General features: G+C 37.8%; 1 protein-coding gene across 4 annotated transcripts; it reads right to left on the bottom strand.

The window, feature by feature from the left end:
- Positions 1–11425: 11425 nt before the first annotated feature.
- SOCS5 (suppressor of cytokine signaling 5) lies at positions 11426–70670 on the bottom strand. 4 transcript variants are annotated; one of them, XM_082852355.1, is made up of 3 exons: positions 70494–70597; positions 40234–40329; positions 11426–15646 (listed from the first exon to the last, which is right to left on the bottom strand). In XM_082852355.1, the coding sequence occupies exon 3, from the start codon at positions 15632–15634 to the stop codon at positions 14024–14026; it is 1611 nt and encodes a 536-aa protein (XP_082708481.1). In that variant the 5' UTR covers positions 15635–15646; positions 40234–40329; positions 70494–70597; the 3' UTR covers positions 11426–14023. The 4 variants fall into 4 exon arrangements, with proteins under 4 accessions (XP_082708481.1, XP_082708480.1, XP_082708482.1 ...); XM_082852354.1 differs by lacking the exon at positions 40234–40329 and having other exon boundaries at positions 70494–70670; XM_082852356.1 differs by lacking the exons at positions 40234–40329; positions 70494–70597 and adding an exon at positions 69645–70034.
- Positions 70671–72089: the final 1419 nt, after the last annotated feature.

The raw sequence follows: 72089 nt of genomic DNA, 5'->3' as shown, positions 1-72089 counted from the left end.
TATTCTGTGTATTATCCATGGGTTTCCCCATTCACCACAGGAGGGCCATCATATTAGTTACCTCCTTGTCTCTCTCTCTTTTTTCTTTTGTATTTTTTAATTGAAGTATAGTTGATTTACAATGTTTCTGGTGTACAGCAAAGTGATTCAGTTATACATCTGTATCTATATCTATTCTTTTTCAGATTCTTTTCCATTATAGGTTGTTACAAGATATTGAATATAGTTCCCTATGCTATACCATAGGTCTTTGTTTTCTATCTATTTAATACGTAGTAGTGTTAGTAGTGTGTATCTGTTAATCCCAAATTCCTAATTTATCCCTACCCTCACTTTCCCCTTTGGTAACCACAAGTCTGTTCTCTATGTCTGTGATTCTATTTCTGTTTTGTAAGTAGGTTCATTTGTATCATTTTTTAAAAATTCCACATATAAGTGGTATCATATGATATTTGTCTTTCTCTGTCTGACTTACTTTACTTAGTATGATCATCTCTAGGTCCATCCATGTTGCTCCAAATGGCATTATTTCATTCTTTTTAAGGCTAAGTAATATTCCATTACATATATATATATATCTCACATATTCTTTATCCAGTCATCTGTTGATGGACATTTAGGTTGCTTCCATCTCTTGGCTATTGTAAATAGTGCTGCTATGAACAATGGGATACATTTATCTATTCAAGTTAGATTTTTCTTCTTTTCCAGATATACGCCCAGGCTGGATCATATGGTAACTCTATTTTTAGTTTTTTAAGGAACCTCCATACTGTTCTCCATAGTGGCTGCACCCATTTACATTCCCACCAACAGTGCAAGAGTGTTCCCTTTTCTCCACACCCTCTCCAGCGTTTGTTATTTATAGACTTTTTGATGATACCCATTCTGACTGATGTGAGGTGATACCTCATTGTAGTTTTGATTTGCATTTCTCTAATAATTAACAGTGATGAGCATCTTTTCATGTGCCTATTGGCCATCTGTATATCTTCTTTGGAAAAAATGTCTCTTCTGGTCTTCTTCCATTTTTGATTGAGTTATATATTTTTTTGACATTGAGCTGTATGAGCTGTTTGCATATTTTGGAAATTAATCTCGGTCACATCGTTTGCAAATATTTTTTCCCATTCTGTAGGTTGTCTTTTCATTTTGTTTATGGTTCTCTTTGTTGTGCAAAAGCTTTTAAGTTTAATAAGATCCCATTTGTTTATTTTTGCTTTTGTTTCCATTACTCTAGGAGACAGATTCAAAAAAATATTGCTGTGATTTATGTCAAAGAGTGTTCTGCCTATGTTTTCCTCTAGGAGTTTTATAGCATCTGGGCTTACATTTAGGTCTTTAATCCATTTTGAGTTTATTTTTTGTATATAGTATTAGAGAATGTTTAAATTTCATTCTTTTACATGTAGCTGTTCCGTTTTCCCAGTACCACTTATACAAGAGATTGTCTTTTCTCCATTGTATATTCTTGCTCCCTTTGTCATAGATTAATTAACCATAAGTGTGTAGGTTTATTTCTGGGCTTTCCATCCTGATCCACTGATCTATGTGTCTGTTTTTGTGCCAGTACCATACTGTTTTGATTACTGTAGCTTTGTAGTATAGTCCGAAGTCAGGGAGTGTGATTCTTCCATCTCCATTTTTCTTTCTCAAGATGGTTTTGTCTATTCGGCGTCTTTTGTGTTTCCATACAAATTTAGAAATTTTTCGTTCTGGTTCTGTGAAAAATACCATTGTTAATTTGATAGGGATTGCATTGAATCTGTAGATTGCCTTGGACAGTATGGTCATTTTAACAATATTATTGTTCCAACCCAAGAACACAGTATATCTTTCCAACTGTTTGTGTCGTCTTCAATTTCTTTCATCAGCATCTTAAAGTTTTCAGAGTATGGTCTTTTGCCTCCTTAGGTAAGTTTATTCCTAGGTATTTTATCCTTTTTGATGTGGTGGTAAATGGGCTTGTTTCCTTAATTTCACTTTCTGATCTTTTGTTGTTAGTGTATAGAAATGCAAGAGATTTCTGTGTATTAATTTTGTATCCTTCAACTTTACTGAATTCATTAATGAGCTCTAGTAGTTTTCTGGTAGCATCTTTAGGATTTTCTATGTATAGTATCATGTCATCTGCAAACAATGACAGTTTTACTTCTTCCTTTCCAATTTGGATTTCTTTTATTTCTTTTTCTTTTCTGATTGCTGTGGCTAGGACTTCCAAAACTATGTTGAATAAAAGTGGTGAGAGTGGGTATCCTTGTCTTGTTCCTGATCTTAAAGGGAATATGTTCAGTTTTTCTATCATTGAGTATGATGTTAGCTGTGGGTTTGTGGCCTTTATTATGTTGAGGTATGTTCCCTCTATGCCCACTTTCTGGAGAGTTTTTATCATAAATGGATGTTGAATTTTATCAAAAGCTTTTTTCTGCATCTATTGAGATAATCGTATGGTTGTTTTTTTTACATGCTTCTTTTTAACGCTGTTTTTTAAATTCAGTTTTTATTTTATTTTGGAGTATAGTTGATTTACAATGTAGTGTTAATTTCAGATATACAGCAAAGTGACTCAGTTATATACATATGCATATATCCATTCTTTTTCAGGTGTTTTTCCCCCATATAGGTTATTACAGAATATTGAGTAGAGCTCCTTGTGCTATAAAGAAGGTCCTTGTTGATTATTTTATATATAGTAATGTGTATATGTTAATCCCAAACTCCTGATTTATCCCTCACTCCCACCTTTCTCCTTTGATAAGCATAAGTTTGTTTTCTAAGTCTGTGAGTCTGTTTCTGTTTTTTAAATAAGTTCATGTGTATCCTTTTTTTAAGATTCCACTTATAAGTGATATCATATAATATTTGTCTTTGTTTATCTTACTTCACTTAGTATGATAATTTCTAGGTCCATCCATCCATGTTGCTGCAAATGGCATTATTTCATTCTTTTTTTATGGCTGAGTAGTATTCCATTGTATAAAGGTACCACATCTTATTCATCCATTCTTCTGTTGATGGACATTTAGGTTGCTTCTATGTCTTGGCTATTGTAAGTAGTGCTGTAATGAACATTGGGGTGTATGTATCTTTTCAAAGTATGGTTTTTTCTCGATATATGCCCAGGAGTGGGATTGCTGGATAATGTGGTAGTTCTATTTTTAGTTTTTTAAGGAACACCCATACTGTCCTCCATAGTGGTTGTACCAATTTACATTCCCACCAACAGTGCAAGAGGGTTCCCTTTTCCCCACACCCTCTCCAGCATTTGTTTGTAGACTTTTTGACGATGGTCATTCTGACTGGTGTAAGCTGATACCTCATTGTAGTTTTGGTTTGCATTTCTCTAATAGTTAGTGATGTTGAACATCTTTTAATGCACTTTTTGGCCATCTGTATGTCTTCTTTGGAGAAATGTCTATTTAGATATTCTGCCCATTTTTTGATTGGGTTGTTTGTTTTTTGATATTGAGCTGCATGAGCTATTTGTATATTTTGGAGATTAATGTCTTGTCAGTTTCATCATTTGCATATATTTTCTCCCATTCTGTGGGTTGTCTTTTTGCTTTGTTTATGCTTCCCTTTGCTGTGCAAAAGCTTTTAAGTTTAATTAGATTCCATTTGTTTATTTTTGTTATTTTCATTACTCTAGGAGGTGGATCCAAAAAGATATTGCTGTGATTTATGTCACAGAGTGTTCTGCCTATGTTTTCCTCTAAGAGTTTTATAGTATCTCACATTTAGGTCTTTAACCTATTTTGAGTTTATTTTTATGTATGGTGTTAGAGAATGTTCTAATTTCGTTCTTTTACATGTAGCTGTCCAGTGTTCCCAGCAGCGCTTATAGAAGAGACTTTTCTCCTTTGTATATTCTTGTCTCCTTTGTCATAGAATAATTGACCATAGGCACATGAGTTTATTTCTGGGCTTTCTACCCTGTTCCATTGATCTATATTTCTGTTTTTGTGCCAGTACCATACTGCTTTGATTACTGTAGCTTTGTAGTGTAGTCTGAAGTCAGGGAGCCTGATTCCTCCAGCTCTGGTTTTCTTTCTTAGCATTGCTTTGGCTATTCAGGGTCTTTTGTGTTTCCATATAAATTTAGAAAATTTTTGTTCTGGTTCTGTGAAAAATGCCATTATTAATTTGTCAGGGATTGCATTGAATCTGTAGATTGCCTTGGGTAGTATAGTCATTTTGACAATATTGATTCTTCCAATCCAAGAACATGGTATATTTTTCTATCTGTGTTATCTTTGATTTCTTTCTTCAGCATCCTATAGTTTTCAGAGCACAGGTGTTTTGTCTCCTGTGCCTTTTTGTCTTTTGTGCCATTTACCAATGAGCTTTCCCATTCATACTTTTCTTGTTCCTAGTTGTGGCCTTTTCTTTTCCATCTAGAGAAGTTCCTTTAGCATTTGTTGTATAGCTGGCTTGGTGGTGCTGAATTCTCTTAGCTTTTGCTTGTCTGTAAAGCTTTTGATTTCTCCATTGAATCTGAACAAGAGCCTTGCTGGGAAGAGTATTCTTGGTTGTAGGTTTTTCCCTTTCCTCCTTTAAATATATCATGCCACTCCCTTCTGGCCTGCAGAATTTGAGCTGAAAAATCAGCTGATAACCTTATGGGGATTCCCTTGTATGTTATTTGTTGCTTTTCTATTGTTGCCTTTAATATTCTTTGTCTTTAATTTTTGTCAATTTGATTAATATGTGTCTCACCATGTCCCTCCTTGGGTTCATCCTGTATGGGACTCTCTGTGCTTCCTGGACTTGAGTGTTTCCTTTCTCATGTTAGGGAAGTTTTCAGCTATTATCTCTACAAATATCTTCTCAGGCCCTTTCTCTCTCTCATCTCCTTCTGGGACCCCTAGAATGCAAATGTTGGTGCATTTAATTGTTGTCTAAGAGGTCTATGAGACTGTCTTCATTTATTTATTTTTTTAATTTAATTAATTTATTTTTGGCTGCGTTGGGTCTTCATTGCTGCGTGCAGGCTTTCTCTAGTTGCAGTGAGAAGCGGCTACTCTACATTGCGGTGCGCTGGCTTCTCATTGCAGTGGCTTCTCGTGGCAGAGCGAGGGCTCTAGGCACGCAGGCTTCAGTAGTTGCGGCATGTGGGCTCAGTAGTTGTGGCTCGCGGGCTCTAGAGTGCAGGATCAGGAGCTGTGGTGCAGCGGCTTAGTTGCTCCACAGCATGTGGGACCTTCCCAGACCAGGGATAGAACCCGTGTCCCCTGCACTGGCAGGCAGATTCTTAACCACTGAGCCATGAGGGAAGTCCCTGTCCTCATGTCTTTTCATTCTTTTTTCTTTATTCTATTCTGCAGCAGTGATTTCCACCAGTCTGTGTTCCAGCTCACTTATTCATTCTTCTGCCCCATTTATCCTGCTATTGATTCCTTCTAGTGCATTTTTTATTTCAATTGTATTGTTCATCTCTGTTGTTCTTTATATCTTCTAGCTCTTTGTTAAACATGTCATGTATCATCTTGGTTTGTGCCTCCATTCTTTTTCCAAGATCTTGGATCATCTTTACTATCATTACTCTGAATTATTTTTCAGGAAGATTGCCTATCTCCACTTCACTTAGTTATTCTTCTGGAGTTTGATCGTGTTCCTTCATCTGGAACATATCATTTCTCTGCCGTCTCATTTTGTCTAACTTTCTGTGTTTGTGGCCTCCATTCCTCAGGCTGCTGGATTGTAGCTCCTCTCATTTCTGCTGTCTGTCCCCCTGGTAGGTGAGGTTGGTCCAGGGGCTTGTGCAGGTTTCCTGGTGGGAGCAACCGGCACCTGCCCACTGCTGGGTGGAGCTGGGTCTTGTCCCTCTGGTAGGCAGGGCCATGTCAAAGGGTGTGTTTAGAGGTGGCTATGGGATTTCTCTTGAGATTTCTCTTGTTTCCTGAGGTAAGCTTGGTATCACTATAAACTTCCCTCTTAGAAATCTAGATTTTAGGAGGACATGCAATAAGGTTTTCATGATATATTTGTCCGTAAAGTGGATAAATGTATACAAGAGGATGATTAATTCATTCACTCACTTAACAAATATTAATAATCTACCCTGGGTTAGTACTCTGCTAGGCATTGAGGGTAAAATAGCAAACAAGGTAGAGGTGGTCTCTTTTCTGAGTTTCTCAAGAGGTAAAGTCAAAACCCAAACCCAAATGAATAACATATTTGCAAGTTTTTTGTAATAAAATCTATAAAGAAAACAAAAGCAGGGCAGAGACAGAGAATAATATGGGGGAGATCTCCTATAAATGGCATAATCAGGTCTCTCTGAGGAGGTGACATTTAAGCTTAAGAGATAAAGAATGAAAAGAACCTATCTTGCTATGTGGAAGAGAGGAAAGGTTGAGAATTTCAGGGGGGAGCAACAGGTGCAAAGGCTCTGAGGTGGGAACGATACTGGAGTGCTGGAGCCATCATATGAAGGCCAGCATGACAGCAGAGAAGTGAGCAAGGGGAAAAGCAGTGCTAGAAAAAGTTGGAGAAATATGTGGGTGACTCCCTGGATAATGAACTGGAGAATAAGAATTAAGGAAACTCTAGAGGCCTGTTGTTTCAACACTTTTATCAACGGTTTAGAATCTATTTTTATCAGTTGTTGAAAATCTATTGTCCCCTTGAGGTGAAAGTAAGGGACAGAGCATTGGAAGAGATATGAACTTGGCTAACAAAATTAGGATCCAAAAATTAAAGTATCATTGACAAGAGCTTAGGTTCTGGCCTCAACCCGTGTTTAAAACCTAGCTCCAACATTCACTCTTCCTGTGACCTTGGACAAGTACTTAACACCTCTAAGTCACGTATCAAAGACAAGTAGAGGATTAGAACACAGCAGCTCAGGTAAATCTTATGTATTACATAATAATCCGTCTGCTGCATCAGGTTATATATGGTTTGTTTGCTGGGCCAGGAAGCTATTCTGGCAGCTTTCCCTCTAGGATTATTTTAGGTACATCACTCGGCCTCTGGCAGAATTCATAGATCAAATGTAGGCCCTTAACGTTTATTTTGTTCACTTCACCAACAAACTATACTGCCTCTAAGATTATCTACTTGAAAGATGAGAAACTTAGCATAGCCAAATTTTAGAAATTAATTTTAGTTTTCTAATCCTGTTATTATTTGGATAAAAATTGCTAAAAGACAGTATTTTAAAAATATTAATTTACAGATTTTATCATTCACAGTATTGTAACTACTACTGTATACCAAAATTTTTCTCTATTCCTATAATGTCATTAAAATTCCATACTGCCTGTATTACACCCAAGGATACCTAAAAAATATTTATAAAATTAGATGACAAAAGCTTTAAATTATTCCAGTTCAATTTTTAAAAATATATTAAAATGTTTACAAAAATCACTATAAATTTAAAATAATTCATCTTAAAAATAGAAGCAAAAAAAGTAGGATTAAGTGCATAATTGTATTTTAAGACAGATGAGAAAGTATTATACCATTCAGTGTAATGATAAAGTTATATTAAGTTTAAAAAAATACCCTAAAATCTTGGGTTTCCAGTTATAGAGGGATGCTTAGTAAATACTTAGAGGAAGAAATATCAGGCAGTAATACTATACATTTCTAAATGTAAGACTGACTACTAAGTAAAAACTCAGTGCAGGCTTCACTCACTCAAATTAAGAATGAGAAAAAAATACATCAATCACAATAGCACTTGGGGGGTTAAATTCAGTAACACCCTCTTAAATCTTATTTTGCCACCTGTTCTCAGCATTTTTGTCAGGTTGAAAAAAAGTTTTGATGTTCAGATTTGACATAGTTTTCCTAATTTCTCTATGTAAGTATAGCTAAGAGTGATGAAGTTTTCCTTATTTAAATATTACTTTTTTGCATTAAAAATGTGCCTTTCAAAAATATACTACACATATTTAGTTTTATTTAAAAATAGAGAGGATACGTATTCATATTAAATGGGAGATACTAGCTTGGCTTTCTTATAATTTGCTTGAATTTGGAGAAATTATGACATGGTTAACTAACAATCTTCTAGGCAAGCAAACTGCTTGTTTTCCTTACCCCAGATTTTTGGTGCTATTTTTTTCCCCCTTGTGTGGTTTCTTTCTGATGTGCTCCTCAGCTTAATTCCAGTGCTATCAATCTGACCCAGGCAGATTTCACAGGGCGTCCTTTCTCCAGTCTCTCCTGGTCATAATCCCTTTTACAGCTGCTGGCAGAATTTCTCATTCTACCTTGCTTACGAACCTAGATAAATTCAGACTCTTCAGTCTAGTATACGCAAATGCTACACTCCACAAATTCTTCTGCCACACCCTGCCCTCATCAGTTGTTACTTACCGCTACACTTCCACACCTGACTGCTCCACCATCCACTAAGTCAATTTCTTAAACGTTCTTGTGATGAAACAAATCTAAGGCACCGAATCACCGGGCCTCCACGTGGGTCACTTTTGTGTTTTTCCTTATCAAGCACGCAACCAGTTTTTGCTCAATTACTTTTTGCTTATTTTCATATATTCTCGTCATTACACATTTATATATTTGCCTCTGTCCCCATTAGTTTAAAAGTTCTATGAGATGAGGGTTCTCATCTTCTACTGAAATTTTATTTCAAGAAACCTTCCGTGACTGGGCCTTAGCAGTGTCCGTTACTCTATCCATTCAATGACCTGTCTTAAAAGTCTCAAGAAACCTAGGTCCACACTGAATCAGGTAAAAAGTAAATTTGGAGCACATCTGAGTATACCGTCTAAAAGTGATTCAAGGCCTATAACTCTCTTCCTCCCTTGGTATGTTGTCATCTATCTGTATCCATATTGCATAAACTTTCATCTTCTAATTGTTAGAAATGCATTAAAAATAGTGGAAGGGAATATAATAAATGTTAATAGCAGTTACCTCTGGAAGATTACAAAATGGGAGTTGAGAGGGTCAGGGTCGGGGTTGGTGATGGTAGAGAAAATGATAATATGGACTTTTCCGTGGTCCTGATTCTTTATAATCTTCAGTATCTTCTAAGTATTCCATAATAAACTTGCATTTCTCATATAAAAATTTGTACTAAAAAAGATACACAAGCCAACTTGACATAGAAAACATGACAACCAATTTGACATGGATGAAGTTTTAAAACTGAGTGCAAGGCTTATGATTCTAGTATTTAAAAACTTTTTGAATGGCAAGTCCTCTATTGAAAGTAGATGGCTTTCAATGATACAGAATCTTGAATCAACAAACTAAGATAAATGCCGCCATAATTACTTCCCCCGAAGAAATACTTAACCCCCTGCAAAATCCCTAGCTGTTACCATCCTGTCCTATAGTTTTAAATATTATCCATATAGCAACTCCCCGTATTTTACTTTTTTCCCTTAACTCTACATTCATACATCTGTCTACCCAATGTCTGTCTCCATTGAGATAATAGGAATCTCAAATCTCAACATATCCAAGGCAAGATTTGATTTCAATCCTCCAATTTGCTCCTCCACTGTTGTTCTGAAATCTCAGCATCACCATCCTTTGCTCAAAATCGGACTCATCTTTGATTTCTTCTTTCTTCTTCACATCTAACCCATCACCAAATCCTGTCAGGTTTTTCCACCAAAAAACGCCTCCCTATGACTACCACTCCAGTCCAGGTTGTCACCGTCTCGCACTTAGGAAACCGCAACAGTCACCTTAATTTTGCCCCACTATAGCTTGTTCTCCATCTATTAAAGGGATGTAAAGCAGACCATGTCACTCCCTTACTTACCATCAGACTCAGAATAAAATTTAGATTCCTTACTTTGGGCCCATAGTCCCAAGTGATCAGGCCCTTGCCAATCTCTACAAACTTATCACCCACCATTCCTCACCACACTCACTGGACTTGTCTTACTGGCATTCTCTCTTTCAGTATAAAAGCTCACTCCTGCTTTGAGATCTTTAGTTTTGTTTCTTTCATTAAAATACTCTTTTCTTTGATCTCGGTGATCATCTTCTCATCACTCAAGGTCACTGTTCTCCGGTGACCCTATAACTTTGTCTTGTAACCCAATATATACCCATCACCTAATATATACCCACCTAATATATACCCATCACCTAATATATACCCAATATATACCCATCACCTAAAATGGTGACTGGCACATGGGTCTTCAATGAATATTTGTTGAATGAATGGCTGAAATGAGTCTAAATATTCAATCACGCTTCCTGGGCATGGAAACAGTTGTTCCAACTGATCCCTACTTTGAAAGGACAATCCCTCCACGCCCCACCCCCCAAAACAACCACCAACCACCTCCCACAGAAATCCCACCCCAAATCTCCTTAGAAATATACCACATTATAAAAGACTGTGTTCTCTATTGGCTGTTGCAAAAATATGAAACAAAACCTGAGCCTCATAGATATGTAGTTTTTATGCACCAAGCAGCATTGCCCCCTTTGGAAACGTTTCTCACCTTTAGTGTGCATGTTTACGTAATTTCATCTAGGTAAAACTGTTATGTGTTGCGGTACAGAATAAATGAAGGAACTGGTGTGATCTGTGATGGTAACACACTCCCAGAGATAGATATAGGCTCTGCGTCTTTCCTAGGAGAGTTCTGACTCACTCTAGACTCTTTGCCTCTACCAAAAAGGAACTTTATAACTTTCTTTGCTACAAAAATAAGGGATCTAACATCAATCTCAATAAAACTTACCAAACTAGTATTTAGTGCCATGGAGCAAAGGAAGCTTAGGATGGAAAATGAATAGCAACCAGGTCAAAATGTCAAATAAAAATGTTCATAAACTTTGAATTTTGTCAAAATGAAGCTTAGAATTCAAGTGTCAATTTTTATAGTTCAAGCCACTATAAATCTTACATAAACCTTCTCATGGACCATAGGAACACAGATCAGTTTGTGGAGTATGATTACTTGGGCTCAATTTTTGTCTAAAAAGTATAAATTTAATTATGACTCTTAGTAACTATATTTAAACCAAGCTGTTTCTTCAGAATTTTTTTTACTGTGTTTAGCCAGTAAAGAAAATACTAATGAATGCTTTCTCTTTTTAAGGTAACGGTATTACAAACAAGATTATAGTTGTAAGACTAAACTTCAGGTGCAGATAATCAAGTATGAATGGTACAAGGATAGTATATATATATAGAATAAGGCCTTTACATGATTTTGAATCAGATGGCAATATTAATGTTGAAATTAATAACAGCATAAATACATATATGTATATATATGCATATGTATATAGGGAGTGTGAATGAATGAATAAGTGAACGTAAGAATGAGAATGGATATGAATCAGAGCAATCTTTCCTCGGGTTAAATTATAATTACTTCACTATGAAGTGTCTAAACTTCTAAAGAATTTCCTAGTTCTCATTAAAACGTACTTCAAAAAGACCATGAAAACACAAATTTAGTTGACAGGCTACAACGGGATCCAGAAAAAGACACAGTGAATATAGACTTAGGTGCAGTTTCATGCTGGTGATTTTTCTTTTTTAAAATGTAAGCCACTAATTGTTTAAGAAAAAATTTTAAACCAAAAGTTGCATATTAATATTACACACAAACCGAAACATAAGTGACTTTTAGCACAGTAACATACATGCTTACATAAACTCAAATATTTACACATTTAAAACAATTTCCATTTAACATATGAAATTTCTGAAATACATAAAAGCATTAATACTTTCTATAAAACTACAATTAAAACATCAATTTGCTACAAGCATACAAAAACATCAAGTGCTTTCTTGGAGTTTCAAGTTACCTCTTTAAAATAAGATCTTGCTTGCATATATAGTCTTTCTCCAATAATCAGTATGAACTTTTTTTTCCCCCAAGAGGTTTATTTTCCAGGTACATTATAAGCTCAAGAAAACGGACCCAACAATTATGCACTGTAATTATGTCATAACAACTTAATTGCACATAATGCTTTAAAGTAGGTTTGGATGAAGTTCTCAAACACTTTGGTATATGTTCTTCAGGGACTTCTATTAGAAACAACAGGAATTGTAAGTCCCTTCAATCCCCATTTTGCTTTAAAATGGACAAGTCTTTGGTTAAAGTTCTACATTTTGGGCATTTGTTGTTAATTAAAATGGTCCCCAAACCAATAAATGGTGCTGATGTATTATTAGTTTACAAGACTTCATTTAACTTGTTTCTGATGCAGTGGGAGGCTATAGATATTCATTTATTATAACATGTCATCGATAGTTTCAATCTTTCACTTATAAGCAGAGAAATCAATAGGTTTAGCCAGTATTTCTCTGTTCATTTTCTGTTATAATCTAAACTATACAGTAATTTGCAGTAACTATAGATACTGTTCCACAGTATATGTGATTATGATTGGAAAGATGTATAGAATTAAATTTAGAGTTAGCTTAGTCGGAATAAGTCAATATTAGACTGTTCAGTAATTCTGCATTAACTATAGTAGGTTGTCAGGTAATGCTTATTTAAAAACCCCAAACCATTCCATTTACAAGAGAAATTGTTGCAAATGTATAAAACAGCAGATATACAAGGAGAACACCAAACGTACTTTATTAGCACAAAAAAGCAGCCGTAACAAGGCACAGCAAGCAGAAACATACATTAGCAGTCAAAGGGTTAGCGTTGCATACAAATATAGCTTTTCTTTTTTGTGGCCTTGGTGATAGCCATTGGGATGTAAAAGAACTTTCTGTAGCAGCAGGTAAGGAAACTAAGGAGCACTCACCAGTGGTACAGAGCACGTTAACAAAAAGACAGAAGAATGGATTCGACTACTTTAGTGCAAAATGTCCAGGACGGAACTGTAAATTCAGTCCAATACTAAGAAGCAAACACTAGAACTTGGTATTACTTCCAAAATAGCTCACTCAAGTAGTATTGCATACTATTCTAAGTGACAAAAAGGTGCTAAGTAAAGTTATTTACAGATACAATGGTTGTACAGTACCTTTTAAATCAGCAATTTAGGTTTAAGATTTTTCCATTAAAAATTAAGTGCACTGAAATTCTATAACTTGTACTTAAGCAATTCAGCTATGAGAGTTTACAACAAAGAGATAAATACTGCCATCTAAATTATGAATTACAGTTTAACAATAATCTCAACAATCAGCAACCACTGTAGTATTATCTGACTTGTTTGGGTATCTTTTAGTCTCATTTTCTTCATGGTTCACAAACTCATCACGGGCATAGAAAAAGATCCAACTTTAATGAATCAGCGATTTGACTGCACATGTCACCTTAAAAAAATCACACGCAGGCCTACTTTGCAGCAGCTATTCCCAATGTGTTATGTTAAAGCACTCATTAAAAAATGAATACTTAAAGGCCTTAAATAAAATTCTAAATAAAATTCTACTACCGACTTTTCATAAGTCTGAAATTTTAAGAACTACTACTTAGAAAACTGGTTTACTTAACAGTACCTTTTGCAGAAGAGAAAAGGAGACTGACTATAAACTATATCAACACTTAAGTGAACTGCACTGCACTATGCCCTTGTGGCCAGAAAATTGCATTTTTTTCTAAAAGGAAGGCAGTCTTTATTTTTTGGACTTCCAAAGCTTGATTTATAGTAACTACAAACATCACTACTTTTGGAAGGTTATAGAAAAATTCTTAGAAAAAATAATAATTTCAAACATTAGTCACACTGTTGAAATACTCATCCAATATTAATAATTTGTTCTTCAGTAAGAAATAGAATTCTTCATAGCAAATGCCCCAGAGTTGCTTCACTCAGTTAACTACAGCCATTAAAAACCAAACCGTCAGCTAAATCGGCAGAATGTTTTTGTAGCCTTACCGAACACCTGTAGCTGTATCCTCTGTTGTCTCAATAGGCACCACGTTTATCTGAGTAAGTAACAGCAGATTGCACCTGACAAATACTAACACTAAGCTTACATACTGTACTGAAAAAAACCTAACACTGATATGTGTGCTTGCTAGAGGTGTACTGCCCGATGCACATAAAAGCAGATCTAGTTAATGCCCTTTGGGGACAGGAGGGTTTACTTTGCCTTGACTGGTTCTCGTTCTAGCCAGCGAACTCTAACTTTTTGTTTATAATGATACTCTTTTAAAAAATCCTGTAACATTGACGGTAAAGGGAGCCCATCAATTCCATCATACGTAGTGCATCTGCAGATGACTGCACGGCAGATGTACTGCAGGCTAAAAGGGAAAGTCCTATTTAGTGATATCGTAAGCAATGGTTCAAAAAACATGCAAGAACTGGGGTCTTTGTAATGTTCCAAAAGTCCTGTTACAGTGGAGGAGTGAAACACACATGGGTCGTGAGCATCAAAACTAAAGTTGTGATTCCACTGTTCAATTCGGGCATGCAGGGATCTGTTGTAGCGACGGAAGCTCACAGAGAAGAGGTAGTCCTCCTGTGCAGAGTCCCTGAGCAAAAATGTACCTTCAGGTTTCCCTTCCAGAAGGGCTTCTGCTTCGTAACGGTCCATCACTCCCCAGTAACAGGGATTACCTGTGATCTGAAGCAAATCCGGCACGAGGCAGTGTATGTAATCAATCTGTGTATGGACTTTCCAAGCTCCCTGTCTGCTAACGTGGGCATGGCTGTCTCCAGATACCTGACGTTGCTTCTGCCTCCGTGACTGCAAACACAGCGTGGTTGTGTCCTCTTCAGAGTCACAATTAGCTTGTGGAATTGCAGAATTGTCCCCATTTATTTCAGTCATTCCAGGAGCTAACTTTGGTCCCAGTTTATATAACGGGTTAACCTGTGCAGTGGCTTCAAACGTATGTATTTGTGCGTTGGGAGGGGGGTCAACCCCTTCTTCAATACTAAGCCGCCTTCTCTCTCGAAGCCTATCTTCTTCATCTTCTGTAGAAACCAAGGATGGATCAAATGTATCAAAAAATGTAGAATGTGGGCTCACAGGGGCTGTATGCTGTTTAATCAAATGCCATTTTTGGGCCAAATCCGAGCCAGCAGGAAAAGGGCATTTCTCAAGCATTAACTCAGAAAGGTGTATTTTTCTTTTATTAGAAAAGAGGGGCTTTGACTGCTTGTTGTAAGTTCTCATGGGAAAACACAAGCCCACAGTATCCTGCAACCTCTGTCTCAGAGAGCGACTTCCTACGGCTCTGCTGGAAACGCTGTCCATGTCGTGCACAGAGCTTACACCGTATCGCCTCTCTCTCCTTTGAAGTCCACTTCGAGTTCTACCAAACTTTTTATCGGTATCTAGTGAACTCTGTGTCTTTGTAGAACAGGAATGTTTCTTCTTCCCACCCCAAGGAGCATGTCGAGAGTAGGAATCTCTTCTTGCAAGTCTTGCTCCTGGGGTGACACATGAGTCATTATCCTTTTCAATGCTTATTTCAACAATCTGAGGAATTTCAGTGGCACAGTTTCGGTTTCTCCTTGAAGAATTCTTTGAAGGGCTTAACCCCAGTTGTAAGGCAACATTTTCTCTTAAGGGACTGCTTTGTTGCTGAGGAGCTGAGTCTCCTATACTGATGTTTTTGTCTTTGACAGACAAACATCTGTTGGAGTTCATATCCACATTTTCACTACGGCTTCCTCCCCCATGACTGAAGAGATTCTGACACCTGTATTTGAAGTTATTCCACATTTTCCCCACTTTATCCATTGATTATAAGACCTAAAGACAAAAACAGGAAAAGGAGAAAATAAGTTAATCAAAGTAGTGTGTGAAAACAGAAAAGGCAATAAGTACCCACCCCCCTTCTTCTGATTGGAAATTTCAGGGGTTCTGGTCAGAAATTCAGCTTACATTGCCCTGCTAAGGTGATGAGGCTCTTACAGTGTCTGGCAGCTGTAAGGCCAGCAGGCCCTTCTGTGGCACTATCATTCAAGCTAGTCCTCGCTATCCACGTCCTTTCAGATAGAATACTCAGAACTCGGGGGAAAGGAAACAAACCCTTAAACTCTGGTTGTTTTTTTCCTATGCATCGACCTAATTTCATTATGACATTGATTTCTGTCTCCTTTCTTTGAATAATTTAGGTACTGCCTCAAGTATTACAAAGGGAAAGTATGTTCTGTATTGTTGAAAGGTATCTGCATTCAACTTCTCAAAAGTGATAATCAGGGCCACATTTCTGTAATGCATTAGTTAAAAAACCTTTAAGTAGTAATCTTACCAATTTCACTTACCAACTAACTGCCGCTCTACTCATCTGGCAGTCTAAACCTTACAGGTCAATCACCTGTAAAAATTCCATATCTGCCCTCCTCGCCCTATGACATAACAAATTTTATCCATGATTTTGAAGAAGCAGTTTGAGTATAATGGAAAATAGGAGAAAAGAAAAGAAAATTTAGGTTTAAATGGAAGATGTCTTTAAGCTTCCCAATTCTTAACCCTGGAAGAGCTTGAAAATAACAGTAATAGAAAAAAAGTTATGATACTTTAGTAAATAAAAAACAAAAAATATGCAATTTGGCATCTTTATTCTTACTCCTTTAAAAAAAATCTAGGGCTTCCCTGGTGGCGCATTGGTTGGGAGTCCACCTGCCGATGCAGGGGATGCGGGTTCGTGCCCCGGTCCGGGAAGATCCCACATGCCGCGGAGCGGCTGGGCCCGTGAGCCATGGCCGCTGAGCCTGCGCGTCCGGAGCCTGTGCTCCGCAACGGGAGAGGCCACAGCAGTGAGAGGCCCGCGTACCGCAAAAAAAAAAAAAAAAAATCTAAAGCAGTTTATGGCACTTTATAAGTGAGTTATTTTAAGACTACAGCATTTATAGGCACACTGTCTCATTCAGTAACCTAAAAGTCAACATTAGATGAAATGGAAAAGCCTAAACTTAAAATTCAACTAGTTTTGTCACAACATGACAGCCAGAAGTTTTTAAAAAGTGTTCTTTTTCTATTACTATGTCACTAGGTACTATTCTGCACAGTTTAAAATCAGTATCGGAAAACTGAGTTGTTTCTTATAGTGATGAGAGTCATTACAGCTGATCCTTCCATAACTGACTAATCCTCTTTGTCAGAAATACCTGCAATTTTCAAGAAGCTGAGTAGGATCAAGAAAAATAAAGAATAAACTTTCTTAAGATGAGTTACATATCTTCCCTTTAGTTTCTTACAGAAAGGGCTCTTGGACTAACAGTGCTCTTGGACTAGTGACAATGCCAACATAGAGAATTTATGTCTATAAAATCATAAATTGTACTTTCAGATTCTTCTTTACTAAAAGCATACTGTTAAGTGGTATATATTCTAATAAAATCTGTTAGATGGAACTGTTAAATCTTATTAAACTCTGTCAGAACATTCTGTCTCTTCCTCCTTGCAAAAAATTTTTTTTGTAAGCCTTTTTTGAGGCTTACACCATTTGAACTTAACATGCCTGTTGTTATCACTCACTGTTTTTTTATATTAAGATTTCACTCATAGCCCTGTTATTTTTAGGACTAATTCCTGCTACATTCCTGTTGACTCCAAAATTTGTACATCTACTCTTCTGATACCCTGGTCCCTTCTAGCCTGGCTTCCTTCTCATTTCTTTGAGTCGCTTTTTATTTTTACCTAATTCATAACATACATTTGTCGTTCCAAAGGTCAAATACTACTACGAGGCTTGTAACAAAAAGAGCATTGCCTGCGACATCCTCTCCACTCCTGATGCCCACTCCCAGGGAGTCAAGGAAAGTGACTTTGAATTCTGTTAGCTGTTTCTTGCTGCTATTTTCCTCATTGTTTCTAGATAACATGTTCATATTGCTATTGGTTGATAATATTCTATTGGGTGATGGAAATAACTTACCCCCAAAATTTTGAGGGCATTATTCTACTGTTGGGCTAGTGGCTTCAACATGGCTGTTGAAAAGTCTAATATCACACCAATTCCCAGTCTTCTGTATGTGACCTGTTTTTATTTCGTGAAAAATTGTACCTCTTCTTTTTCTAGTGTGGGGACTTTTCTACACTCGTTGTGCCAGGCCCTTTCAGTGTCTTTTTATTTCCCCCACCTTCCCTCCCTCCCTCCTGACAAATCCTTTTCATTAGACACTTGACCACTTAGATTCATCTTTTGATTATCATATATCTTCAAGATTGCATTTCTTTTCATTTTCTATTGGTAGATTTCTTTGGTATTACTTTCTAACAGTTCTCTAACAGTTCTCTTGCAGTTACAATTCTTCCTATCACAGTTTTAATTTCCAAGACCATTTTCTTGTTCTCTGAATGTTTTTTAAAAAAATAGATTTATTTATTTATTTACTTTTGGCTGCGTTGGGTCTTTGTTTCTGCGTGCAGGCTTTCTCTAGTTGTGGCGAGCGGGGGTTACTCTTCGTTGCGGTGCGCGGGCTTCTCATTGTGGTGGCTTCTCTTGTTGCGGAGCACGGGCTCTAGGCGTGCGGGCTTCAGTAGTTGTGGTGCGCAGGCTCAGCAGTTGTGGCTCACGGGCTCTAGAGCACAGGCTCAGTAGTTGTGGCGCATGGGCTTAGTTGCTCCGCAGCATGTGGGATCTTCCCGGACCAGGGCTCGAACTCGTGTCCCCTGCATTGGCAGGCAGATTCTTAACCACTGCGCCACCAGGGAAGTCCTGAATGTTCTTTTTAATAGCATCCTATTCTAGCTTCTTGGATATAATATCTCATTTCTCTACAGATACAAAGTGTAAAATGTTTTTTTAACATTTTAAATATTTTTATCTCTTTCTTCTTAGTACCTTATTATTTTTTTCTCCTTAAATCTTTAGGTCTCTGTTTTTTACTTCAGAGGCTTTCCGCAAGTGTCTGATGATGCATCACCACTGACATGCTGATCAGAAGCTCTGTCCACTTGGGGAGGTGGGGGTGAGTGGGCGGTGCTTGTCAACTGGCTTTATTACAAGGTGATGAGACAATGAGTTGGTTTTTTATTAGGGAATCCTCAGAAGTTAGCATCTGTAAACCTTGTCTCCTGGCTGCTCATCCCAGAGAGAAATGCTCCAATCTCCTGTCTGGGGCATAGACACCTGACTGCCACGCTCTGAGAACAGGGAAAAGGGAATGGTGAGGTCTTAACCTCAACATTCAGACTTCCGCTTAGTCCCTGTTTTTCAAAAGTTGTCCTTATTTTCACAAGATATCCCTTCAGTTACGAATAACTTCTTAGATTAAATTTCTCCCAGCTCTAACCTCTTGTTTTATCCAAGGTAAAGGAACAATCGTTTCCAGGCTGCTCAGGGTGAAGGAGGACACATGGGAGACTGATACACAGACTTCCCACCGTTCCTGTTTTCAGCTCCATACTCCACCCTTACCTTCTGAGGTAACTGGTTCCTTGAATTTCTGAGCCAGCAGCATAAACTGGGTTGCTTCTTTTTTTTTTTTTTTTTTGCGGTACGCGGGCCTCTCACTGCCGTGGCCTCTCCCGTTGCGGAGCACAGGCTCCGGACGCACAGGCTCAGCGGCCATGGCTCACGGGCCCAGCCGCTCCGCAGCATGTAGGATCTTCCCAGACCGGGACACGAACCCATGTCCCCTGCATCGGCAGGCGGACTCTCAACCACTGCGCCACCAGGGAAGCCCTGGGTTGCTTCTTTTTAACATCAGGTTTTTAGATCAGCTTTCTCAGTTCTGCTAATTTCTACAAACCTGCTTCTATCAAAAACTTGTTGACCAATCAGGCCTACTTCTGTCTCCTCTCATTTGCTTTCTACTTGTGATTTATGCCTTCTATTTTTTGTATTCCTTTCATTTCAGTGGGGTTCTAGGAGGGCGTAAAGATAAAATGCCAAAGTTCAATCTGATATATTTAACTGGAAAGTCCCCCTTTCGCTGTTAAAGAGAGTGAATGGTCCTGCACAGAAAATCCCCCACCCAGATTAATGATTTCTTCCAAACAGAGAAAGAGCAAATTTTTCTGGGATGAGGGAATCCATACAATAATGCTGGCTGTAAAATATATCACCTGGATGTAACTGGAAAAATATACAGCTTTTTAAACTGTACACAGGCCCCCTCCCAAGAAATTCTGATTCAACTGGCCTGGAGTTGGGCCTGGACACTGCTATTTTTTCTAAGCTCTCTGAGTGATTCTAGAGCAGTGTAAAAAAGCCACTGGCCTAGGGTAGCCTGGTCAGAGGCTCCAATGGTAGCTGTGAAAGAGACAAGTAAAAGGACACTGCTCTGTAGTGGTTGGTGGCATGTGAATAGTACTAAATAAACTACCTACCACAATCTTATCACTGTTTCCTTTTTTTATTTTTGCCATGTATACAAGAGGCCTGCAGAATCTTAGGAGGAACTGTCTAGAACAGTGCCTCTTAAATTATATGTAGTGAAGAGCCAGTTTCTTTTTAACTTCACAGACTGATTCTTTTGTAAGATATAATAATAAATTGCTTAAAAAATGAAGTGTAGGGGCTTCCCTGGTGGCGCAGTGGTTGAGAGTCCGCCTGCCGATGCAGGGGACACGTGTTCGTGCCCCGGTCCAGGAAGATCCCACATGCCGTGGAGCGGCTGGGCCCGTGAGCCATGGCCGCTGAGCCTGCGCATCCGGAGCCTGTGCTCCGCAACGGGAGAGGCCACAACAGTGAGAGGCCCGCGTACCGCAAAAAAAAAAAAAAAAAAAAGAAATGTAAAAAAGGATATGTGAAATACAAGTGCCAAGTTTCTTATTAGATTGAACAGATATAAAGTAACGGTTAAATTGCTATAAAATATTTTAAATTCTTGCTTTAATTTCTATACTTAACCTGTCATAAACTGGTAACAAACTGTAGGCCGGCACCAGTTCATGGTCCATACTTTAAATAGCTCTGGTCTAGAGCTGTGCTGTCTGATATATGTGGTTACTGAGTCCTTGAAATGTGGCTAGTGCCACATATTGAAATAACAATAGTTTGCATACAACTGGTAAAATATAGAATTAAAATTAATTTCATCTGTTTTTAACTTTTTAAATGTGGCCACCAGAAAATTTTAAATTACATATGTGGTTCAAATTATATTTCTATTGGACAGTACTGATCTAGAGAAGGGGTCAGCAGGCTATAGACCGAGAAGCAAATCTGGCCTGTGGCCTATTTCTGTATAGACTCAGCTAAGAATGGTTTTTACATTTTTAAAAGGGATTAAAAAAACAAGAACAAAAAACCCACAAAGAACATTCGACAGAGACCACATGTAGCCTACAAAGCCTAAAGTATTTTCTATCTGGCTCTTTACAGAAAAAGTTTGTTGACCTTGGTCTAGTGTATGTAAGATTATAAACCACACCACTGCAGAAACGAAAAGAGCAATATGCAAAAAGTACAGAAATCTCTCTTCTCCGTGTTTATAAGATAAATTCTGTAGCTATCTGAAGATATTTCTTTGACAAGCAAATTATACCTAAAAAAACGTCCATTTTAGAAAGCGACCAAAACCACTTTTTCCATATACAGTTCTTTGTAAGCTGTATAAACAAGTGGGACATGCAGAAAACATTTGTACTTGCCAGGTGACAGTAGGCAGTTTCTAACACTAAGCCTTCGGTTCAGTTTCACAGACAGAGCATGAAATTTAGTGGTTTCTCTATTCCTAACGTGGAGACTGCTGCTAGATTGCATCGTGACAAAATACCCTAATTTAAAGAAAGGCTATTATGCTTCCACACCCCCTTGGGGACAGAAAGTAGATTTTTCCTAAGATGGGGAATGCTATGTGGGCAGCTGTAATACTGGGAAGAAAATCACTGATAGTGATTCACAGAAGAGTCCATGTAGGAATCAGGAAGGCATTTCAACTATCTTATTAATATTTACAATGTCAGTCTGAGGTTCTTTTATTTGTTTTCTTGTTAAATTTTTGGGAATGTGTTTGGCTGAAACCCTTTGAGAACTAAATTAAAACTCTGTTACTTTATGGTTTTATATAAAGTTACACAGGGCTATAAAAAAGTGTTAAATTTCAATTGTATTGATTCTAGATTGAAAGTTCATCATCTTTCACATTTCTATACCTGCAGAGTTATGCTTAAAACTAAACTATCCAAAGCAAATTTCTAAAAAGTCATTCCTTCCTTGAAGGACAATCATAACTTAAAATTGGTTTTATAATAATGTAGTAAGTAAAATAGCTTTTGCTGAAAAATGATACTTAACAGGATAAGCTATAAATCAGAATTATGAAATATCAGAGGTCAAATTCTATTACTACAAACATTTACATATATTAAAAAAGTAAAGACCATACATAGTCAATGGCCCTCTTAATACCAAGCAGTATCTATTACAAAATTTCCACAAAACAAAATAATTGAAATAGTTCCCAGTTCATTTCAATGGGACTTGATCCACACTTTATTAGAAATAAATTAAATTCAACAAGTTTTAAGACTACATGGCATGCCACAGTGAGTAAAGAGGAAGAATGTGACCCAACTAAAATCCCTCCTCTACTGTTTAGTCTACCTAGACTACTTAAGTCATGGTAATACCTTTCCAATAGGAAGCTCTTCAGTTACAGTACAAAAACTGGGACACATGGCTGATTAAAGTATTTCTGTGCTAAAGTCAGGTACAAGAGGCAGTTCAGGAGATTCCATTTTTGATTGATATTTTGGTGACATTTCAATAATTTTTAGAAAAAATAATACAATGTTAAATATTAAAGACTGACCCAGAAATCCAGGGATGCATGGCTATCATAGCTATACTCCCTTAAAAGAATCTGAGAACCACTGGAGTTTTTTAGAAAATTATTTTAAAATTATTTACATACTTTACTGTGACATCTATATTATCCAACTGGATGCCTGTTTATCTTTTATACTGTTATTTAATATTATATTCAACCATATAAAATTGCTGTTTTGTGGGTAATAAATGGCCACATAATTCAACCTCAGAGTTACAGTATTGCACCATAGATAATATATCAATACAGTAGACCATGTACATGTGCACTCAAAAACCGTGGAGTCCACCGACCTAGTACACTTGGAGACTTCTTCCCATCAGCTAAGTTATACTTTTATTTCGCTTCCAGACCTGTTCATGCCATTTATACTTATTATTGTAATTAGGTGATTTGTTAATTAACTTAACAGAATGCGGGGGAGTAGGGAAGACTGAGTTGAATGACTTTGAAATACTCAGTAGAAGTGAGATACTTATGTTGCTGAATTAGGTACAGGCAAGAAAATAGTTTTAAAAATTGGAAAAAATATTGCAAAAATACATAAGGATTCTAAACTCAGAATGTATCAGAAGAGTCTTAAATTCTTGTTCTACTTAAAAACCCAAACTGGAAATCTGAGAGGATATATTATGGGTGTGGTTTCTGAAAGATAAACAATATGGAACTGGCAGCTAAGGGACCTACTCCCAAAGAAAAGGCCTTTGTCCCTTGATAACAAGACTGACAAATGAACATGCAGTCATGTTCTTAGAGTAAAAATTTTAAGGCACGCATCCCTTTTTATGATTTCTTGCTTTATTAGACTCTGTAGACTACTGTCTCTGAATCAAAGGAGAGGTCTTCCTTAATAATCATTTAATTAATTTTATAGTCGTGCCAGGTGGGAGTAGTACAAAGTCCTAATGCTAACAGGGAGTCATGATCTAGATTAAGGGATGGTGAGCAACGAAGACTTCTCTCTGAGGAGGTGGTATTTTAAAATTTTGTCGTAAAGGATGAGTAAGAATGAATTAGGGACAGCGTTCCACAGGTAGAGGCAGCAGCATTTGCAAAGGTCCTGAAGCAGGAATAAGCATGGCATGAACAATGGCTGAAGCTAACATAGACTAGCAAGTGAAGGGAAGAGTGCCAAGATGAAGTGGAAGAGGTAAGGATGTTGATACTGCACAAAGACTACTACAGAGGTCCAGGTAAGAACTCGACTAGGGTGGTGATAGTGGAGATAGAGATAGATTTGAAATGTTTAGAAGATAAACCTGCAGGATTAAAGATTGCCTTGAAATGGCGAATGAGGAGGAGGTGTCAAAAACGAGTTTCCGGCTTGGGCAAATGGGTGGAAAGAGATGCTATTTCAGAGACAGAAAACACAATTGATAGAGCAGTTTTGGCAAGTGAAGGGTTGAACAGAGTTAATAAATTCAATTTAGGAAACACTGCAGTTGAGACTGTCATTGAGACATCCCAGTGAAACCTCATCAGTCTGAGTGTATATTCAAATAATCTATTACTATACAGCAGGGGTGATAAACTACCGTTACTTGCATCTATACATATGAATCTCAAAGATATAATGCTTAGAGAAAGATACGAAATTAAGATATATACACTATGAATCAATTTATCTTTTAAACAGGCAAAGTCCAAAATATGTTGTTGAGATATGTATACATATCTAGTAAGAATATAAAAAGCAGGTAAATGGTTACCTTTGTGGGGAGGGATATAGAATTAGTGAGAGGCACTCAGGCGGCTTCTAAAACACTGTTAATTTCCTATTTGTTTGGCTGGGTAAAGGCTATATGATTTTTACTTATTAAATATTCTTTAGACTTCACTTACAATTTTACACATTCTTTCCTGTACACGATACATTGCACAATAAAATTTTAAAAATTATACAGCCACATTTTGACCATAATGGGAATTAATAACCAAATACTAAACAAAAAATACCCATTAGGAAAAGAAAAGGCTCTCAGGTAAAAGAAGAATTCAAAACTGAAAATTAGACTATTTAGAAAATAGCACATTAATATCTGGGGGATTTTTTTTCTGTATGGCAATTTGGTGGTTTATCAAAATGTTCCATTAAAGGATGGAACTGATATTACAATTTGACAAACCTAGCACGTGCACACTCAAAAGAAAACTACTGGCTTGCTCCATTTTAATTGCAATGTGTGAAACATTACTCTGACCAAAAGAACCCAGAGCAAAGGGTATATTCACAGGCCTATTGTGAATGTTTTGGTGTCTATATTCTATGCCTATCATCTACTATGAAAGTCATCACTCTTTCTGTAGGCTTGTATACCACTCAAAAATGTTCTGATATTATTATAACTAATGGATCTATATGACTAAATTTCACTTCTTTTCTAGAATACTACTTTCAACTATATGGTCAATTAAGAATACGTTTGCTCCAATAAAGATGTTAAAAAATAAAATAAATAAAAACAATAAAATTATCAAAAAAATATGTTTGAAACCACATGCCTAATTTCAAGGGATGAAAAAAGTTTAAGAAGTTGTTATATTTCTTTCTTTATATTAAGGGAAATACAGTAGTACATCTTAAAAAAGAAGAAAAAAGAAAAAGGACATAAAATCAAATTAAGAGTAACAGTGTTATATAGACTCTGCATTAATACTGCCCCCCCCCAAAAGACAATTTAAGAGCTATTTCTTTTTCTGATTAAAAAAAAAAAGCATCTAAAATTTGCATCTCTGCTTCTTCAATTTTACTCACACAATTCTAATTTCCAGTGTCATACAGGAGGGCGCTCTGAACCATCAAAATCCCAGATTCTTAAACCCTGTAGTGATTCTGCCTGAACTTTGCTTAGGGGCGACATAATGAAAAGGGCATAGGCAAGAGGCAGTCAGTTGAGGGGGTGTGGTAGGGAGGAGGCTGAATTCCAACTTCACCACTTACGAATGCTGTGAACTTTGATGTAGTCCTTCATATTTCTGAACCTCAGTATCCCTCTTGATAAAATGAGGATAACAATATCCACCTCATGGGTTGGATGTGAGGATTAGAAACCATATCTATAAAGCCTTTGGCTCCCAGGAGACACTCAAAAGACAGGAACTTTTAAAATGTTACCAGTACTATCAGCATAAAGCTTTAGCTTCTCTTTCTTTTTATAAATGATTCTCCCTTTCATTTCTTCTAGGACATGCCACAAATGTCAGTATTTTCCTATGTACAACACATGCCGGATTGCAAGTTCTATTATTAATCATTTAAACCTCTATACTATTCCCTAGGAAACATTACAGGGATTTCAGTGTTCCTTAGCAGTTGAAGCTATAGCTCATCTACAACCTGAACTAAGCATAGCCAATCTGTGTAGTACTGGGCAAGGCCCAGGAACATAATCCTTATTCATTTTTTTGCTTCAAAATTCCTTTTTAGTCTTTAACACCACCACAATTTAAATTTTACCATATAGATACTGCACACTAGGGAGGCATAAAATCCTAAGCTATGCTTCCTTTTCTATGGAGAAAGTATCTTATGTAATATACTAACAAACATACTATTCATTGAAATGTTTCTTATCTGGCCAGCATTACTGGCAGACTGTGGTGGAACACAAAGAACATGTGCTTTCGCTTCAGAGAGCCCTAAAAGCAAATTCAGGCACTCACTAGCTGGGTGAAATCTAAGCCTCAGCCTTTCCATCTAAAAACAGGAACAACTACCCCTCTCTTACAAGGGTTTTTAAGAGGATAACACGACATAAAGGTACGTACAGCTGAGTCTATAACAGGGGCTCAAAAATGGTAGCTTCTGTTATACAACCAATCCACAGGGCAGCAGAAGCTACATGTTGGTGATAGCAGCAAAAAGCAAAACTTTCTACTAAGCATCATAACGGTATGTGATTAGTGCTGTCTCGGCAATGCCTGTAACGTTCCCTAGAGCACAGGGCATCAACCCCACCCCTACCCCACAACACACAGGCACACAAATCTCCCTTACGACCAAAAGGTGAACTAGAAAGAAACGAAGACCAACAAAGCAACTCTCAACTCTCAGTTGAGAAACCTAGTGGATCAAGCTACCACACTGGTTAGCCTTAACCCAGAAAAGAATCTCTGATTTGGGACTGCTTAACAATGAGCTCACTGTGATCCTGCTAATAATTTACAAAGTATACTCAATTACCAATGGTAAGTGAGCAGCTGTAATCTGGACCATTTCCTTCTCTAGGAAGGATAACCATTTTGTAACTCTAGTAGTTTAGTATCACAAGAAATACAAAGACTCTAAGGACGAAAATGATTTTTTTTAAATAGTAACACTTTCCTTCTATTGCTTACCTAAAACCACTTAGAATACAGTTATCATTCCTTTACAGACTAAAGTATACTACTCTCTTCTATGCCAGATTATAGGCCTGAAGAAGCCAAGGTCTTCAAATAATTTGACAGCTTGTAATGAATCGAAGAAAGAAAGAAAGAAAAAACATAATCAGGACAACTTCCTTTGTTTTTTAATCTAGATCCTCAAACCGGCCTAAGTAAAAAGAAATTTTAAACATCTTGAAATTAGTCTATGCTTTAGAAAGATATTTGGGAGGAGTACTGGGAGAGGTAAAGACAAACAGGATACCTTTTAACCATTTAAGAAAACTAATTCCAAGAGAAGCACTCTGACCAAAATTACAGACCAGAAATTCCAAGCAATATACCCCAGTTTTATGTTATGTATTTTATTTTTTAAAAATAAGACAATAAGGGACTTCCCTGGTGGTCCAGTGGTTAAGAATCCGCCTTCCAATGCAGGGGATGCAGGTTCGAGCCCTGGTCCGGGAAGCTCCCACATGCCATGGGGCAACTAAGCGTGCGTGCTCTAAAGTCCACACCACAGCTAGAGTAAAGCCCACACGCCGCAACGAAGATCCCACGTGCCACAACTAAGACCCGACACAGCCAAATAAGTAAATAAATAAATAAATAATTTTTAAAAAGGCAACTGCCCTTAAAAAAAAAATAGGACAATCAAAAAACCCTTTAGTTTGTTAACAGAAATGAAATAAAACCTCACCTATCAAAAGCTGAAAAACAGGTAATCTAAAAAGATGATAAAAATATGTATTCATTTTAACATTCACTGATACTACATGCAGAAGTGCTTAGCAGTTTGGAAACTGCAAATGAGAAAAGGGCAGTGGGGGCAGGGGCTTTAGAGAGAAGGTAAGTGCTTTGAGCCAGTACACAGACCAGAGCAAGAGACTAAAAAGCCTTAGAAAGCATAATAGCCTGGGGTCACAAACTACAGGGATACACAATGCAAGACATTAAAAAAGGAGCAAACATTTAAAAGAAACCATGATGAAGAACTTTAAGCCAATAAATTAAAACGCTTTTTAAAAACGGATGGCTAGATTTTTAGAAAAGCATAAAATTTCAAAACTGACTCAAAAACAAATGAAAAAGCAAAGCCCATAACTCTAAGAGATTTTGAATCAGTAATTAAAAATCTCTGCATAAGAAAAGCACCAACCCAGGCAACCCTGACTTCTGTTCCAGGCAAAAGTCAATCTGTCTAACAACTATGATTTCTAATCACTTGTGTCCAGAGCAAGAGGTTAGGGTCAAAAGAGAAGCGAGAGCCATCACAGTAAGGCAAGGAAAAAAAAAAAAAAAGCAAAACTGATAGGAAAGGAAGAAACAAAACTACCCATTTTCAGATGACATGATTGTCCACATAGAAAACCCTAAGGAATCTTAAAAAAAATTTTAAAAAAAAAGGAAAAGAAAACCCACCAGGGTTACAGGATACAAGATCTATATGCCAAAAACAAACATATGGAAACTGAAATTAAAATGGATGCAACAAAGAACATGACCTAAAAGGGTAAGGAAACAGGCTGATGGGACATTTCTTTAAAATAATGCCTTTAGCCAAAGCCCTAACTTCTGTATGTTCCAGAAGGATGAGGAGATTCAAACTGCAGGGGGGGAAATACGCTAGATATCCTAGAGTCACCACTGCCTTTACACTTCCCCTAGGCAGTGGTGAACTGGAAAAATGGGGTCTACAGTCCACTCCAGAGCCCTAGCAGGTCCTCCCATCCTCTCTATCTCCACTGCCCTTCTCCCAGGTTCAGTCTTCATCATCATTTGCATGTATTACTTGAAACAGCTGCTTATAGAGTGCACCTTCCTCCACTCTCACTCCCCTCTAGAACATCTGCCATAAAATTGATCCCAGAATTTCAAGCAGCTAAGAAAAGTCAAGGGACTCGATGTCTGGCTGCTTCCTCTACATCTTAAGAACTCAGCACAAAAGGCGCAACAAAACAACAGTTATCAGTATTATAATTTAGGAATGTAAAGATACAGCTGAAATCATCTCACCTGGAAAAATAACATAACCAATGGGTTGTTTTTATGTATATAAAGAGTCTTTCTCTAAAAAGGAGAATTCTGAGTGGTCACCCTTCAATCCTTCTGAAGATAAAAACAAAGAAACTCTTAGAAAAAAAATTAATATTTCAAATAGTTAAAAATGTAAATAAACAAGCAAAAGAGAGTTGTGAGGAGTCTTTCATGGGAGATGTTAAAGAGGATAAGCAACCCTCTGTCTCTGGCAAGCCCAGGTAGTCCTTCCTCTACAAGCAACTGAATTAACTAACCTCAACGATCTGTGACTTTTTTAAATATTAGAATTTAAAATATAAGCATAGCATTCCACAAATAGACTCAAGTTATTTCAGGCCTAGCGGTAGCACATCAGATACAACTCTGATTCCTAATCATACTACTGTCTGATTAAAGTATAATCCCCTAATGTCCAACATACTGAGTTACCTAAATAGTCTTGAACTCTCTAGCTAGTCATGTTTCAGTCAGGTGCTGATTTAATGTTCAATATAAACACTGCAAGTTTAGTGTCAGCTGCAAAAAAAAAAAAGAAAACTAATAAAAGCAATACTGTTCTGTCAACACAAACTTTCCCCTTCCTGTTTTCCCTTAAAAAAAACCTTCCTGCACAGTTTAAGATATATTTACTTCCCTTACACACAGCTTAAAAATGAGGGTTATTTCACAGATAAAGTAAGTTTAAATAGCTTCAAAGATGAATTGAGCACTTAATTCTCAATATTCTTTGATAATGAAGGAAGCGGTACCTCATGAAAACCAAAAAATTCTTAGACATTCTGTCAGATCTGAAATGAAGTAAGATTTACTATTAAACTGTTCACATTATGACTGTTTGAAGTGTAGCAAGCAAAAATTGTATAACTGATGGCAGGTAATTCTGGAAACCCACTTATATGAGATAATTCTCCACCTTCTTAGTAGGCTAATTCTCACAATAAAATGTCAAACTTTCCAGTTAAACACGTGGACCTAATGTGTATGAATCATTCCACAATTGCTATTTCTAAATAGAAATCACAAATATACATGAATCAAAATCTGATTTTTAAAAATCTCAACTATTATGCTGAAAGAGCTAGTTTAAGAAATATCTAACCAGAGATTGTCTAAGCGCTACCCCTTATCAAACTACTTCACCAGAAAGACACATGTGTGGTTTGTATTATTTTGACTGCCTGCAGACATAGTACTCTACCATAATTAGAACTTAATATTATGCCCTTAACTTTTATTAAGAGTTTATAAAATAAACTGCCTTGTATTATTCTATGTTCTATAAAAGTGGTATCAAGACATCATTCTTCACATAAATACCCACACAAAAAATTCGTCTTTGACTTCACTGCCAAGATTTCTCTTTTAAGAAAACTGATATGTTTCCTTTAAGCAGACAATGCGAAACATGTAACTGATTGTTCCTCCTCCTTTCTGCTATTACTAACAGGAAACCCAAATGGAAGGCCTTAGTTTATAAATTTCGGACAGACTTTGAGATATCCCTCACATGCCCCTGCATAAGTCTAAATCAATTATCATCATACTAAATGTCCAAGTGTAGGTTTATTGTTAATTTTTTTCCTTCTTTTTGCAAGTAGATGGGAGTAAAAATAAAGTTAACAGATTTTCTGAAACTAGAAAACTCTATACATCTGGATCTAAGAGTTTGCAATCTCAAATGTTCCAATATTAGAAGAATGGGTGAGCATTTCAATGAATTGTAAAAACAGACTCAACATAAATAAGTAAGTGTAAGAAACCATTTAACCTCTCAAAGAAGAGATGGGAAAGTCTATTTAAACAACATGCTGAAGAAAGAGACCAAAACGAAATTATCAAAATACTTAATGACTGAACATTTAAAACTTTTACATGTCAAAAAATGCCATAAACAAAATTAAAGGACAAGTGATAAGTTGGAAAAAATTTTCAACATATGACCAAGTGTTAATACATTTATAAGAAGATAAAACTCACCACCTCAAATAGAAAAGAGCAAAGGACATGTACAGAAAAATCACAACACTTGGCCAATAAATATATGAAATAGGTCATTCTTAGTATTGATCAGACATCTAGATTAAAGTGTGATATAAGATTTTTCCCTTATCAACTTGGCAAAGTTTGTTTTTATTTCTTTTACTTTTTTTTTTTTTCTGCGGTACCTGGGCCTCTCACTGTTGTGGCCTCTCCCATTGCGGAGCACAGGCTCCGGACGCGCAGGCTCAGCGGCCATGGCTCACGGGCCCAGCCGCTCCGCGGCATGTGGGATCTTCCCGGACCGGGGCACGAACCCGTGTCCCCAGCATCGGCAGGCGGACACTCAACCACTGCGCCACCAGGGAAGCCCTCTTTTACATTTTAATGGTAGTATCTAAGCATGGTATTGTGAAGCTAGTATTTTTACACATTGATGTGAGGATATAAATCCACATGGCATTTCAAGAAGGAAATTTTATGTAGTATTATGTATCAAAACTTTGAAAAGATGTATATACCTTTTGACTCAAGGTTTCACAATAGAAGTGTACTCCAAGAAAATAATCAGATAAAGACACAAAGGTTTATATACAAGAGATATTCACCATGGCGTAATATTAGCAAAAAAATTGGCAATAACTGTATTGTTCAGTTAATAGAGGATTGGTTAAATAAATTGTAGTGCTTTCATTTACTGGAATAATAGACATTAAAACCATGTTTCTAGAGCATTTAATGTTCTGGAAATATTCATGATATAAAATAAATATGGTTATAAAACAGTATATAAATTGACCTCAACATATACATATAAACATATTTTAATAAAAAGATTATGGATAGGAAATACTACTGTGGTTATTTTGGGTGGTTTTTGATTATTGTAATTTCATTTTTTCTTTTTTCTTTTCTGTACTTTCCAAGACATTACATTCAAATGTACGAATTTCCTGGCTGGAAAAATGTTATTTAAAAAGGAAGTAGGGTCTTCCCTGGTGGCGCAGTGGTTGAGAGTCCGCCTGCCGATGCAGGGGACACGGGTTCGTGCCCCGGTCCGGGAAGATCCCACATGCCGCAGAGCGGCTGGGCCCGTGAGCCATGGCCGCTGAGCCTGCGCATCCGGAGCCTGCGCTCCGCAAAGGGAGAGGCCACAACAGTGAGAGGCCCGCGTACTGCAAAAAAAAAAAAACAAACTAATAATAATAAATAAAAAGGAAGTAGATCTTCAAAAAGACCAATCTAATTTCATATTATAAACCCAAAATTATGTGTAAAATGCAGAAGAAATAAATAATGAAGTATTAAGAAAACTTTTTAAAGAAAAGGTGGGGGAAGAGTGTGGAGGAAAAAGACACAAAGAAATGGGGGTTAGAGGGGCAGATGAACACAATCAGTGGAGAAAGGAATAACAAATATGGAGATCTCCACTAAAGCCAACGTGATTCTCAAACAGTATTGGGGATCAGTAGCAAATAACACTGGATTGGGAAGTAGGAAATATTCTTTGCCAAAGAGTACCGAGTAAGTAATGTGCATTCTTTTGTATATGGAGATACTATTTATAGCAGCGGTCCCCAACCTTTCTGGCACCAGGGACTGGTTTCGTGGAAGACAATTTTTCCACGGAGGGGGTTGGGGGGTGGTGGTTCAGGCGGTAATGCGAGCGATGGGGAGCAGCAGATGAAGCTTGGCTCGCTCCCCCCCCCCCCCCCCCCGCCCACCGCCGCTCACCTCCTGCTGTGCGGCCTGGTTCCTAACAAGCCGCGGACCGGTATTGGGCCGTGGACCGGTATTGGGCCGTGGACCGGTGTTGGTCCGTGGACCGGGGGTTGGGGACCCCTGATTTATAGGATAACCAACAGAAATAGATTATGTGACGCAATACAACATTAACACTGCTAGCACAGCTGAGCTTAGAAGATGAGTTTCCAAAATGTAATAAAAAGCGAAGAAAAAAGCAGGGGTAGGAATGGTGGGTATTCCATTGTTATAAAAATGTTAATCAAAAAAGCAACACTGATATGAATTCAACTCATACATCAGTCTTATGAATGCAACTCTTTCCTATGTATCAGTCTCTTCTGGTGGCAGGGCACTGACACTCAGGTTGGCAGATGTAGGTGTGTGTGGTGGGGGAGGAGAACTGATTATAAGTATGAATTTGATGACAAGGGAAACAAGAATTCATACACAAGCTGGTCTCTGCTTCTCCGCTTGATTCTTTTTCTATCTCATAGTTGCCACCCTGCCATACCTTTGGCTAATTCTTGGTCCATCATAGGTCCCTTCTATCTCTTTCTCTTGACTTTTCAAATTCTGCTTCTTCCACTGCTTAACTGCCAAATATGTTTCTTTTTGTGAGTTTTGTGACCCGCATCATCACATGTATCCTTACAGAAACCACCACTCTCCCTTACTTGTCAATCCGGAGTACATCTAGACATAAAGTTGAAAGCAGGAGCTCTATTTCTTTAACCAACCAATGAGATCTGTGAGAACTTAATTCAGCACTTTCTGCACTTTCTCTGGTTGGCCAGTGACTGACCTATGTCTGGCATCTTTGATTTGGGTACCCATGCTAGTCTAACTACCCACGGCCAAGTAAGGAGAGTCGTTCAGAATGCAGAGCACAGCTGCCTTGGTTTACTCCCTCAGCAGATGTTCCCCTTAGACATGACTATGGGAAAGCAGACGTTGAAATTGCTCTGTGACAACATGTAAATAATATAGAGATGTTTAATACGTTAGTCCTACTCCAACATTTCATAAATCATGTTCCCTGGAATTCTAGTATGCTAATGAGATATTAAGAGGTATTCTACAAATAACGGTTTCAGTTCAAATACGTTAGTGCCTTAGCTCTCTAAGAGAGGATATCCTCCTGGGCATTATTTCTCAAATTTACTTGACAATGGCAACCTTACTAGGATTTCACAGGTCACCAATGCTCTGTGAATCAGTGTGGAAAATGCTGTCCAATGGTGCTGCAACTTTCCCCACAATCCAGAATCCACTACAGTGTTAGCTTCAAGAAAGCAAGGACTTTGTTTTGTGCCATGCTTGATACGTATTAGATACTCAATATATGAATGTTTGTGAAACTAAGGCATTAACATGGAGGCTGAAGTCAACAAAAGAAATAGAAGACTAAGTGGGGGAAAAAATTAAGAGGAACTACAATTTCTAGTAATGACAGACTAGGATTTTTTAGATCAACCCAACTACTGAAAACAATTAAAAGTCCTTAGATACAAAAAAACCAAAAACACCTTAAAATAAAAAGCTGACAAGATGGTGGGAAACTGCCAGACAAACTAGGAGCAACTAGAACCTAGAGAGGTAATAGGACTCCCTGAAGATACTCTGGTCCTGAGGGCAATTGTAGATAGAGCTCAGTAAATTAGGTCTTTGGTTTCAGGGGCCTCAGGATGAGGGCAACAAATTTCTCAAACACAGATTCTTCAAAAGGTAGAGAGTGCAAGGGAACTCTTCCCCACATTAAACTGGGATCCTAAAAGGCTATAACCTCAGGTAAAGGTAAACTACAGCTGAATCTAAAGCCTAATCCCACCCTCAGGAGATTGCAGGGAAGATTGCTTTAGCTCAGAGAGAAGCAGGAGAAAAAGAGAATGGTGGACAGAACATCCAGGATCTAGGTCCCTAAGAAGTTTGAGCAGCCTGGGCAGGGGTTTGCAGTCTGTGTCTGCATGGACTCCTAATCCAGGGAACTTCAAACTGTGAAATTCTTTTAAAAAATGTTTCTGGGCTAATGATACCTACACACATCTTAGCAGAAGGAAACATAAACCCTCTCTGAAGGAAGACAACTTCATTCTAGGCCTCAAAGAATACCCACAAGTAATTTTAAGAACAAAAAGCATTAGATACAGTCAAATATAAGCATACAGAAGACATTGTAAGTGAGAACAAGAGTCCACAGGAAATAAAATATAATAACATTAAAGTATCTGTAGTCAAATTCTTTCCAAAAAGAAAATCCCAAGGCCTAGATAACTTCATTGGTGAATTCTATCATTATTTAAGGGAAAAAAAAAATTCCAATCTTACACAAGCTCTTTCAGAGATCAGAACAGGGAAACATTCCCCAACTTATTTTATTAGGCTAATATACCTGATAGCAAAGCCTAACAAGGACACTATGAGAAGAAAGAATACAGGCTAATCTCAGTCATGAATATAAATACAAGTTTTTTAAAACAAAATATTAGCGAGCTGAATCCAATAGTATATAAAAATGATCAAGTTAGATACAGCCTAGGAATGAAAGGTTGAATTAACATTAGAAAATTAATGTAATTTATTACACTGATAGTTTGAGAACAACAAATACATGATAATCTCATTAGATGTAGAAAAAGTATTTCATAAAAAAAAGAAATAAAAAATAAAATAAAATGAAAAGTATTTCATAAAATTCAACATACATTTCTGATGAAAATTTTTAGTAAACTAAGACTGAAAAGTAACCTTACCTAACTTAAATAAAGAGCATTTCCAAAAAACAACAGCTAACCTTATCCTTGAAGAAATGGCTGAGATTGGAAGAAGAAAAGGATACCTATTATCATCCTTCCTATTCTACATTGTGATAGAGGTCCTAATCAGCAGAATAAGGCAAGTTAAGGAATAAAAGGCATTGTTTAAATTCATCTCTACAGGTCTGAAAAAAACAGTTATCATTATTCTCAGATGAAATAACTGTGTATTTTAAAAGATTCAAAATTATCTAAAAAATTGTTAGAATTAACAAGAATGTGGAAGCGTTGGTAGATACAAATCAGTATATAAAATATCTATTGTGGTCCTACCTGTCAGCAACAAACAAACAAAATGTAAAATTACATACCATTTGCAATAGCATCAATGATATGAAGTACTTAGGACAAATCTAAGAAAATATCTGCAAATTTTCACAGGAAAAAAGAAGTATAATCTGTAAGGAAAAGAATAAAGTCATATGACATTAAAATTAAAGGCTTCTCTAATCATCAAAAACACAGGGAAGGAAACAAAATTCTCAATACACAAAATTGTTTAGAGACTAAAATAATATCCAGAAAATATAAAGAACTTCTAAAAATCAGTAGGAAAAAACTGATAACCAAATAGAAAAGGGGATAAAAGACCTTTTTAACAGGCACTTCACAAAAAGAAATTCAAATATGAAAAGGGGCTCATCCTCCTTAATAAAATCATAAGAGACACAGTTTTCCTGCCCAAAACACTTGAGTGTGTCAATACCAACTGATGGCGAGAATGGAGAACAACAGGAATGCTCATATCCTGCTTGGGTGAGTATAAATAACCACTTTAGAAAACACTTTGGTACTATCCAGTGAATTGGAAGATGTGAATTCCCTATGATCCAGCAATTCCACTCCTAAGTATAAACTCCTGAAATACTGGTGCCCATGTGCCCCAAGAAAAATATACAAGAATGGTCACAGGCTGAGTTTTTCAATATTAGGAAACGGAACAGAATACACATATTATGGCATATTCATACAGTGGAACAGTATGCAAATAATCAGAGAAATGAAAATGTTATACACACATACCACATGGATAAATGGCACAAAAATAAGTCAGATACAAAAGATTATGTATTGACATATATACATATGTCTGTATATATGTATACAAAAGAGGCAAAAGTAAACTACATCATTTAGGGATACATACTTGGTGATAAACTTCAAAGAGAAGGAAGAAATGATTATCACCAAAGTGAGACTATGGTTACTTCTGGAGGATAGGATGGGATGCATACAAGTGGGGTCTGACTGGCAAGCGGCACGTAGCAGGCTTCTGGTATACTTGCAATGTTCTGTTTCTTGATCTAGGTGGTGAATACGCTTTATAGTTACTCATTAAACTGTACCTTTCTATTTTATTCACTGTGCTATATATATGTTATATTTCACCATAAAAAGAAGGAATAAAGAGCAAAAAAAGAAGTGTACACGAGAGAGAAGAGGGACCTCCCTGGCGGTCCAGTGGTTAAGACTCCGTGATTCCACTGCAGGGGGCGCGGGTTCGAGTGAGAAGAAAGCAGTAAGCAGTATTTGTTGCAGGCACTAGGGCACTAGGGAAACGCTACTCCCTTAGGTATCTTCAGCGAAATGCCAGTCATCTCTACACTAAGCTATTATTTCTCTAATATATTAGCTTTATCATTGCTGTAACATATTGTATCTTAAGACAATTTCTAATTATAAGAGAAATACTCTTTTGCCAAGTTTCTTTTCTACTTTACTCCACAGGGTTCTAAATATTTTGCTACATATACGAAGAGCCACTCCGAGAGAGAAAGCCATAAAGAAACACTTGGCACAGCAGCTCCAACTAAAGGCTCCACTAAAGAAAAACACAAAACGTTCAACTGCACACTAGATTACTCAAATGTTACAAATTACACTACAAGTTAAATACAGTTAACTCAATAACTTAACTTATAATATTTAAGAACATAATGCTCCTTGGTATGCCACAATATCTATTTATTCTAAGATGTTGTTCTTTATGAAAGAATCTAGATTCTTTTGCCCCTGTTCTGCATCTTTCTGTGTAAGGCAATCTAGATTCTACTTTCTTATTCAATAGTATGGGAGAAGAACTTCAGTGTCCTGGATGTAATTTACGAATTACACCTATTTAACTAACCTAATCCCTTCAGTTGAAATAAAGCTAATGGGGGGCGGAAAAAAACTTATTTAAGAGCTTTTCAGGTATGCAGAAGCTATGAGAACATATGTTCTTGCCTTTACTGTTATAATCAGGTATTTTCTAGGACCAATTCTTACCTCCTTGAGTACAGCTAGATTTGTACCAGAAGTACAAGTCTAGTCCACACATTCCACCCGCTTTTCAGTCCACTAATAGCCTAAAAAATCTGTCTTATTTTGGCTATTCCCCATTGCACCTCAAATTCACCATATCTAAAGTTAATTCAAGAGTTCTCCCCAAAATGGGATATCAGTACACCACGGAATTTCTTAGAAATTTTTTAATTTTACTCTTCTTCCATGTGACACAATTATAGTTTCTTTTCCCAGAATGGCTCTCAAATTTACCTTTTTTTCTGCACTTTCACTGCCAATAACCTTGTCCAGATTTCTATTGCCACTTTCCTGGATTTCTGCAACACCTTAGTCTCTCCGCTCTTCCTAACTCCTAACACCGCCAGACTCATTTCCTTTCAGGAACATTCAACAGTCACACTCAGCTTCTCGTGGCTGAACTTCACTCACTGCCATCCATAATTAGGCCTCATTTTATATCCAAACTTAATTCTTGCTCTAAAACACCTCCACTACTTTGTCCTCCACCATTCAATTCTATTTTTAATGTCTACATCAAGTTCTAATTTCCCTAAAAGAGTTTACAGCTAACACCACAATGTGTTCTGTTCTTCTCAGATCCTTTCAGGCATGTCAATTTTATTTCTACAACAGTACTAAAAGATTTAAAAGACAAAGAACTCTTAGACTGCTTCTTGTAACTCAAAACACCTAGGGGAAGGATGGAAATTTACATCCAGACTTTTAGGAAAAAGATAAATCGGTATCAGAGCCAAGGTGCTCTATTCTATTCTGGTGCTTCGGTCTTGGCTCAAGTAACTGAGTAAATCAACAGCTGGTCTGTGGCTGGCTAGAGAAGTATGACTCACCATTTTGCCAAGCTGACCAAACAATCAGCTGCAATGGGAAAGTATCTGTGAGATCCAGTTTAAACCACTGGACATGCATTTTATTTAAGTAACTATTTGAAAGCTTACTCAGAATTTTAGTAAGAATTTAACTACCAATTTGGACTATGTATACAGTGGGATAGAGGCCAAACCCCAGAATTTTCTAGGCATCAGTCACATTACTGGCAATCAAACATCCAATAATTATTGTCACTAAACTAACTCCCATCTGATAACAAAGGAGGTGAGGTGAGAGAAATGGAGCTACTTTTCCTTACTCCACCCATTTATAACCCTTTTCTCTTCAATGCTGGAGAAATATCATAAAAGCAAATCCAGCAGGCTACAGCTACAGCCATTTCTTTCTCACTGTCCACTGGTAAAATTTCCATATTTCAAAAGAATAGGGATTCATAGGTTGCACTCTCCTTTGTGTCTCTATCATATCATCAAGAGACTCTTAAATATAACAAAATTTAATATTTTCTTGTGAAAAACTATATTTCTTCTAATTCCACTCTTGTACCTTTTTCCAGATTTGACACCAGGATAATGTTTTTCATAACTTAATTTTATTTTTTAGTTTATACTTCAGAATGTGATTGGGAGGGGGCATTACTTCCTATAAAAATAAATTTCTAATATAGATGATTGTTTTTATCTTCTTTGCATTTTTGTTAAATTTCCTTTTAAAAAGATATGTTATTATGTGGTTTGTGTCTGGGGGTAGTTGTGGTGAACTTATAATAAGACATTATTTGTGTGGAGAATATCTTTAGAAAACAAAAATCTTACCAAAAACAACAGTGTAACACAGCAGTCCAATTGTCCACTGATAGATGAAGGGACAAATAAAATGTGGTACATATATGTAACAATATATTTAGCCTTAAAAAGGAAAGAAATTCTGACACATGCTACAACACGATGAACCTTGAAGACCTTCTAAGTGAAATAAGCCAGTCACAAAAGAACAAATACAGATTCCTCTTATATAAAATTCCTAGAGTCGTCAAATTCATAGACAAAGTAGAATGGTGGTTGCCAGGGGCTTGGGGAAGGGGGTAACAGGGAGTTAGCGTTTAATGGGTTCTGAATCTCAGGTAGGGAAGATAGAAAAGTTCTGGTGATGGATCGTGGTGATGGTTGCACAACAGTGTGAATGAACTTAATGCCACAGAACAGTACACTTAAAAATGGTTACAATGGGGCTTCCTTGGCGGCGCAGTGGTTGAGAGTCCGCCTGCCAATGCAGGGGACACAGGTTTGTGCCCCGGTCTGGGAAGATCCCACGTGCCACGGAGCGGCTGGGCCCGTGAGCCATGGCCGCTGGGCCTGCGCATCCGGAGCCTGTGCTCCACAACAGGAGAGGCCACAACAGTGAGAGGCCCGCGTACTGCAAATAAATAAATAAATAATAAAAATAAAAAATAAAAAAAATGGTTACAATGGTAACTTTTATGTATATTTTACCACAATTTAAAAAAAACAGTATAATACAGAGAATATATCACCTTTTAAATAACTGTGTTCTCTCTGTGTGATCAATTTTGAGGCATTATTGAACAAGAGAAGCCATGCCCTCTACTATTGTCAGTGTCCACTTCCCTCTACAAAATGGAGAAAATAGAAAAAAAAATGTAAGTCTAAGAAATCAGCTCTATATAAGCAATTCCCTTGTTCACATGGGTATTTAAACATCATTCCCTGCTTTTGTCTCTGATACTTTTGCTATAATTTTCCTGAATGCCTTTAGAAGTCCACAATCTGGTGAAGAAGACAAATGAATTCTAATACAACTTAAATACTAATTAATTAGAGTGCTGTCGGGAACACAAAGCACAAAGAAACTACCTCTAGCTGGGGAAGTGTGGCACACTACTAGCTGTACTCCATACCTGTTCTTCTTCCATAATAATACGATTAGCTGGTACACAGCCACCAAGAATAAAGACTATTTCCAGGCCTTCCTTGAGGCCAATGAGATGCAAGCAGATACATAATTTGGGAGCTTTAGGGAAATGTTAAGAGATAGCTCTCAAATGCCCTTAGTCCCTTTTTTGTTCCCTTGTACATCATAGAGCATAAGACAGATAGCTCCATTTTGGATGGTGAGGACAAGGGTTAAATGTGAGAGATTCTGAAGCCATGAGGTAGACATTACTTCCCTAATGACATCACGAAGCAGAGCTGTCATTTCAGCCCCACACTGCAAAGTCCACTGTTATAGGAGAGATATAAATTCTCTCTTGTTTTTAGACCATTGTTATTTTGGAGGTTCTGTTACTTGTCACTGTACCTAATCGTAACTAATGCGGAGGGTCGGGGAAGGTTTCACAGAAAAGGTGACTTTGAGCTAGGTTTTAAAGAATGAATTAGTTGCCTGCTGAGTGGAGAAAGGCGTTTCAGGCAGACAGAGAGGACAGGATCTGGCTTTCCAAAGGTGAGGAGTGGTTTAGATGGCTGAAGTACAGGATAGGTGGAGTGAAGTAAAAGAAAAAGCAACCTGAAAAGCCAGGAAGAAAGACTCTAAAGGGTCTTAACATGCCATGATTAAAAAGGGTGATTTATTCCTGTACTTGGTTGTATTAAATGACTATGACTTCACTGGTGATTCTTTCATATTCTAGAAGAGCCAAATGGCTCAGTCAGAAAACAAAGCAATACGGATTAAGGTATGGTGAGGACAGGGTCAGGAAGAAAAAGAAAGCCTTATTTCTGTTAGAGAAAGGCACACTATTATTCCTGTAAATGACGAGGACTAGAAGAAATACCTGGCACAAAGAAAAGATTACGAGTCCTGAGAGTTATGGGAGAGGAATATGGACAATACAGAAAAGAGGAAGCATACATATAATTTGGTAATTTCTAGATTAGGTAAAGATTAGAATCTGCCTTTTAAGACAAATGAGGTCCATGAACTACAGTATAACTACGGCCATCTGATTATAACACATTTTTATTATATGCTTACATCCATGGTTTCTTTTCACAAGTGGTTATCATACTAAGTAATAACGGAACAGCATCTAGTAAGAACTGGTAAGAACTTGGTATTTGGGCTTCCCTGGTGGCGCAGTGGTTGAGAGTCCTCCGCCTGCCCATGCAGGGGACATGGGTTCGTGCCCCGGTCCGGGAAGATCCCACATGCTGCGGAGCGGCTGGGCCTGTGAGCCATGGCCACTGAGCCTGCGCGTCTGGAGCCTGTGCTCCGCAATGGGAGAGGCCACAGCAGGGAGAGGCCCGCGTACTGCAAACAAAACAAAACAAAACAAAACAAAACCCAACCTATTTCTACAATAGAGAATATCTTCTCTGCCCCAACCGCCAGCTACTCTATTAGTAAGAGGAGAGATTATCACAAAAGAAAATGCTCCATAACTAATCTACATATACCTACTAATCTAATTTACTAATCTACATACCTCAAAGTATATGTGAATTGTAAGCTAATTAAAAAAAAAAAACAGATTCTGAAGATGTGCTCTAACAGACTTTTTTTGCTGATTCGTAAATTTATTTAAAATGTCTTATCATACAGATAGCCAAAAGGCACATGAAAAGATGCTCAACATTGCTAATTATTAGAGAAAAGAAAATCAAAACTACAATGAGATATCACCTCACACCGGTCAGAATGGCCATGATTAAAAAGTCTACAAATAAATGCTGGAGAGGGTGTGGAGAAAAAGGAACCCTCCTACACTGTTGGTGGGAATGTAAATTGGTGCAGCCACTATGGAGAACAGTATGGAGGTTCCCTAAAAACATAAAAATAGAGTTGCCATATGATCCAGCAATTCCACTCCTAGGGCATATATCCAGAGAAAACTACAATTCAAAAAGATATATGCATCCCTATGTTCACAGCAGCACTATTCACAATAGCCAAGACATGGAAGCCACCTAAATGTCCATCAACAGATAAATGGACAAAGAAGATGTAGCATACACACACACACACACACACACACACAATGGAATACTAATTAGCCATAAAAATGAATGAAATAATGCCATTTGCAGCAACATGGATCGACCTAGAGATTATCATACTAAGTGAAATCAGACAAAGACAAATACCATGATATCACTTACATGTGGAATCTAAAATATGATACAAATGAACTTATTTATAAAACAGAAACAGACTTACATACATAGAAAACAAACTTATGGTTACCAAAGGGGAAAGGAGGTGGGGAGGGATAAATTAGGAGTTCGCGATTAGCAAATACAAACTACTATATATAAAATAGGTAAACAACAAGGTCCTACTGTAGAGCACAGGAAACTATATTCAATATCTTGTAATAAACCATAATAGAAAAGAATGTGAAAAAGAATATATATAGTTATGTATACCTGAATCACTTTGCTGTATACCAGAAACTAACACAATATTTTAAATCAACTATACTTCAATAAAAAAAATAAAATGTCTTACAAGAATATGCAAATTAAATTTAGTTATAATGATACATTTAATCTTTTGTGAAAAAAATAAAATTACACAAAATAGGACCTATCCTGCAAATATGGGCCATTTTTTCCAACCCAACATTATTCTAAACCTGTATCAAAAGCTACCCTGAAATTGAGGGAAATCAGTAATAATATCCTAAAATTTAAAATACAGAGCATTATATAACATAGTAATTACCAGAGGCTAAGTGATTTATTGGTCAAAAACCACATCTAAATTGATTTCTTTGCATACACACACATTTAAATTTTTAAAATTCATAGTATTTATATTTTAACTACCATAAGCTTGAATAATATAGAAAAGTGTGATTTTAAAGCTATATGTTAGTGACATGAGTAAGAAAATTAGTTCTCACTCAACATACTACCATATGTCTCAAACAAGGGTGAAAAGCTACTTCTGTTTCTTATATTAAAGTTCTGCTAAGAAACTAAAACAGTATTGTTAAGTCCTACAGCATAGAGAAGTGGTGCTCAAATTTAGCATATATCAGATTAACAGAGGCTCATCAAAACAAATTACTGGGCCCCATTCCCAGAATTCTGATTTAGTAGATCTGAGGCGGGGTTAGAGATTTTGCATTTCTAGCAAGTTCTCATGTGGGTCTGATGATGCTGGTCCTGGGAACACACCTTGGGTCCTGTGTTCAAATCCCAGCCTGTCACTATCTGTGCCTCTGGACCTAGTTTAAGAGTTTACTCCTCAATTTCCTCATGTCTAAAAGGGGGACAGTTGTCAGAGAATTAAACAAATAATATATTTAAAGTGTCCAGCACATGGTGAGGACTCATATGATAAGGACATATATGTTGGTTGAATAAATAATGCCCTTCTTAAAAGTACACAATACAGGGTTCTTTCTAGTGCCAGCTAAGTAGGATAAAGTAAAAACACTCCACCCTGTCCCTCCGACTGAATACAGCTATCAAATCTAAACAAAATGTACGGAGCAGTTATTTAAAGACTGTAAAAAGTAAATGGTAGGGCTTCCCTGGTGACGCAGTGGTTGGGAGTCCGCCTGCCGATGCAGGGGACACGGGTTCATGCCCCGGTCCGGGCGGATCCCACGTGCCGCGGAGCGGCTGGGCCCGTGAGCCATGGCTGCTGAGCCTGCGCGTCCAGAGCCTGTGCTCCGCAACGAGAGAGGCCACAACAATGAGAGGCCCGCGTACCGCAAAAAAAAAAAAAAAAAAAAAAAAAAAAGTAAATGGTAACAGGTAGATTGGGGAAGAAGACCAGAATTCAAAGGGCCATGGAACCAAGGGTGGGTTTACTTTCTTCCTCTTGTATCCTGCCACATCAACTGGGGGAAACCTGGAAGTGGGCAGCAATGTAGACAGTGTTTCACGTGAAGTGCTTTAGTTCAGGCTTCGGCAGGAAAAGGGAGGCAGTAACAACAGGGGGCCCACAGGTACCTAAAGGTCTGAGGGAGGGAAATCCTCTCTAATCCCAGAAGCTGTGGTTTCAAGAGGGTGGGGCAAAACCCTCTCCTAACCTTTTTTTCCCCCTCTCTGTGCTCCTACCCCTGGTCCCTGCATGTGGGCACAATCACAGGAAGTGAGCACCGTAGACAAAGCTTTCTGGCTGGAGGACTAAAAAGGGGAGTTCCCAGGGAAGTAGAAAGTATAGGGGAAATAGCTGAGTGGGAGAAACTCAGAAAAACGACTCCATAAGGTTGCTTATGAACGCCTGGGCTCACTCCAGAGCTGAACATGGCATCGACTTTATCCTAAATAGCAAACCAAAAACTTTTGCGAATTGAACAAAGAAAAAAATAGTCACCTATCTCAAACTGGCCAATGGGCAGTGTACACACAGGACAGATCCAAATAGCAAAGCACTACAGGCTCTGAAAACCAAATTGATATTGAAATCACAACCCACAGAAAGCTAGCTGCAACCTGCAGCCTAAACCAACAGGGTCCACTGCCTGCTAAAACGCAAAAATGAACATTCACCACTGAATTTAAGCAAGACCCAGGGTCTCATAATACTTCAGTATGCAATCCAAAATTATTTGGCATATGAAGAACCAGGAAAATCTCAACTTGCATGGTACAATAAAGAGACATCAACAATTGAGATGACACAGTTGTTGGAAGTATCTGACAGACTTCAAAGCAGCTATTATAAAAATGCTCCAAGAAGGGCAAACATTTTTGAAATGAATAGAAGGTCTCTGCATATTGCCAATACTCTCTTGTTCTTTGGTAGTGGAAACACAAAGGCTTTATTCCTGAGCTTAAATTCCATAGTTACAAGTGTCAATCAACCAAGTCTTTGGAACATCGGTTTACAAATTACCAAAAACTTTAAGCATGTTCATAACCTTTAATCTACTAATTCTAGTTCTGGGAAGCCATTTTACTGAACTAATCTAAAACATAAGAAAAGCTTTTCTGATCAAAAAAAAAAATTTTTTTTCCAAGAATTTATGCTAGTGCAAAACAAGAAATAACCTTCACACTACACCTCAATGGGGAAAGGTTATGTGGACTATTTTGTGGGTATTCAAAATGATGCCTACCCAGAATTCTACTTCTAACATTTACTCTATAGACATACAAGCGGGAGTGTGTGCACACAAATATACACATATAAACTTGCATGTTGGTTTGCAATAGACAAAAAGTAAAAACAATTTATATGGCCATTAATAGTAAGAGCCACACAATGAGATTTTAAAACTTCATATACTTCTACATATATCTTTATTTTACAACAAGCATGTACTAATTTTTATAATTAACCTAATACTTTAAAAGACTTTAAAAAAGTCTCAGCAAAGAAAAAGAACCAAATGTAAATTTTAGATATAAAAAATAGAGCTGAAATAATTCACTGGATAAGCTCAATAAGCAAAATGGAGATGACAAAACAAAGTCAGTGAACTTGAAGACAGATGGATAGAAATTATCAAGTCTGAAAAACAAGGAGAAAAAAAATGAACAAAGCCTCAAGGACCTCTGGGATACCAAAAGGTCTAACACTGGAGTCACTGGCATCCTAAAAGGAAAGTGAAAGAGTGCAGTGCAGAAAAGTATTTGAGGAAATAATGCCTGAAAACTTTCCAAACTTGGTAAAAGACACAATGTATATATAGATTTGAGAAGTTCAGAGAACCCAAACAGAATAAATCCCTAAGAAATCCATGCCCATATATGTGGAACCTAGAAAAATGGTACAGATGAACCAGTTTGCAGGGCAGAAACAGAGACACAGATGTAGAGAACAAACGTATGGACACCAAGGGGCGACAGTGGCGGGGGGGCGGGAGGTGGTGGGATGAACTGGGAGATTGGGATTGACATATATACACTAATATGTATAAAACAGATGACTAATAAGAACCTACTGTATAAAAAAAAAGTAAAATAAAATTCAAAAAACAAAAGAAATCCATGCCCAGACACATAAAAGTCAAACTGATAAAAACTAAAAACAAAGAAAAAATTTGAAAGTAGACAGAAAAAGAAAAGTGATTCAGTGTTTATAAGGGAAGAGCAATTTGAATGGATGTGCATTTCTCACCAGGAACCATTAAGTTCAGAAGGAAATGGCATATTTTTAAAAGACTGAAAGAAAAGGACCATCAACACAGAATTTCTATATCCAGTGAAAATATCCTTCAGGAATGAAGGCAAAATAAAGACACCCTCAGGTGAAGGTAAAACCAAGAAAATTCACTACAAGCAAATCAGCTCTAACAGAATTACTAAACGGCAGAAGGGAAATGATGCCAAGGGAAAAATGGAATGAGAAAGAATTATGAAAAAGAAGAATTAATAACCATATGGGTAAATACAATAAACTATTTTTCTCTTCTTGAATTCCTGAAAATGTTTGGTGGTTAAAAGTAAAAGCTGTAACATTGTCTGATGGAGTTTTCTCTGTATGTAGACATTATATGACAACACAACAAAAAAAGAGTGGGGTAAAGAGATATATAGTATTAAGATTTCTACATCCCACTTAAGTGGGAAAATATTTATCCTAAGTAGACTATAAGAATTTAAATATGTATATTACAATCCCTAGAGCAACCACACACACCCACACCAACACTAGATTGAGATATAGTAAAAAAAAAAAAAAAAAAAAAAAGATAAATTTAAATGGAACTCCAAAAGCTGTTCAAATAACCAAAAAGAAGGCACGGCAGACAAGGGAAAAAGAAAAACAAAACCCAAAAAGAACAAACAGAGAGCAAACAATAAAATGGTAGCACTCAATCCAAATATATAAGCAGTTACATTAAATGTAAAGCACCTAAACATACCAATTAAAAGACAAAGATTATGAAAATGGATTTAAAAAATAAGATCCAATTACATGCCACCTACAAGAAATTTATTTCAACTATGATAATATAAGTAGTTTAGAAGTAAAAGGATGGGGAAAGATATATCATAGAAATACTAATCACGAGAAAGGTGGAGGGGCTTCCCTGGTGGCGCAGTGGTTGAGAGTCCGCCTGCCGATGCAGGGGACGTGGGTTCGTGCCCCAGTCCGGGAGGATCCCACATGCTGCGGAGCGGCTGGGCCTGTGAGCCATGGCCGCTGAGCCTGCGCGTCCAGAGCCTGTGCTCCGCAAGGGGAGAGGCCACGACAGTGAGGGGCCTGCGTACCGCAAAAAAAAAAAAAGAGAGAAAGGTGGAGTAGCTATATTAATACCAAATAAAGTAAACTTCAAAGCAAAGAAAATTACCAGGCATAAAAAATGACATTATATGATGATAAAAGGGTCAGTTCACCAAGATTATAATAATCCTAAATGTGTGTGCACCTAACAGCGCTTCAAAATACATGAAGTGAAATCTGACAAAACTGGAAGGAAAAATACAGAAATCTCTAGCTATAGCTGGAGACTTCAACATGCTTATCTCAGAAATCTATCTAATTAGTAAACAAAAAATCAACAAGGATAGAGAACTGAACAAAACTGTCAACCAACTGGATCTAACTGACATTTGTAGAACACTCCACCCAACAACTTTCTCTTCAAGTCCACAGAGAATGTTCATCAAGGCAGACCTTATCCTGGGTCATAAAACAATCTTAGCAAATTTAAAAGAACTTAAGTAACACAAAATATGTTCTCTGACCACAATGAATTTAAGCTAGAAATCAATAACAGATAACAGAAAAACCTCTAAAACTTGGGAAATTAAATGATGCCCTTACAAATAATCGACAGGTCAGAGAGAAAATCTCAAGGAAAATTAGAAAATATTTTTAATTGAAAGAAAATTAAAACACATCAGAATTTGTACAATGCAGTTAAGCAATGCTCAGGGGACAATTTATAGCATTAAATGCTTACATTATCAAAGAAGAAAATTCTCAAATCAATAATCTTAAGTGTCCACCTTAAATCAGAAAAAAAGAAGAGCAAAGTAAACCCAAATCAAGTAGAAGGAAGGACATGCTTACAGCTAACATCATACTTAATGGTGAAAGACTGAATACATTCCCCCTATGATTGGGAACAAGTCAGTGATACCTACTCTCACCACTTCTATTCAACACTGTATTCAAAGTCCTAGCAAGTATGAGAAGGCAAGGGAGAAGAAAAAGCATACAGATTACAAAGAAAAAAATAAGTCCTATTTGCAGACAACATGATTGTCTACATAAAAATCTCAAAGAATCTACACAAAATCTCCCAGAACTAATAAGTAAAATTACAAAGTCATAAAGTATAAGGTCAATACACAAAAATCAATCACGTATATAATACTAGCAATGAAAAAGCAGAAACCAAAAATTTTAAATATCATTATAATAGCTCCCCAAAATTTGAAATACAGAGGTATAAATCTAATAGAACAGGTATAAGAGCTGTATGCCAAAGCTACACCACTATTAAAGAAATCAAAGAAGATCTAAATAAATGGAAAGTCGTATCACATTCATGAATTGGAAGCTCAGCATAGTAAAGGTGTCAATTCTTCCCATTTAATCTGTAGATTAAACACAGTTCTGATCAAACTACCACCCCCCAGGATATTTTTTGTATATAGAGACAAACTTGTTCTAAAAACAACAGCAAAGGAACTAAAAAAGCCAAATAATTCTTAAAAAGAATAAAAATGAAAGAATCATACTAATTGATGTTAAAACTTACTCTAAAGCTACAGTAATTAAGAGGGTACAGTATTGGGTTAAAGAACAGACACATAAATCAATGGACTATAGTTGAGAAACAGATCCACACAAATATGGCAACTGATTTTGGACAAAGATGTCTGCAAAGGCAATTTAACGGAAGAAGGATAGTCTTTTCCAAAAATAGTGTTGTAACAACTGGCCATCCATAGGCAAGAATATAACCTAAACCTCACACCTTATACAGAAATTAACTAAAAATGGATCACAGATCTTAATGTAAAATACAAAGCTATAAAACTTTTAGAATCTATAGGATAAAACTGTAGTGACATGGGTTAGGCAAAGTTTTACACACGACACCAAAAGCATGATCCATAAAAGAAAAAAGTTATAAACTGGACTTCAAAATTAAAAACTTTTGCTTTGTGAAAGACACTGTCAAGAAAGTGAATACCAAGCTACAAGACGGGGAGAAAATATTTACAAATGGCATACGTGACAGAGGATTTGAATTCTGAATATGTAAAGAACTCTCAAAACTCAACAGTAAGAAAACATAGACCCCGATTAAAAACTGGGTAAAAGACTTGAACAAAAAAGTGCACCAAAGAGCTAGATGGAGGGCAACTGACTACATTAAAAGGTGGTCAATATTTTTAGCTATTAGGGAAATCTAAATTAAAGGCATGACGATATTATAACAGCTAAAATTGTTTTTAAAAAGTGTAACGCCAAATGCTGGAGAAGATGCAGAGCAACTACAACTTGCATATATTCTAAGTAGGAAGGCAAAATGGGACATAAATTCTGAAAAAGTTTGGCAAGTTCCTTATGAAGTTAAATATACACTTATCATATGACCCAGCAATCCCACTCCTTGGTATTTATCTTACAGAAATGAAAATCTGTGCTCACACCAAAACCTGTACATAAGTGTTTATAACAGTTCTTTCATAATTGCCCCAAACTGAAAATAACCCAAATGTTTTTCGACAGGTGAACAGATAATCAAACTGTAGTACAGTTTATCAATGGAATACTACTGAGCAACAAAATAGAATTATTGATATATGCAATAGCTTGGATGAATTTCAAGAGTATTACTGCGAATGAAAGAATCCAGCCTCAAAAGTATACATACTGTATGATTCCATTTATATGACCATCAGTGATCGGGGTTAAGAGGGGATAGCCAGAGGTTTGGGGTGTGATACAAAGGGACAGCATGAGGGAGTTCTGGGGCATGATGGAACTGTTTTGTATCCTGACTGTGGTGGTGGTTACATGGATCTATATACGAGGTAAAATTTAAATAACCATATGCCCTCCCCACCAAAAAAGTCAATTTTATTGTACGTTAATCAAAGGTTTTTAAAGCTTTTAAAAATACGTAGAGACTTCCCTGGTGGTGCAGTGGTTAAGCATCCGCCTGCCAATGCAGGGGACACGGATTTGAGCCCTGGTCCGGGAAGATCCCACATGCTGCAGAGCAACTAAGCCTGTGTGCCACAACTACTGAGCCTGTGCTCTACAGCCCGCGAGCTACAACTACTGAGCCCATGTGCTGCAACTACGGAAGTCCGCGTGCCTGGAGCCCGTGCTCCGCAACAAGAAAAGCCACTGTAACAAAGAGTAGCCCCTGCTCGCCGCAACTAGAGAAGCTTGCGCGCATTAATGAAGACCCAACACAGCCAAAAAAAAAAAAAAAAACACAACATTGTTCTGAGTATGAAAACTTGTTTAAAAAAAATACACAGTATAAATTATCCTAGAACTTTCTAGTTATTTACAAATTAAGGCTCAAAATAAATGTGAACACCAGTGAAATGGGAGCATGCAGAGACAGCAGACAGGAGACTTAAATTTTTAAAAATTATACAAAGATATGGCATAAGTATAAATTCTAGACTCAGAAACAATTACATCCCTCAACCAACCATAGAGGTTGTTAATACCTAGTAACAACTAAAGATAAATATTTAACATCACCATGTAAGAAAGATAATTTGAGACACAACAAATAATATCAAGTCAAAAGAAAGATTCCACATTCATACTAGATATTCATTTGGTCCTTGAAATAAAAACGACATTATTGTCCATTATTAGTATGGTATGTCCCTTATTTTTTCTAATAGCAATTATAGATTTACAACGGTTTATCCAGATCTTTCTCATCTGATTCTCCTTGATATAAAAAACATACACTTTTAAGAATGCTGACAGGATGGATAAAGAAAAGGTGAGATATATAAAAACAGAGTAGAATGGTGATTGCCAGGGGCCTGGGGGTGGGGGAAATAGGGAGATGTTGGTCAAAGGGCACAAACTTTCAGTTATAAGATGAATAATTTATGGGGATCTAATGTATGGCATGGTGACTACAGTTAATACTACTGTATCGTATACTTGAAATCTGCAAAAAGGGTAGATCCTGAATGTTTTCAGCCCCCCCGCAAAAGAGGGTAACTATGTGAGATGATGGATATATAAATTAGCTTGATTGCAGTAATCATTTCACAATGTGTATGTGTATCATATCGTCACACTGTATCCCTTAAATATGTATAATTTTTACTTACCAATTATACCTCAATAAAGCTGGGGGGAAAAAAAAGACTGCTGACTGGGACCACATGCTAAGACTGGTCATAACTGCATCCCTCTGTAAACTATCCTAAGGAGACATGAAATTTTTTTTTCTTCTCAAGAAATAAACCCATAGCAAATTAGTCCACCAACACACACAGAGGATTATAATTCAAGACAGCTATTCTCTATAACCATATATATTTTTTGATGGCTGCCAAAAAAGTTAGATTGTGATTTTAAAAAACAAAAACACACCTGATGACCACAAGTCATTTATTTAAATAAGTGACCAACCTCACCGTCCCTAACTTTTCCTAGATCTTAAAGCATGTGAAGTTAGTTATCTGTGAGAGCACTCAGTTTCTTTCAAATGACAACAGCACTTTTATAACTATTTTCAATCTTAAATCTTCTGAGATTACAAGCTTTAAGTAGCAAATCCACATCCTTCTCTAGTTGAAAGTATGTTAAAATGTAAGGTCTGGTGCAATTAAAAAATTGATAACAAATATTTACTTATTGATCAACAATTTACTGAATGCTTAAAATATTCCAAGCCCTGAGGGTCACAGGAAAGAGATCAAAACGGTATAGGTCCACAAGGATTTAGCTGAGGACATAATACACACCCATGAGATAATGAGAAACCAGAACTGTAAATAAGAAAGTACTACGTAGGACAATTAGAGAATAACATCTAAACAGATATCAAAATATTCTTTAACAAGTCTCCCATATAAGTCAAACAGTAATTCAGAAGAGAAAAAAAAATTCATCTGATGTAAGGAGGACAGGGATATGGCAAAAAGAAGAGTGTGCTGGAGTCTAGAGACCTGTCTCAGCTCTGCCATTAAAAACTCCCAGGTAGGGACTTCCCTGGTGGCGCAGTGGTTAAGAATCCGCCTGCCAATGCAGGGGACATGGGTTCGAGCCCTGGTCTGGGAAGATCCCACATGCCATGGAGCAACTAAGCCCGTGTGTCACAACTACTGATGCCTGCACGCCTAGATCCCACGCTCTGCAACAAGAGAAGCCACCACAATGAGAAGCCCGTGCACCGCAATGAAGAGTAGCCCCCGCTCGACACAACTAGAGAAAGTCCACGTGCAGCACGAAGACCCAACGCAGCTAAAAATAAATAAAATAAATTAAAAAAAAAACAACCTCTCAGGTAAGTCCCAACTGCTCCACAGTGCCTAGTTAGTAGATGTGGTACCTGACACAAAAAGGACATTTGTTCATTCACTCTGATTTGGATTTGGCTAAGCAAGGAAGGAGGGGCAAGCAGGGCCTCCTTCTAGAAGGGACTCACTTAGGATGTCTGCCACTCAGGACTATGGCAAGCTCACTGCTTGAATTCAATACCGCCTTCTCACAACCATGTGAAAGAAAGGATGCTGACATCCAAAAGAAGGAGCTGGCCGCTCTCCTTGCCTCCTCCAGAGTACAAACTCTTATATCAAGGGCCTCACTGTCCTGGGCCCAGCTGCACTGGCACCTCACAGTCCCAGGGACCCGCTATGATGCATCAGCTGTCTGGCTTAGTTTCAGGCTGGTTCTCTGGGCCTCAGTAAGCTCATCTGAAGGAAAGGGAAAGGGATTAGGTCCTTTACAACATTACAATCTATGAATATAATAAATTAGAAATATTAACTACAGAGCACGAACCTTACTAAGTTGTCAGCAACGAGTAAAAACAGCTTATTAAATTTGTTATCTGGAATTTACTTGTTTGTTTTACAAGAAATAGCAAGCTGTTTTACAAATGTCAAATTGGAAAAGCAAACACTACCGAATTCCTTAAAAGAATGATTCTTACCTTAGTCTCAAAATATTAAAATGGCTAGATCTCACAGTGAAACATAACCTATGCAAAGATTCATTACAGTTCTTCACTAGATTAAGTTAAACTTTATCACTCAGAACAATATTCTTGTAAATCAAGTAGTGTTAGTACCTCAACACCACTTAGACCCATAGAGTTCCCAGCAACGCCTGCAAAGGGAAAGAAAAGAACAAGAGTGCCTTTCTTAACCCCCAGACCTCAAATCTAGAAGTAGAAGACAACAAATCATCTGAACCATTACTGAATGGCAACTGTCTGATAGGCACTAGGTTAGTCACTTTTCATAGATTATCTTATTTAGTTCTCACAACAAGCCTAGGAAATAGCTAGTTATTATCAAATTTTAATGATGAGATGATTGAGACTCGGGAGGTTAAAAAATTTGCCCACAGCTATAGAGCCCTTCACAAAGACTAAAAATAAGGTAATCGAAGAAGAATGTACCGCCTGAGCCTTCAGGAAAACACAGTCTGATTATTGGACCCCAACTGTTCACATCCCTCTGGTAGATGTAGCCCTACAATGAAGATGTAGGCTATCAAAACATTATGGCGTGATATTATTTCTTAATGTAAATTAAGAAATTAGCTTTGTTTCGCATATGAGTCTTCAGTAAATTTGCTTAGCATGAAATCAGTTCCCCTGACCAAAATGAGCTTTCTGGATCTGTAACTGCTGAGGTATAGACACTAGACTATTCAAGTTAAGGTCATTCTGTGAGGTCTGGTATAAATGGTACCTCCCTGGAGGACATGTCTATTTCTTTATTCATTAACCACAACATTCCTTTGTCTCTTCTTTAGAATATTAACTTTCTCCACTGGATTTCTAACATGCTCAATATATAGCAAAAAATGTGAAGCTGAGTCACTAGAGTGAGTTCCTGAAGAGCACCAACTCCATATGCCTAAGATGCCAGGGACTGAGACAGCAAATGTAATATTTCATTAAGAAAATTAAAGACTACGACTTCTTTCTTTAACTTAAGGGCATCCACATCTGCAAGGAGGTGGGCAGTAACGCTGGCTGAGAAAGCAGGACAAAAACTTAAAAAAAACAGCTCTGGAAAAAAATGGAAAAGGGAAAGAAAGCAATATTACACCTCTTCAAGTGTACAAAGCAGTGCTCGATAGAAACCCAAAATTTTAAACTGTGAAACATGGGAGATTGCCTTAAATTAGAAAAAGTTTAGGATATATATTACGTATACAGTATAAGAATAAATGCCTGTTTCACTAAATCTATACAGATAAAGTTCAAGCTAAAGTACCTGCAAAATGGAGAAGAGGCATATGATTAAGATGAGAAAAACTACAATCACTTAAATCCTTCTTCCCTCATCCTCCCAATCATTCAATTTATCAGAATTTTAAAAATTAAGTTTTTTGTATGATTTTAACATAGTACATGCTTATTGTAGAAAATGTGAAAAATATTAAACAGTATATAATTGAAAAATAACCCATAATTTAACTACTCAAAGTTAGCATATTTTATTTCACATCCTATTTTTTAAATAAATATATCCTTTTTAAGATACTCCAAAATATCATCTTACTTTTTTCATTTACTATATTTGAATATTTTCTTATACCTTATACCCTTAAACATCTTAAAGCTCATGATTTTTATCAGTAGTATACTAAACAAAAAATTTTAAAAACATAATTTATAATGTTTTTATGGTATTTGGTTATATGGCTGTATCATAATTTAATCATTTAACAGGCTTCTAATTTTTAAACATTATAAATAGCACTGAAATGAATAATACACACACTCATGTGTACACATAATGTACACATCTCTTATTTGCTTATAATAAATTCCTAAAAATGGAATTTGGGGCAAAGGATGTGAACATTTTTAAGGATTCTGAATATTGCCAAATTGCCATTGTAACAGACTGAATGTTTGTATCTCCCCAAAATTCATATATTGAAATCTAATCCCCAATGTGATGGTATTTGGAAGTGGGGCCTTTGGGAGATAATTAGACCACGAGGATGGAGCCCTCATGAATGGGATTAGGGCCCTTATAAGAAGCAGTCAGAGAGCTAGCTAGCTCTCTTTCTGCCATTTGAGGATACAAGAAGTCTGCAGTCTGCAACCCTGATGAGGGGACTCACCAGAACCCAGCCATGCTGGCATCCCAATCTCAAACTTCAAGGCTCCAGAACTGTAAGAAATAAATTCTGTTGTTTATAAGCCACCTGTTGTTTATAATACCATAAGCTTATGGTATTTTGTTAGAGCAGCTTGAGCTAAAATAGCCATTTAGAAATTTGTACCAATTTATTCTCCTACCAACAGCAGGTATTTGCCAACACGTGATTCTTTTTTATATGAGAGACCTACTGAAGCATGCCAACTACGACACAATGATTCTAACCTCTTAGCCTTTTTCCGTAATCTTATTTCATAAACTTAGAGAAAAATCTTTTAGGAAATATCTCTTGTAGTAAATAAACATTAATCCGTGGTTGAGCCATTTTTCCAGTGTTGCTTCTGTTTAATAAATGTACCCCGTTAATTAAATTTAAGTGCTTTTAATTAAAAATAGCATGAACTGCATAAATCCATTTAAAAAATGAATTATTCTTCTATGTGCATATTTGCAATATGAGATCTGAAATGATAAAGATAACCATGGTAAACTCTGGGTTTGGGGATATTGAGCTTTCTCTCTTTCTTTCTTTTGAACTTTCTTCTTTGTAGCTCTCTGTATGGCTTGCAAATTAAAATATGAGCTGGCTTTTTTTTTTTTTTTTTTTTGCGGTACACGGGCCTCTCACTGTTGTGGCCTCTCCCGTTGCACAGGCTCCGGACGCACACGCTCAGCGGCCATGGCTCACAGGTCCAGCCGCTCCGCGGCATGTGGGATCTTCCCGGACCAGGGCACGAACCCGTGTCCCCTGCATTGGCAGGCTGACTCCCAACTGCACTGCGCCACCAGGGAAGCCCTGGCATTATTTTTTTAATGAAGCCATACTCTAAAAGGTATGATATACTGTACCAAAAATTATAAAAGTTTTTAGGGAATTCCCCAGTGGTCCAGTGGTTAGGACTCTGCACTTTCACTGCCAAGGGCCTGGGTTCAATCCCTGGTCAGGAACTAAGATCCCACAAGCCGTGAGGCAAAAAAGTTTTTAAAAAGAAGAAAAATTAAAATGAAATTCTACACTTCCATTTCCAGTTATGACCTCCTGATGTGAAAGGCAGTCCTATGTTGACTGTTGTCCAACATCTGAAAATAATATTTTATACATATTGCCCATCAAATGGGGCAATATATATTAAGTATAATTTTCAGATGCTGGACAACAGGCAGCATAGGACTGTGATTTCTGAGAGAAGGGAAACAAAGACTCACGAACACCCTGGCTTTCTGCTTGTGCCACAGGGAAGAGGAACCCCCAAAGAACACAGATATTGCACTGAGTTGAGAAAATAGAGCTCCAAGCCTGAGGCTACTGAAGGCATGGAATTTAAGGAGCAGAATACAAGAAAGAAGGGAGCTGTGGAGAGAAAAAGTTTCAAAAACCTGTAGAGAGATCTTCTAATCCTTTGCCTAGGGACTAAGCTGCATATGCACAAGGCAAAACTGCATGAGGCGAGTCAAAGAACAAAATCTGGGGAAAGAACAACTATGGAGCATGAGCTGAACAACTACCTGGGAGTTGTTCAAATTCCTGGCAGCTAGAGTAGAGAGACCTCAATGAACATGACATGCATTTGATAGAGATCTCAGAAAGGCCATGCCTTGGTATTAGGGCTAATCTAGTCCTAGAATAAATAAAATTGCTGAAAACCAAAGATAAAGAGAAAATCTTTAAAGCAGCCAGAGGTGGGGGGAAAGACGTATTACAAGTGAACAATGGTAAGAATGGCCACTAACTTCTCATCAGAAACAACTTAAACGAGAGAATATTGAAATCATGACTTTAAAGTGCTACAAGAAAAAAAAAAAAAAAAGAACTGCCAACTTAAATTTCTACATCCAGCATAAATACCCTTCAAAAATGAAGGCAAAAGGGACCAACAAAGTCCAGAATTGTCTTCCTGACACAAACAAGTAGAAAACTAGACAAAACATAAAACAATTATTTTCAGACACTAGGTAACAGGCAGTATGGAAATATGACCTCTGAAAAAAGGGAAAGAAATGAGGTGAACCCAAAGATTGCCCCACCTTTCTGTTTGGAACTACAACAAAAGGAGTGGGAACCCAAACAGAGCCAACAGTCTCACTGAGTTGAGGTGACAGAGCTCAGAATTTGTGGAGTCTGAGACGACCAGAATTTGCAGGGCATATTACCATAAAGGAAGAAACTAAACAGAAACGCTCAACAATCTACAGAAGAGGTCTCCCTGAGTTTCTGGCTAAACACCAATCTGCGTATGTGTGTTATGTAAATCTATGAGGCTAGACAAAGAAAAACTTCAAGAAAGTAACAAATACCAGGGAGCTCTAAGCCTCACAACTTCCAGAGTTCACACAGGGCCAGGATCATTCAGTTTCCACCAGCTGGGATGAATAAACCCTGATGAACACATGGGGCAATCAGGTGAGACACAAGAAGGGGCATGCCTCAGTAATGGGCTCAAACTAGCCCTAAACTGAAAGCTATTCTAGAACTGCCCAAAACCAAAACCCAAAAAACCCTGAAAACAAACTCAAAAGATCAATCTGATCCACAAAGCAACTGCCTGCCAGAATAAAACTTAATACTCAAGAAAGAAAGACAAAGAAAAAAAAAAATCAAGGCAAATACTCAACACCATAACCCCAAAAGAAATTACCAGATGTATGAAAAAATAAGAAATGGTAACCTATAATCAGGATCCAGGAGTGGTAGGGATAAAGAGAATTTTAATACAAGGACTTCAAAATAGCTATTAGAAAAGAGTTCAAAGGCTTAAAGGAAAACATGGACATAATGAAAAAAAAGAAAAAATCTTAACAGAGAAGTGGAAGTTATTTTTTTAAATCAATAGTAATTCTAGAACTAAAAAAAAAATAACACCTGATATAAAATTTAACTTGATGGGTATAACAGCATATTAGACAAAGGAGAATTTTTTTAAATTAGTGTGCTTGGGGCTTCCCTTGTGGCACAGTGGTTGAGAGTCCGCCTGCCGATGCAGGGGACCCGGGTTTGTGCCCTGGTCTGGGAGGATCCCACATGCGCGGAGCGGCTGGGCCCGTGAGCCATGGCCGCTGAGCCTGCGCGTCCCTGTGCTCCGCAACCGGAGAGGCCACAACAGTGAGAGGCCCACGTACCACAAAAAAAAAAAAAAAAAAAAATTAGTGTGCTTGAAGACTGGGAAACAAACTTTTCATGTTGAAAGAAAAGGAAAAGGGATTAGAAGAAAAATGGAGAGAACTTCAGTGATCTGTGAACTAATATTAAGTGGCTGAATGAACATATGCAGGACTGGAGTCTGAGGAGAAAAATACTTGGGAATTCAAAAATTTGAAGTTAGATGGCTAAAAATTTTACAAATATGATGAAAACAATACACCCACAGATCTAAGAAGCTCAATAAACCCCAAGAATAAACACAAATAAAACCATACCAAGGAGCATCATAATAAAGTTGCTGAAAACCAGTGATAAAGAGAAAAATCATAAAAGCAGCCAAAGGGAAAACACATATTACATATGGGGAAACAAACAGAAAAATCACCACAGAGTTCTTGTCAGAAGCTATGCAAATGCGAAGATGGAGAATAACATTTTAAGGTGCTCAAAGGGGGAAAAAACCCTGAAAACCTACAATTCTGTAACTACTAACAATAACTTCCAAAACTGAAGGCAAAATGAGAGACAAAGTGGGGACAGAGGGAAAGAGAGAGAAAGCTGCACTAAAAGAAATATAAAAGGAAGTTTTTCAAGCAAAAGGGATATGATATTAGACACAAACTTGAATCTACACAAAGAAATGAAGATCTAAATAAGTGATTAAAATGAGACAAATAACAAAGACATTTTTCTCATTTTTAATTGTTCTAAAAGGTAACTGCCTGACAAAAGCAAAAAGATCAGCAACAGGGTTAAAACACACATATCAAAATGTATGACAAAAAAGCACAAAACATGGGAAGGAGAAATTGTAACATTATGTACAATTCTTGCATTACTCATGAAGTGGTATAATATTATTTGATGGCAGACTGTTATTAATTAACTAGAAGGACTACCACTAAAAATTTTTTTAAGAGAAATGTTATAAACCAACAGAAAAAATAAAATGGAACCATAAAGAATAATCCATCCAAAAGAAGACAAGGAAACCAAGGAAAAAAGAACAAATAGTAAACAAATAGTAAGATAGTACATTTTAATCCAACCTTAATTCCATTAAGTGTAAATGGTCTAAGCTAGTGGTAGGCAACCTTTTTCTATAAAGAACCAGAAAATATTTTATGCTTTGGTCTCTGTCCCAGCTACTTAACCTTGCCACCTGTAGCACAAAAGCAACCACAAACAATATGTAAATGAATGAACATGACTATGTCCCAATAAAACTTTATTTACATAAACAAGTGGTAGAGTTTGGTCTGCCAGCCATAGTTTGCCAATTGCTGGTAAACACACCAAATTAAAAGAGATATTGTCAGACTGGATAAAAAAGCAAGACCCAACTACATGCTGTTTACAAGAAACCCACTTTAAATATAACGATACAGATAGGTTAAAAGTAAAAGGATGGAAGAAGATATACCATGCAAAATCAAAAGGACACAGAGACTTCAGAACAAGGGAAATTACCAGGAATAAAAAGGGACATTTCATGATGACATGGGGACCAATTCATTAACAAGACTTAACAATCCTAAATGTGCATGCACCTAACAGTGCTCTAACAGTGCTTGAAACATGAAACAAAATCTGATAGAACTGAAAAGAGAAACAGAGAAATCCAAAATTGTAGGTGAAAACTTCAACTCTGCTCTCTCAGTAATTGATAGAACAAGCAGGCAGAAAATTAGTAAAAATATAGAAGATATACAAAGACCAACCTAACCTAATTGACATTTAGAGAGCATTCCACCCAGCAACAGGAGAATATACATTCTTCTCAAGTACACACTGAACATTCAGCAAGATATACCATGTGTTGGGCCATAAAACAATAAAAAAAGCTTAAATGGATTGAAATTATTACGAGTTTGTTCTCTGATCACAATGGCATTAAATGAAAACACAGTAACAAAACACCTGGAAAATTCCAAATATTGGGAAATTATTTGGCAAAACTCTTTGAAACAACCCATGAATCAAAGAAAAATTATAAGAGAAATTAGGAACTATTTTGAATATAATGATAATGAAAATGTATAGCTTTAAGTGTTGATAATTTTTTTAAAAAATTAAAAATCAATGACCTAAGCTTTCACCTTAAAAGCTAGAAAAAGGAGAACAAATTAAACCCAAGTATGGAGAAAGTAAGGAATTAGTAAAAGAGCTCAAATCATGAAATAGAAAACAGATAAACCAGAAAGAAAATCAACAAAACCAAAAGTTGATTATATGAAAGGACTGATGAAATTGATAACCCCTAGCTACACTAATCAGGAGGGAAAAGGAGAAAATGAATCCAATATCCAGGAATAAAAGGGAACATCAGTACATATCCTACTCACATTAAAAGGAAATACTGTTTCATAAAATATATAATTTATTTTCAAGCTGATAAATTTGACAAGTTAGATGAAGTGGACAAATTCCTTGAAAGACACAAATTACCAAAACAGACACAAAAAGAAACAGAAAATCTGAACAGTCTTAGACCTATTCTTTTAAAAACTGAATCCTTAATTAAGAACCTTTCCACGAAGAAAACTCCAGGTCCAGATGGCTTCACTGGTGAAGTCTACAAACATTTAAGGAAGAACATCAATTACACCCAAACTCCTCCCTAAAAGAAAGGAAGAGGGAACACTGCTGGTAGGAGTGTAAAATGGTAAACCCACCTTGGAAACTGTTCTGTTAATTTCTCATGTTAAACACACCTATCCCATATACCCAGCAATTCCACTTCTAGGTATTCACCCACAAGTAAAGAATACATGTGTCACAAAAAGCCTATACAAGAATGTTCATAGCAGCTTTCCTCATAACAGTTGAAAACTAGAACAACCCTTTCCACAATAATAATAAACAAAATACAGTATATCCATACAATGGAACACTAGTCAGCAACTGAAAGGAACTAAACACTGTTACATGTAACATGGATGAATCTATATTTCAAACAAGAGCTTCATATAATCTTTATGCCCAGGAAAGTTTGATAACTACGGGTATAGAAGTACATAATAAGAAAACAAAAAGAGAAAATATAAGGGATTTGGGTGGTATATAAATTAATCAGTGCCATTACATCATAACCTATATGTAACAGTTGTCATCTTCCATAATTGCTTAATTGCTATTTAAATCATGTTACAATACTCTTCTGTTCATGTTCAATTTTCTACTATGTGTTCAAGGAGTACTAACTCCAAATTTTAGTCTTCAATCATTTAACAAGCCTAATTTCTCATTAACTCCATCCCAAACCATGCATTTTAGATAAAGAGTCCTGTTCGCCAGTTCCTTTGTTTTTTCTTAATGTTCTACTTCCTTGGTACATACTGTTTTCCCTCCCTCTTTAATAATGTTATTGTTACCTTTTGCTGCACAGCCTTGTCTTTCTACCTCCTTTAAAACTGAACCAAAAACTCATCTTTTCCACTAAGTGCTAAACCACCTCAGATTCTTTCCAAATTCCCTCAGCACTTGAAGACCTTGCTCCCAATAGATGTATTTATTTTACTGAATTTGGACATCACTTCTTAATGACTCACCAACTCCATCCCCTGGCTTAGAGAGTAGAACCTTTGGGGGAGAACTGAAAAGATTACAGTCCTCTTCAAGGTTCTTTCTCTTGTGCTGTTTTTACTTTTCTTTCCTGGAGTGCCATTTTATTTGCCAGAGCCTTGAGCTCCATAGGGCTGTAGGAGTAGGAGAAAAAGAGAGGCAAAGAGATGGTTGAATAGGGCTGATCTGGGCTAGATTTTAAAGAAGGTGAAAAAAACCTTCAGGCTTCAAAATCTGTTCAGACTACCTCACCAGCTCAAGGAAGCAAAGAGAATTCCAAAGAGACTAAAGTGAAGAAGAAGGAAGTGCATTTGTCTACAAATTCCCTGTTATGCTGATGGGCAGACAGGATGCGGGACACTATTTCAAGGACACTAAAATACTTCTGGCAGCAAATATTTCTATATATTCTTTATAAAGCTATGCGGTGGGGGTTTGACTGGAGGTGGGCAAATTTAAAATACATACTTTAAAATGTCTACACTCTCGAACTTAGGGCCAGCACTGGCAGTTACTTTTTGTTCTGCATGCATTATTATTTAGGAATTATGGTCATTACTTGTCTAATTTCAAAACTTTCAACTACAAACGTTATGCCTTCCAAATCACATCTATAAACTTAACCATGTTCCTGAGCTAGACCCATTATTTCCAACTGATATCTTGTTATTACTTATCTAAAAAGCGTAACTACTTATCTGAAAGCAAACTCAGTATTCCCCTTCTCTCAAACTTGCACATATTTTTCTCCTGCCAAGTCAGGAACCTTAGACTCGTCTTCAACTTCTATCACCTCCAAACACTAACCAAGTCTGGAGGACTTAAACTCCTAAATATCTCTGAAATCAGTGGTCTTGTTTCTATCCCTACTACAAATTCCTTAATTCAGACCATCATAATCTCGTTCCTGAACTAGGGCAGAGCCTTAAATGGCATCCTTGACCGTGATTTGCCTACCAGAGGCCACAGAAAATGCCTCATTCACTCACCCTGCCATACATATTCCTTGGTGAATAAATGTCTCAATTCTCTGTTCCTCCAGCCTGTACTCTTCATTACAGCTATAATCAGTTTTTAAAGGACCAAACTATTTGTATCACTTCCTCATCTATAAAACAAAATAAAAATACTAACTCCGGGCTTCCCTGGTGGCGCAGTGGCTGAGAGTCCGCCTGCCGATGCAAGGGACGCGGGTTCGTGCCCCGGTCCGGGAAGATCCCACATGCCGCGGAAAGGCTGGGCCCGTGAGCCATGGCCGCTGAGTCTGCGCGTCCGGAGCCTGTGCTCCGCAATGAGAGAGGCCACAACAGTGAGAGGCCCGCGTACCGCAAAAAAAAAACCCAAACAAACAAAAAACCTAACTCCTACTATGGCATTTTGTTCCCATTCTACCTTGGCTCTACTCTGATTTCCTAATTTTCTTTTGCACTCATTTTGACAGATCAAACCTCACCCTTTTCCTTAAACACACTATGCCCTTTTATTTTCAATAAATCTAGAATAAACAGTAACTCAGTGCAGCTTATTTTATTTTTATGAGCACCCTTGTACAATTTAAAGCCATTAGCTAAACCTATACAGAAGTGAGGAAACAATCAGACAATACAGCCAACTCTCAATTAGCCTATTTTCATAGCCTTGTTAACATGGTCAGTGTAGACTAAATGGAGAAGTGAATAAGATGTTTCAACTACCTGCTAAGCTTTTTCCTTACCATAAATTAATGTTAAAAGTCTTCAGTTACAGACTTATAACCCTCCTTTTGATCAACAGGCACAAAGAGAACTACAACTCAATCTTCTGCCCATCTATTCACATACTTTCTTTCATCTTCTAACACCTCTCTTCTCCACTTCTGCTGTTTCTCCTCTTGTACTTTTCTCTTTTCTCTGTACTTTTCCACTTCTGCTGTTTCTCCTCTTGTACTGCTACCTAAGTTTTCACAGCATCCTCTTTGTCCATCCTTCACAAGAATATCAGTATTCCTCTATCCCTCTTACTGGTAGAACACTTAAAAATTTACAAAGCACTTTCACATTTACTTGGTTCTTAGAACCTCATTTTTGGGGGATTCCAAAATCAACAAATACGAAATATGTGTAATAGTTTCTATATAATACATTAGTAACCCTTATAAGTAAAATATTTTCTTATATTTTAACTCACATCTGAAGAAATTACAGTTCAAAAAAATACAGCTCAGTGATTCATCTAACACACGGGTACTCCCTCTGCTTACAACTCTACAACCTCTCCTCACCTGCTCATGTCTTAAGACACAGCTCAGCCTTCCCGTACTCCCAGAGCAAGAACGTTAAGGCTGTTTCAATGCTATCCTAATGTTTTCACACCAGTCTTTCAGACCAGTAGAAGAACCCAGGTCGCTGGACGCCTACTCTGTAGTCTTTCCCACCAAAAACTATTTTCTTTGTTAATGTTACCCTTATTAATGCCCATTAATGATCCAGCATTTTATAAAGGCAACAGGAGAACATTTTATGGGCAGCCAGCACTGCATTTAAGACTGTACACAAAACATCCCTAGATTTCCTTAACAATCAAGAATTTAAGGAATGTCTCTAAATCCTCTCAAAATATCTAGATACTACCTCTTGTGGTAATGACATCCAAAGTTGCCACAGCAAAGAAGTAAAACAACATTTCATAAACTCTAAATTAAACGATTACAAGTTTTCAAAGCTGCCTCCTAATATCCCGGAAATGTTTAGGGTTAACAATCAAAAGATCAGGGCCTTAGTCCCAATTGTACCACATATTGGCCAACTTGGGAAAGTCACTTAACCTCCCTGAAGCAAATTTCCTCTTTGATAAAACTGGATAATGCCATCCACCTTTCAGAACTGTTAAGAAAATTAAATCAAAGAATGATTGCAAATCACCTGGCCTGGAACATAACAGTCAAAAAATGGTAACCCCTTTTATAATTATTTTCATGTACAACATCATTCTTGTTTTCAGAACCATGTCCCACAACACTCAACATGTTCTTCCTAGGACTTTGTGGCCAGCCAGTAACTACAATAAATGCCTTCAAGGAAGTTATCTCCATGACTTCTGGATCCCCTTCCTGGGTCACAACTCAGCCTCTAAATATAATTTAGACTATCTCACTCTCTAACATCTCTCTCACTCTCACTCTCTAACATCTACATTGAAGCTAAGAAAGTAGTTTGCATGGTCTGTACTACTCAGTCCATGTACCCATGAATTTTCAATATGACTAACAGGCAATTCATAAGCCATAATTTTTTTTAACATCTTTATTGGAGTATAATTGCTTTACAATGGTGTGTTACTTTCTGCTTTATAACAAAGTGAATCAGCTACATATATACATATATCCCCATATCTCCTCTCCCTTGCATCTCCCTCCCTCCCACCCTCCCTATCCCACCCCTCTAGGTGGTCACAAAGCACTGAGCTGATCTCCCTGTGTTATGCGGCTGCTTCCCACTAGCTACTGTTTTACATTTGGTAGCGTGTATATATGTCCATGCCACTCTCTCACTTCGTCCCAGCTTACCCTTCCCCCTCCCCGTGTCCTCAAGTCCATTCTCTATGTCTGCGTCTTCATTCCTCTCCTGCCCCTAGGTTCTTCAGAACCATTTTTTTTAGACTCCATATATATGTGTTTATTATTTTTAAATATATAAAGAAAATCAACTTAATGAAAAACTGAGCAACGGTTGGTTGTTTTTATTATAGCATGATATTTACGGTATCTTTTGAAACCACATTTAATTAAATATTTTATTCACGTAATTAGATTATGCAATAGACCTGAAGAAAAGGTCTGCATGTCTAAGTTCTACAGAATTCCTAAAAGCATGTCATGAGGCCAAAAATGGCCAACAAATTGTAATAATTTCATAATCTTTATTAATTTATCAGAAGAAGATTAGGAGCTGGTCACTCTCAAACATTAAAATTCTGTACCAATGAAAGAAAAAAAATAACTGGAAGCTTCTGATGGCGCCATGTAACTCTCTTAGCTCTGCTGGTTAGCATTACTTCAGAGTAAAGGGACGTATTTATCATCTGAAGTACCACCAACAGAATGCCTGCCTGAGATCTAAAACAAAATAGGAAAAAGCAACTACTGGCATAATAAAGATGCTTTTGAGTTATAACCTGTTTCTGATTTTAATCTCAAACCTGTAAAATGGGTTCAATTCAATGAAACTCTAAAAATAAGGGCAATTTTTAAATATTATGTGATATACATTTTAAAAATAACTGAAATTAATGTTAAAAAAAGAGGTCTAAAAAAAAGTAAGCTCATGTGTGACAGCTGGTAAGAAGCTACGTGGAGGTACAGGTGGTAAAGATGTTGTGAGAAGGAAAGATCACAAAAACGTGGTTGAATAAAAGTTAAGAGGACTGTAAACGGAAGACGAGCTGCTATAAAATCAACTGCAGAACCTGATAAGGAAGAACTCCAGAATATCCAGGAGAAGAAATTCACCACTGTCACCATAAAGCACATTTGCTAAACCACATGTTCTTGAGACTAACTAGGCCTGGACTATAGCAAATCAAAAAGAACGAAACGTTACAAAATTGGAGCTAAGCAAACTTTATCACTAAAACCTAACAGTTTAATGAATGAAGTCATCAAAATATTCATTTAACAGAAAACAAGGTTCAGTGATTTTCTCAAGGTTCCATTGGGAGAAGGGGTTTGCAAATAATAATAGACCTTATAAAGCCCTGGTTTCCTCAGCTAAGTTTAACCAGTAGGACTCCAGAACTCACTGTATTTTCAGTAGAATATCTGCAAATCAATTATTAACATTTTAATTCTAGAATAATGAAACTGCAACAGGGTCTCCCAATGACATTCAGAAAAACAGCCACCTTCACTCTACCTTGATAGGTACACCTAATTCAAGGTCCAAGGTGAGCAGAGTAAGGACTAAAAAAAATAATAAATGAGGGCATCATTTGCACTAAGTGCCCCTTAAAGCAGACTGTTATTTATAAAATAAATATGATAAATACTGATCATGTATTTATCTGGGAATTTTCTGTAGCCACAAAGTGACTTCGTTAACAGCAAGGAAACAAATAAGCATACAAGTACCTGTACATACCTAATAAACATTACAAATAATATCTAATATTTGTTGCACCCTTTCTCTGCGCTAAGGAAACACTTTTAATCCTCACCAATACCCTACTGAGGTGGGTACTTTTATTAACCTCACTTTACATGTGAGGAAACGTAGGTACATAATGGTTAAATAACTTGCCAAGGATCATAATGTTAATTATACAAATCCTGTCTTTCCTACAACTATGATCAAAATCACATTTTCCTAAGTATCATGTAATTCTACTACTGCTCTTTGCAAAGGTACCAAAATCCCTTTTAACATAACAAAACCCCCACACTTCCTTAAAATAATAATTTTTGTATAATTTCTCTTGAAAATACTAGAGCCTTTTGAATTCTGAGAAATTTTTAAGCAATTAATTTTTAGCATAAAATTTAAAGCACACTAGCCTACTCTAAGAAGTTCATCTAATACTTCAATCTAGATGACAGTTTGTCTCTTCCCAATGAGAGGGGAACATCAGCACTTCCACTAACACTGCAGCATACTGTTTTAAACTGTGCAATGAAAGCTCATCTTGCTTTATGTCATTTCATGCATAAAAGTAGTCAACCCAAACTTCCCCATCCTTGGAAGGGAACAACATCACCCATAATCCTAAAACCACTTACAGTTGGCACTAGAATGCTTTAGAAATAAACAATGTGAATGTCATAAAGTAGAAAAACCCTGGACTAGAGTTCAGAGACCTGCCCACCAATCCTGGCTCGTCGCTAGCTAGAATTTTAGTCCCTTCCACTGGTCTGGGTCTCGGTCTCCTGATCTGCAACATAATCATATCCATGGTCTACTCTTCCAGCTCTAAAAGAAATGTGACTCATACACATACATCTTTTTTCCAAGCTTCCCATTCTCATTCTGTTTAGTTATTACCACTACTTTGCAGGCATTAAGCGTTATTTTCCCTTAGTTTTACAATGGGAGAAAGCAGCCCATTCTAAACAAAGGTGATAGGAGAAAGCCTTCCTGACCACTGGTTTGCCATAGGTGAGTCTGAAGGTGCATAATGTAAAAGCTATTATAATGGTAAAAGGTGTTAGGTTTCAATATTTTAGGCTACTATTTTGTGTGCCAGTACATTCTCCCTAAAGACGGACAGTAAAATTCAAGGACAATAGGGAGAAAAAATTTAATTATCCATTATTTATTCAAGAACTAAGAAGGTGCCAACTGAATATATTGACACCTTTTTGCAGAAATGTTTTCTCTGATGAATTACATTTTACAGCAAAGGGAAAATACAATCTACAAAATTTTCTCATACATGTTTAAGTGCTCCCTTTAAAAAAAAAGCTTTTATTTTGTAAATTGTGAGGAATTAGTAAGATAACATATATGATTAAGAAAAGATTAAAAAGCTAGCTGTGCAATTCTTAGCTTCCTCTTCTCAGTGACATGAAGAACCTCCGTGGGCTGCCACAGGGGTGGATTCTGTGGACCAACCCTGGTATGCATTTTCTATGTTCTCAACTCTCAAGAGAATTATGCAGATACAAGATTATTAAAATTAAACTAAGCATCTGACATTAAGATTCCCAAATTTGCATACTGCTTTCTAGAGCTGCTAGCTTACCAACATCTTCCCAGTCCAACACTTTAAAAAGTTAAAATTGCATGACCTTGTAAAGAAACAATTAAAAGCAAGGGAAAGAAAGCATGTGAATTACTTATTAATCTTCTAGAATAAAAGCCAGTAGCAAACTGTAATAATACAGTCCAGTCTAAATGTTAAATTGGAAGTAAGCCACTGCTATGGATGGAGAGACCTGAAGAAAGGATCTTCAGCAGATGGAGAAGCTGCTACAAGAATTTCAAGGTGCAGTTTGAGAATTTCCAGCAAAACTACTAACTGGTATAACACCATCGAACGCATACATACCTTTTAAAATAAAAGATAACTGCCAAGGTCCACCTTTTGGTTGGAATGCCGAAAGAAAATGTCAGAAATCACCTCGTGACTCCAATACCCCGGCCTCTCAAAGTTCAGAACCAAGCAAGTTGTGTGCTTAAACTGTTTCTGAGCATCCTTTTTTAAATGCAACTCCCTCTCCAGAAAGTCATTCCGCTTCAGCTGCTTGAATCCCCAAATCCCAGCACCAAAGAATCTTAGGACCCCAAGTAGTTGCAGAGGGTCTTCCAGCGCCCGCCTGCGCATCCCTTTCCACCTCGGGTTAAACTCCGGAGGTGCTCCAGTCACTTCCCCCATCCAAGCTCCCCAGTTCCCTCTATCATCTCCGGATGAACCTCTCTTCTCGTCGACCTTGAGGACCCCCGGATCGGAGCCTTAGAGCCCCAAGTGACTTGGCGGGTGCCCCCTCCCCTGCAACGCGCGCAAATACCCCACAGTCTCCGGTGACCTCCCCCCCGATTCACCACGACCCAGATCACGAACGCCCTCCGGCTAGCCCGGAGCGACCCCCTTCCTCTTAGGGGCCCTACGTTCCTCCAACCAGAAAAACAATTCAACGAAATGCATCAAGAGCCCACTGAGCGCAAGCTCCCACTACGCGCCGCACGGTCTGCACGGGGCTCGCGGCCCGGGTCCGCCGTCCCCCGCCCGTCGTCCTCTTCTCGGCCAGAGGGCCGGCGCTGCCTCCGCCCGGGGTGTGGAGGCGCCGGCCGGAGGCGGACTGCGCCGGGCGCAAGCACCGGGGGCCGAAGAGGCGGCCGCTAACGGCTGTGCGGGGGCCAGGGAGCACTCAAGGGCCGGGCCACCGGGGACACTCACCGGTCGGGGCGCGCGGGGAGGCCTCATCCAGGGGCACCTGCGGCCAGGCAGGACGGGCCCGGACGGCGCAGTCACCGAGAGGGCGAGTCCGTCCGCCCGCCCGCCCGCCCGCCCGCCGGTCCCGTCCCGTTCCCTCCGACTGCCCGAGCGGGCGCAGTCTCGCTTCCTCCGGACGGAGTCCGGAGACCCCAGCTCCGCCGGATGCCCCCGCCAAGCCCCCACCCCTTTCCCCGGCCACCTCCCCCTCTTAACCCTTTTCCCCTCCCCCCTCCCCCCAACCCCCACCGGAATGGAAAATACCTCCTGGGGCGGGGGGCGGCGGGGGCACGCCTCTCTGAAGGGCAGCCTACTGTGACCAATAGCAGACGGGGCTCTGGAGGGGCGGGATTCCTAACGGCCAATCCGAAGGCGTGTAGGTGAGGGCCGAAGGAGGGAGGCAGGGAGCGAGAGCGGGGAGGCCCGGGAGTCAGGGAGGTCCGGCCGCTCGGGTGCGCGCTGTGCGCGGCTGCCATTTTGGAGTCAGGCCGCTGCGACGGCGGCCGGGTCCGGCCCGGGGGAAAGGGAGGAGCCAGTCAGGTGGGAGAGAGGGGGTCACGTGGGCTTGAGAGGCGGGATAAGGCGGGCTGTGGCCGGAGGGGAGGGGTTGGCGGCGGCGAGTCACGGGGGCTGAAGAGGGTCACGTGGTCGGAGAAGGTCCAGAGGTGGGCTTGGGGGCGGAAGGTCAACCTTGAGGTGGGAGAAGCAGGAAAGCTTTGTCCCTGGTTTCAACTCTGTTAGGGAAAAGGAAAGGAAAAATGTTGAATGGAGGGCGTGAGTGCCCGGTCGGAAACTGTGAATGAGTCTCCCTAGCTCCCTCCAGCAAGGAGCCTCCCTGTTACTAAATTCCAAGATCCACGGGAACCAGGGCACTTCGTTTAATTCAAGCATTCCCATCCCCACTCCCAGCTGTCACAAACGTGACTCAATGATCAGATGGAGGAGTGTCTCCCACTTTTTGCTTGCACTTTGTATGGAAGGGCCCCCGCCCTAGAAATGGCTGAAAGAATAAAAGCGTAGTTGAGGCATTGTGCAGACGCCAGGACAGGCCATCTGGCCTTACAGAAGCCTTGTCGTCATTCACAAATTTACCCAACACGTCTGTGTTAGACATACCCCTGATCGTATTACAACGCCTCCAGACAGAACAAAACAAAGTTGACTATGAGACCCTGTCTAGTTCTCATCCTCATTTCAATTCACGCTTCCAGTACAGGCTAAATTATACTCCTTACTAACCCACTGAAAGTGATTCTCTTAAGGCTACCAGTGACATCCATATGATCGAGTTCAAGGATCACTTTTTCGTTCTTATATGATCTCTTTTGCAGTTGATTCTATGGACTACATCCTTTTTCTCCTCCCCAACGTACCCCTCACCCCAGTTTTCCTAAGACCATAAACCCTCAGATTGTATTTCTCTTCAGTTAACATTTATAAATCGGTTCTGTGTTGGCTTTTTAAGAGAGTCCCAGGATCTGGTCCTCAGTTGGTGCACAGTCATTCTACTGCACACTAGGTGGTCTAACCATTTTGATGGCTGTGTACCTTTAATGAGAT

Source organism: Leucopleurus acutus (assembly GCF_964270905.1).
Source record: "Leucopleurus acutus genome assembly, chromosome: 12".
In the NCBI taxonomy this organism is placed as follows: Eukaryota; Metazoa; Chordata; class Mammalia; order Artiodactyla; family Delphinidae; genus Leucopleurus; species Leucopleurus acutus.
This window is presented reverse-complemented; position numbering and strand designations above follow the sequence as displayed.

Bases quoted from the DNA above. Each gene is read 5' to 3' on its own strand.
- SOCS5 (XM_082852354.1), bottom strand. From the start codon at position 15,634: ATGGATAAAGTGGGGAAAATGTGGAATAACTTCAAATACAGGTGTCAG.